The sequence below is a fragment of the Antrostomus carolinensis genome, unplaced genomic scaffold (assembly GCF_000700745.2).
Source record: "Antrostomus carolinensis isolate BGI_N321 unplaced genomic scaffold, ASM70074v2 scaffold15615, whole genome shotgun sequence".
Lineage (NCBI taxonomy): Eukaryota > Metazoa > Chordata > Aves > Caprimulgiformes > Caprimulgidae > Antrostomus > Antrostomus carolinensis.
In genome coordinates, this window is record NW_010317212.1 from 7,064 (window position 1) to 79,152 (window position 72,089).

A 72,089-nucleotide genomic window follows, 5' to 3' on the forward strand; every position below is an offset into this window, starting at 1 on the left:
TGTGAGTACAGGTATCACAGCTTCCCCTTCTGCTGCTCTAGGCTGAAACAGGAGCACTCTAGCAGGCATCTTACAGAAAGCAGCATCCTGAAGTGTGATGTGGCCTTGCAGTTGCAAGGCTCAACATCTTTTCATGCCCTTCTCCTGCGAATCAACAACAGAGCTTCTTCTGGCTTTGCCTATGGGACCAGGACTTAGCCCAGCTTCTTTATCCTGCTGTCGAGAAGCCCCTGTGGGACTTCATCAATTTTTGTTGGCTTTATAAATATGTAATTGTCCAACAACTCTCCAGGTTCAGTTAGTTTTGATGTTTGCGTTGATTTATTGGAAAGCCAGCCATGCTCCTGTCTGGGTTATCATTGGCATTACCCAGTGTGCACAGAGGGCTGTGAGGGACCAGACTCAATGCGGGCAGTGCTTGCTTCCTGTGGGCTTTGGTACTTGGATGTAAAGTACTGGTTTTATTTATTTATGTATTTATTTGCCCCTTACTTGGGTAGCAGATCTCTTAAGCCACCCCTTAAATTAGTAGTTAGTTTGTGTTAAGCACATATTTTTACTGAGAGGTCGTTCTGAGGTATTTTTTAGTTGAGGACACACACACAATATAGGCATGTAAGCATTATTTAGCTTCTGCCTGTACTTGGTTCAGTGGATGGTTTTGTTTGCTGTGTGTGGGCTCTTGTTGCTGAGTACTTTGGAAGCGTCAGGGTAACTACTTCTGGTTGTTTGCTTCAAATTCATGTATTAAAATTCACTTCTCTTAGGCAGGGAGTCAGATTTCCCTGTTGCACCTTTTAATGGCACTTGGGAAATCCTAGCTCATAGTGTCATGGGGTTCTGCATCAACATTGCTATATATAAGTGCATGATTAACAGATGGGTGGCTAGTGATATGTTCCACTGCTAAAAAGAGTTATCCTAATGTTTTCAGTGGCAAAATATGAAAAACTACAGTGAGCACAGGTGTGGGAGAGCTGTGGAGTCTCTCACTCACTTGACCAGTGAAGTATGAGGGTTTTTCTGCTATCCTTCAGACAGGAGCACATTAGAGAGCTGGGCTGGCTAGTGTCCCTGCTTCATGCTCTTAAATTATATGTTGATAGTTAATCTGGGCATTAGGTGGAAATGCTAGGATTGGAAAAGATAACTCTATTCTGTTGTTGATAATTAGAATAAATCTCTATTATCTTGCCAAAAAACTTCTGAGTGTTTTGCATTAGTACCCCATGTATTTGTCACTGCTTTAAGTATCTATATGATGATCATTTATGCTTAAGGGTTTATTGTGAACTTAAAAACTGTTTTTGCATGACAGGTCACAGTAATGAAAGGCAGTAGTAGGAATAAGGATCATTCGACAGAAGGAGAAGGAACTGGGAAGCGACCAAAAAGAAAGTGTCTTCAGTGGCATCCCCTGCTCGCCAAGAAACTCCTTGACTTCTCTGAAGAGGAGGAAGAAGAAGACGAAGAGGAAGATATTGATAAGGTAGACTTCATTGGAAGTAGGAGGGTCACATTCTCCCAGGCTGTGTTTCTGTTTTGTTTGCTTCTTGCCATTCTCTTTTGTGAACAAATGCAGCCAATTAAAAGAAATTATATTGTACCCATAAGGCTATAAAGGCAAGTGGCAAATAACACAGAGAAGTAAATTATCAGTCATGCTTTTAAAACCTTGCACTCATCTCTCTTTTTCAGAGTTAGACTGTAAGAGTTTTAACTGGGTTGTTTTAATGACATATCACACATCTCGATCTTGATTGCTCGAGGTCGGTTTTTGACTTTTTATTTTTTTTAATTGTTTATTTTAGACATGAAGTTAACCTGTGCTTGATACCTGCTTCTAGTGGCTCTGTGCACATATCAAGCTAATAGTTTTCTTTCTTTTTTTAAAGATTAAAAAAATACAAAGACTAAAAGTGAAAAAGAAGGAAAAAGCTCTCAACAATTTGTGCTATCTTTGCATGTGAAATACAACTTGGCTTGCCTTCCAGAATACTAAGAGCACATGTGGAATAATTTGTCTCTGGTTTGGCAATTAGTATTTTGATATTGTTCAATGGTGCTGGCCTTACCCTTTTTTCATAGGAACCTCACAATGTAGCACCTCACAAATGTACAGTTAGATTATATTCTGTAACAAGAAGTGGGAATGGGTTATGGAGACATGATGTTTGCATTGTGAATAATGTTCATATCTATCTGCATCTCCTTGATTCCTTCCTAAGCAGGAAGGGAGAGGTCAGTACTGAGGAGACTGCCTTGAGCCACATACTGATAAGGAAGAGTGACCTTGATAAGGATAAGGAGCAGCAAGGATGAGCCTGGTACTCTGGCAGCGCTTTCTATTAACCTTACGGGTCACTTCCACAATGTGGTATAAAATAGCAGTGTTGCAGTTAGGTAGGAGATGGTTTTCTGTCTCATACAGTAATTGGTTTCATTCAGTCAGAACTAGTCTTCTCTAGCATTGTGTCCCTTGTAGGATGATACTGTCAGTGGGGAGAGCATATTTTGGTAGTGTGTTCTGTTGAGATTTTGGCTCTGACTGGGCAACTGTGCAGTAGCTGCACTGCAGCCCAGCTCACAAGCTGAGTAGTGAACGGCAGGAAATGGGGAAACAGCTGTTACCTGTGCACTTTCCTTCCTGTTGCAAGCACGATTGATGTCCAAGGTAGCTCTGCTCACCCCATCCCCCTGAGCTGATTTCTAGGTCGTAGGAATGGGGTAGGAAGGATCTCCTCCCTCCGGTGCCTTTGGGACTGTTACTAGAGAATGGTCTTCAGCTTAGAAATCTGCTTCAATTGCAACTTGGAGTTTAAGTCTTGCAGAGAGCATGAATGAACCTTGGACCATCAGGTGAGGAGGTTCAATATAGAACTCCAGGTCTTCCAGACAGAACGAATGGCCTTTGGAGACAGCTATGTACGTCTCCCTCGTTCACACACAGCATACGCAGACTCTCGGTCTCCATGAGAAGCATCAATAACTGAGTTTACCTCCCTTCCCTTTCGGTTCTGTTAGGTGCCACTCCTTGGTGGTGACGGTTTAGAGCAGGATGCTGATGAAACTGAAGATGACGAGTCCTCGGAGCAGCGAGCTCGCCGACCTATGAATGCGTTTCTCTTGTTCTGCAAACGCCATCGCTCTCTGGTGCGAAAAGAACACCCTCGCCTTGATAACCGTGGCGCAACCAAGATCTTGGCAGATTGGTGGGCTGTTCTAGATCCAAAAGAAAAGCAGAAGTACACTGACATGGCCAAGGAGGTATGTTCTCTCTGAATGGTGGATGTAAAGGGAGTTCATTACACATGTGCCTGTCTTCTGTTTCTCTGTGTATTAAATGTTTTCTGTGGGGTCTTTCTCTTCCCTGAGTTCCTCAGCTTCCACAATGGGATTATGGTGCCCAGAGCTGCTGCTGTTCTTGCTTTGATTCACTTGTGCTTTGGATCAAAATGAAAAGAAATTGGTCTATGTACACAAACTAACCTGGCTTTAGTAGTCATTGGTACAAATACATGCACAGATATCACCTGTGGCCATTGAAAACAGTAAATTATACAGTTCAGCGTCAGCTGACTGTAGTGATGCTTAGCTCAAGCTGTGCATTTGCTATTGATAATACAGGTTGCTGTTATAATACAGGTGGACCAAACCAAAAGCATAGTCAACACACATAGTCCCTTTTTACCTTTGATGCTAAAGAATTTAAAAATTATTAGTGTTTCATGAAGTACTCTCCCTGTGTATTGTTAACCAGTTTCTGATAGAGCAACCTTTAGTGAGGCAAAGTCCAATACTTGAGTCAGAGAGCAATACGTAGTCAGAGCCCTTTAACTTGGGAGCTAGGAAAAGATACTTCACAAAGTATCTTTATGTCAACTTAAAATTTAAATGAGGCTTTTTAAGAAATAGCTTGTTTGGTAATCTGGCTGCAAGAAGGCTGTGGATATCAATAATAGAGTGAGAGACACACAGCTGGTTACTTAGGCTGATAACATCACCTTGAAACAGATCCTGTAATTACCTGTGTGATGTAGGTTGTGCGTAACCTTTGAATTCAATCTTAGAAAAAGTAATGGAGGACCACTGAGAAAGAAGAACATCTCTCTCATTTGTCAAGTAATGCTAGCACACTGCAAAAAGTACAGATAGCTGTGAAATGTTTGGGGAACTACTGTTTGTATGTGCTCTGTCACCCAAAGTTTGCTGCTGTCAACACCTGTATATAAGGTCTGGCTGTTCAGTAGTTTGTGTGAGCATGGAAGGGTCTGCAGGAAAAACAAAGTGTTCTGCGTGGCAGGTCCTTTCTGAAGCAGGGTCTGTAGTACCTCTCTAGTTCCTCATCTGTGACACAGTGTTGAGAGACACTCAAGTCTCAGCTTTGTCCAGACATTCCTGATTTGTTCTGCATTCCCACTTACAAACTAGCGATGCTTCTTGAAATGTGTGGGAAAAGGGCAATCAGGGGATCCAGTGCAGATACAGAGGAAGGAAAGATGAAAATGAAGAAATAATTTTTGGAAGAAGCAAACCTGATGTGACTGGTTTTCTTAGCCTTTTGTCTTCCTGAAGGAAACTCATTCATTAAGAAGGAAAATAATTGCAGAACTTGTGTATGAAGTGACAGATCCGCAACTATTAATCATATTGTTATAGAAATGATTGCTCCTGTAGTGATTTATTTATTTTTCTTGGCACGAAGAACAAATTGCATATTCAACATCAAAGCAAAACAATAAATCTAAGTAGTTTACATCATTACAACTGGTTCCAAGAATGTGTAGAAGAGAGATAGCGTATAATTTTTATTCTTTAAACAGTTGTATGTTACAACAATAATTAGCAGCTGTAATGTGCTATTGAATATATTTGGGCCTTCTTCACCAACACAGGGCTATTCTGTGTGTGTGGATCAGTTGCTTTGTTTTAACACTCACTTTTGTAGTTAACAGTTTTGTAGTTACTGCTGAGACTGTCAAAAAGATGTTAATGTCAACTCTAGTGCAAACCATTTATTAGTATTTTTCTTTTTCCTAAGGAGAACTAATTTAAAAGTCAAGAAGGTAAATGCCTTTGGAAGAACATAAAATTATTTTACCAATAATCTTCTGTTTGAGCACCTCTATGTATAAGCTCATTGAGGTTTCAAATATAGTGAATGAGCTTCTGTTACTTCAATATAGCTTTTTCAGTGCCCTTTGGATTCCAGTTTTCACCACATAGCCTCTAGCCACTGCCCTGGCAGAGCATTCATCTCCCAAAGGAGCCCATGGCCCTCTAGCTGATAAATACTCCAGGTAGAGCCAGAAATGTTCTGCCATTTGTTAGCATGTCCCTTCACTGAAGGGAAAATTATTTCTTGCCACGCATAAATATGCTTCAACATTTTTAGTTACTACAATAATAGCAGTAGTATGTTTTTTCTGTTAATACTTACAGGGCTTTCACTACAACTGCCCTCTTTGGGGACAGGGAATATTCAGCTGCCTTGGAAAATAGCCAGCAAGTTTATTATTGTTCAAGCCTTGTTTCCCTTGCTAGAAAACACTTCATTTAAAAATATGTCCTTGCATCTGTAGTATCCAGGGAGCTGGGATTTTTTGCTGTAGGGAGCAGCCTGATCAATCCAGGCTGCTGCCATTCAGTGGCAGAGCTGAGCTTTTCTCCCTGCCAGTGCTCGGCCAGTGGTTTCTCAGGTACCGCCAGCCTGACTGGGAGGGTGCTCTCCTTGCTCTGCTGCTACTTTGGCACCCACCAACGTTCTGGCTTGCTGGCTGAAGTCTGGCAAGTTCACTGGGTGAGGTATGGACTGTAATGTGTAATGCAAACCCTGTGTCCTTCAGGAGCAAAAAACAGAATGTAGGATTTTCTGGGGATTTTTGTTGTTGTTGTTGTTACTCCTCTGGGATTCCTGTTAACATTAAGTAGCCAGTTGGTGGGATTTAAGATTTAAGCATACATTTTAAGTTAAGCACGTGCTAACTGCTACCCTGAGGTGTAGCTGGAATCCACCTGTGAGCTCCTGTTCCCACCACACTGGAGTAAGCACATCTTTTTCTATTTGGTGATGAAAGCAACTTGGGGAGTCAGTCGCCCTGAAGTGCAGCACCTTTTTTAATCTCAGCTCTAAAGTGACACCAGTCCTACTGAGTAATGCATCCTTCCCCAGGCTCTCACAAAACAGAAATGATGTGATCCTGGTGGGTCCCTTCCAGCTCACAACCTTCTATGATTCTATGATATATCATCAATCCCACAAACGTACCGTGTGCTTTTTTTTTATCTCTCCTGGAATGTCAGGACATGACCCTGCCAGGCCATCCCTGCCACGCTGTGTGGGAACCAGAGGTGGTGTCTGTGCATTCCAGGTTAAGGACTTACCTTTGGGGTTTTTTATGTTTTGCTTTGGTTTGGGTTTTTTTAAGTGACTCTAGAGATGTCCCTAGGCTGGCTGTGTTAAGTTGGTTTACTGCACAGTTGGTCAAATGGAGGAAAACAGTAAACTCTGCTGTTGCCTGTGGCGTTTTCTCGTTACTGTGTAGCTCATTTAAGTTATCTTCTCATGATCTGACAAGAAGAATCCGTCACTTCATTTTAGGCCTTGGTCTAATAGTCACAAAAATAAATATTGAAACTCCTTCTGAGATTTGGATCAGGCCCCCATATGTGTTTTATAAAACTGCTTCTTGGCCACAGTTTAACTTTTTACATTTTCTTTTTCATTTATCTTGAGTGTTGAAACTCTGAAAGGGGCCAATGAGTCGTCCTCCCTCAGTTTGCTCCCTCCCCTTCAGAGAGCACAGTTAATGTTTGCTTCTTGGATTTGCAGAGGAAAAAATCCATTAATACACCACCTCACTTGAATTGCTCCTGTTGGAAACTGATTAAAGAGCTTATCACTGCCTCATCTCACAAACGGCACGCATTCTGGTTCTCATTTGATGGGCAGCGTCTTGGCTTGTCAAATTAGTCCATAGAATGATGGAGTTACTCAGAGCAGCAATGCTGATATGAAGACCTTATGCACCTCATCGCTAGCGATCCTGTGCTCTTCATTCTGCAGGCTGGAAGCCTGATTTGTGAGTGGGCTGTGGCTTTAACAATGGAAGGCAAAGCTGCTTCTCTGTGTATTTCCTTTCCGCCTCTTCCCTTATCCCCTCCCTTTCCCTTCCCTCCACCAAGCTATTTTTGTGGCATGCTGAGCTCCCAAACCAAACTGAGGGAAAGGGAAAAGAGGTGAGGTGAGAGGTGTCGCAGTCCTTTGGCTTGCAGATTTAATACGTACACCCTGTTCAGAAAATACAGCCTGTATGTGGGTCAGCGGTCCCTGCAGGTTTTTATTATTTATAGCCATTTCTATAAATACAGGACTTCACACAGTGGGTTTGCACGGTGCTGTGGTGCTTGTAAACTGAAATGTTCTTATCCTTGCTACGGTCTGGAGGTAGCAAGTGCCAGCTGAGAGGTTAAGATGGAAACGAAAGTAAGCGCTACGCATGTGATGGTGATCCTGCCACGAGGCATGCGGTTTATTGATCTGGGGAAACACTGCGGTGACCCTGTCAGAGGACAAGGTTTTCAGTGCTGTGTCTGTATTTGATACCCAAGGGATTTCTTTTCCCCCTCTGCGTGTGTTTCTGTGCAGGCATGCGCATGAAATGCAGGTGCTTCTCTGTGCAGTAACTGGGACTGATGACAGCTGGGTGGGTGGGAACATGTGTAATCACGGAAGAAACTTCCTGCAGTTGCCCTGCTCTGTTCTTCAGGATAAAACTGCTCTTTTGGTTGTTTGCCACCATCAAGAGCTACCTAGTGCGTAAGAAGGGACTGGGTTCCTTCTCCCTGAGGTGAGCACTGGTTCTCAGTGGGTAGGCTCCCACGGCAGCCAGCGCTGTACAGCCCTATCAGTTGTCAGGCAAACACTTGCCGCTGGAATGTGTGGCATGTTCCTCCGATTCACCCATTCACCTCCTTACCTAACAGCATTTTTAAAATACAGAAATGTGAGCTTGTTGTCGCTGTTAACATTCAGTAATCTTGGTTTTGGTCTGGTCGGCAAGATCCTTGGAAAACATCCCTGTTGCATTTTGTGAATAAAATAGGTCCCCATCCTTTTCCCTACCCCTCAAACTCTAGGATCCAGACCTTTTCCCCCACCCCCTCTTATGTAGTCTGGCTCCGTTCATTTTGCTGCCTCATACCAAGAATATAGCAAACAACTGACACTGCTGTGTGCTCAAGGCCAAATAAACTTTTAAATGGTCTCAGTTTATTTAATGCAGCTGTGCAGTGTGGAACATTTTGGAGGGAATACTGGGAAGATGTATCAAAAATTACTGGAAATGAGGTGATACTGGTAGTGGTTTATTTTTGGTGCCTGGTTTGGGAAATCATATACTCAAATATTCTAAAATACAGAACTATTAGAGAAAACTGAGTGTAAGGTAAGGATCATCATGCTGCATTTATTGCTAAATGTATATTTTCATTTCATTCAAACTAAAAAGTAAACAAAGATTGTACTGGCAAAAGAGTTTAAATAACTATCTCTGTTTCCCAGAGAGTGGGCATACAAGCATTGGGGAGCAGTTTGCAGGATCAGAACTTCGGCCTGCTCTGGGTGATAAACCCTCAGGAAAGATAAACCCCACTTTTTTAAATACAGCTTTACTTATCTTAGTATTTCTTCTTACTAGATTGTGTTGGCGGTCAGACTCTAAGCATATGATTAAACTGTTAAAAAATCAAGATATTTAAGGATTATTTACTGTATTAAATCCTCTTACACGCAGTGCACTCTATTGCCCTGTGGATAGTACAATCTTGTCACGACTGGTAATTTTCCTTTCTTTTCTAGTACAAGGATGCATTTATGAAAGCAAATCCAGGCTACAAGTGGTGCCCCACAACAAACAAACCGGTGAAAACTCCAACATCCACAGTTACAAACAGGAAAAAGATATGGGCCTTTGCATCCGATTCAGCAAAAGATTTACCAAGCCCAAGGAAAGTAACAAAAAGCGAAGAAATGCCACAACTTAACTTTGGGATGGCAGGTGAGATTTCCATCCACGTTACTCAGATGTAGCATCCTCATTTTGTTTGAGGATGCTGTGTTGAAATCGAACTGTGCTACCAGTTTTCTTTACTCCACATGGTACTGTAGTGCAAATACCTTTCATGTCCCAAATAAAGTTGCCAAGACTCTAGTTAAACACGCTGCATAACAAGTTCCTAAAATTTTTCTTCAGTGCATGATTGCTTTCAAGAGTCGAGTCAAGATATATGGCATCATAACCCCTATCCTATTTAGGGTCCAGATTTGATTGATTTTTAATTCTGGCTTATCTGCTGTTGGAGATTTTTATTTTCTAAACAAAAAGGAAAATGCTGATTGTGTGCATTCTTTTTCTCTTTCATACAGTATTGTACTATGTTTAGTAATTTTCTGTTTACAAAAATAATTCATGGGTGTCTATGAAGTGGAGATGTTAACGTTCTTGTGGATGAATGTACTGGTAGAGCTATCTTTTTGTATTTAAATCAAGAAGAGCATAATTTAATTTCACTTAAAATATGCTCTTTTGCCCATTACACCTTGAAGGGGTGGATTCTAACTTTTTAAACGTAAAAAAAAAAAAATCAGATTAAAAAAAAAAAAATCCTTTAATAAGTATAGGTGGAACGCCTGAACTGGTGAAAGGCAGATAATCTCTCACTGATACCACAAATAGCAGAACTGTTGTGATCATGACCTTGAAATACAGAGATGTTAATGTTAAATACTGGCAGCTTAAGTACTTAACAGTCAAGGTATAATTTTTTTTCCCCCCATCCCCCCTCCCCCCCCCCCCGCCCTCTCTTTTTTTATGGTTTAAAGTTTCTAATTTTATAAATACTGATGTATTTGAAAGTTTGCTGTATCCTATGTAGTTTATGACAAGTGTGTGACAGATAAGACTTTTCTTCTCAGAGAGGTTTTTAGCTGGAGAGTGGAAAATGGTTTTACAGAACAAGTGTAAAAGGATAAAAAGGGATAAAAAGGCATGTATACCTTTTTGCCAATGTAGTGGTATGAAAATGCCTGTAATGCAATTCCTCCTGGCTATGAAGGAATTGTGAAATGTGATAAAAATAAAGTTTTTCATGTGACATAGTTATGTTATATGGGAGACCAGTTCTAAAAATTGCAAGCCCCTTCAGCCCATTCTGCTTTTGCTATCAGAGGAGTAACTACTATGCTCCTTATAGGTTTATTGACTTAACACAAAGAACAAGTAACAGGTGTTGGTCTACCTGTCTGCCATCTCCCACCACTCTTGCTGGGCTATCCAAATGTCAAGTTTCTGAGAGAGATCTTGAATCAGAGCAGAGGACAAAGAACTTAAGAATTAATACAGAGAGATCGTGAATCAACACCTGTCAGAGCAGAGGACAAAGAACTTAAGAATTAATTAGAAACTAATCTAGTCCGTTGTTTCATCTATAGAGCCATTTGTTTCTGAAGCAGGCCCTCTTTTGTGCTACATGTGATTTAATTTTGTATTAATACTTTTTTTTTTAACTGCAGACTTGAGTCAATGAGCGTGTTAATTCATAGAGGTCTCACTCCAGTCCTCATGCCAGCAAAGACTGTCTATTTCTTGAGTATAACAATAGCTCATAAAATAAGGACAGCTTCTGACAGAGATGTTAGCAGCATCCAAATCATGACAAGTCTGCCATGCCAAATGGGTTACTCCTTTGTCACCTATGTACCACTTTGTGCTAAATACATTTTATTGTGATGTTCTCTCCTTGACTTCATGTTGACTTTGACTCCTGTATCCAGCACAACCTCTTTTAAAATCCAAGCTGCATACCAGCTGATGAACTAAAATGTAGCTAAACCACCTCAGAAACACTTTTACCTTTGAAATGCCACTGACTTGCACCTTCAAGGCAGATAGCTTCCACAGGACAGGGATTATATGATTCCAGAATCATTCCAGGAAATCTTTTTTACTTGTTGGTAGTTGTTAATCCTGTCTTAATTGCTTTTTACATATTACATTTCATTTTGGAAAATATTATATATAGAGAGTAAGATCTTCCTTTCTTTTTTTTAATTCCCACACAGACCATATCTCTCCTTTAATTTTGGCATTCCAGCAATAACCACCCCACTTTTAAGTCTCTCATGTTGACCTGTCTTTGTGTCAAGAACCTGAGGTGTGACACCAGCACTGGGCTTCTGACCTGCAGACCCATTAGTGATGTCCTTACTCATCCAGCCTGGAAGCTGTCATTGAGCAAGTCTTTCCTCATGACATGGCTCACCTGTGATCTTTCGTAGCATGTAGGGTGTAACATGACCTGTATCTACCCTCACAGCTACAGAGCTGAGTGAGTGACAGCTTTCCTATACAGTTGTGCAGGATTCCCAATACTTCCACATTTCTGCATCAGAATAAAATCATCTGAGCCAAAGAGCTTTTTAGCTCTTTAGTGAAGCAAAGGGTGGAAAAAAGACACTTCCTAGAGTAGGCAATATCCTGATAGATACACATTTTTGGGGGGTTTTAGACAGAAGCTTAATTCTGCACCTAGGTCGAAGTTAGTTGAAAGTGGTACCTGCTGGCTTTCTTCCTGCTTAGTTCTTCCTCAGTACCTTCTTTCCTCTGACTGAAAAATTGCGATGATGAACAAGCCAACCTGCTGCCTATCTAACCAGACCAATACTAACAAACTATATTGCTCCCACACAGGGAGATGGTTTTAAGTTTCATCAGTATTAAAAGCTATTGAGAAAGTCACAAATCTCCTCCTGTTCTCTAAGTCAAATGTGTATGCTGTTTTCTCACTACTGTTGATTTAACTGTAAATTGCTTTAAAATAGCACTTCAGATTCTTAATTCTTCATACCAGTAAGTTCTTAGTGCCATAAGAGAAACATTATTGTGCTGAGAAGGCACTATAAACATATGGCAGTGTTTGCATATGTACATTTTGTCTTCCCTTAAATGAAGTTATTCTGTAATTTGAAACCTTAGTAGAAGGATTTTTGGTTTTATCATGATCAGACATCTAAGCACCAGCCCTCTGCTACAGCTGCAGCATAAGTATGCACGTTCTTTAAGCACCAAATTAAACTTTCACTTTCCACTTAGCTGTCATTTTTTTTCCTTCCTTTTAATTTTTATATTTAAATAAACAGTTTAAGTATTTGCTTACTTGGGGAAAAAACAATCCTATCCTTGTCCTGTTATGATAAGTTACATATTTTGAAAGGCAGAAAGCTGAGACCACCAAGAAGATATTTAGAAGAAAGGGAAGAAATTTAGAGCCATAAACTGGGTGTTCTCCAGGAGGGGGAGGAAGACCACAGGTAACTAAAGTGAAGCACAGGAGAGCAGCTGGGAGCCATCAGCGTGATGTGGGCATAAGAAAGTTCTATACTGCAGTGTGTCAGGCAAAGTGTTTTCAGGAACTATGGAGAAGAGTTAATGCCATTGAGCAGAGCGTAGCTCATCTGACGTGGCTTCATGTACAAGAAAGGTGAACGTCGCCTGAAATGGTGAGAGGAGAGCTGCAGGGATCACTGGGACCATGGGACATGGACATGCTTGATGACCTTAGGAGATCTTGATTTGCTTCAGCTAGGAAAGCAAGTGGAAGAGTAGAGTGACTCCTGTAAATATGGAAAAGGGAAATACCATTTAGGGAGAACAGTTACTTAATCTTAAAGATATACACACCAGAAAAAATGTGTATCACCTGGCCCTGCGTAAATTTGAGCTGAAAACTGCAAGAAAGTTCTTAATGCTTAGGAGATTTGGGTTCTGCAACAACCTTCCAGTGGGAATAAAGGAAGTAGAAAGCAGCCAGCCGAGCCCTTTACTGTTTAATCTGGAGCTCAGTAAGTTTATGATGGACCTGGAAATCTCTTCCCATTTCTCCTTCCTCCAAATTAACTGCCTACTCAGGCATTATCTTTCAAGAAACTTGTTCACTTGTCACATCTTAATTGCTCTAACGTCCTCTTGTTTGAAGGACTGAATTGTTTCTGATCAAGTATTTTGATGGCAAAAAGTGCTGTGCTGACAGTATAGCTTCACTTTTGAATTGTGCTTAGGTACTTGCTGTACCTTCCCATTTTCTGTCTCCATTTCTTCAGCCACTTCTTGTTACTAGATCCTACACTTCTGATAATGACTTGTCGCTTTGTAGAAACTTAGCATCTTTTGTTCCTTTTTTTATTTAAAAGTAACAAAAAATCCCCCCACGCACCTTCTACCTGTTTATTATGGTACAGGAAAAAAATGAATTCCAGTTGAACATTGGGTTTGAAGCCAGATGCTATTTAAGCTGTGTTCTTAAGATAAGCCACTCTTCTGTCCTTGAGATAGTGGATGACAGTTTATTCTGCTTTCCTCTGCTTCTATTTACTGCTGTTTTAAGAAAGTATTGAAAAAAATGGACCCTGTGAATGTCAGTGTGAAGTGCTGTTTGAGGGAGAACTTTTGACAGCATCTGTGGTATTGAAGTAAACAGCACTAGTGAGTATTCCCATGAACTGGACCTTGATCATCTGTAGCAATAGATCCTTTGGAGGTTTACAGGTACAAGTTTGGCACGTGTCAGCTGAAGAGCTCAACAAATTCCTTGGCACTGCTCATGAGTGGGAATGGGCCAGGGGATTTCCCAGTGGACTTTTTTGGATGCAGCTATTCTGCCTTCAAATTTTGCACAACAAAAGGCAACCAAATGGACAAGGGTAATTGTGCTGGTTGGCCTCCATTCCAGGGTGTGATCCTAGGCACATGTAATTTATTGTTGTAAAGATGTTTTTTGTATAGTTTAGCGAAAGGAAATTGGAAAACACGAGTTCATGCTTAGTGAAACCTGGGGAAAGTTACTTATTTGTGGTGTCCCATTACTAAAGTTGGTGGCTCAGCAGCACAGCAAGGATAATGCTTCCCTTTCTCTCAACGTTGTGGCTGTTGTGTGAGACATTTGGGCAACAGACTGTCTCACTCTCTCTACATGACACTGTTAAATTGGGCCCCTGCATTGCTTCCAAGGCACACCCCCAAAATCAGACAATTCATCTTCATAATGATGAAGAGCAACCACTATTCTGAGTGGAAAAGCCACTGTTATGAGTAATGCATTGCCAGTGTTCATTGCCTTCACTTCTTGTTGTCATTTTTCGAGGTCCTGAAGTGTGAGAAGGCTGGAGGCAAGAAGCTGTCAGCATCAAACACTTGGAGAAAGAACATTTGTATCTCCATTTTACTTTCCTCAATTATGTATTGTATTGGCAGGGCAACAAGTAGGCAGGCAGCTTGCCTGGCCAGTGCCTGCACTGTGCTGGCACAGAAGATCAAGCACTTCATGCTTCAGAGCTGTCAGGCTGGCACTTTTCACCACTAAATACAGCTCTAAATTAAAGCAAAATGAAAATATAAATTTTCCTTCAGAGCTTGATCATGTAATTTTGTTCCATCCTTTTACTTGTTCAGTGGCTAAGGGAGGGAACCACTCCCTCAGTAGGAGCATCCATTGAGTTATGAACATGTGCAGTATTAGAGCATCTTTGTGTATATTTATGCATGAGATCATTACAGTTGCTGTTTTAAAGATACCCATCTCTGTAGTACATAAAACCTTTGGCAGTAAAATTGTAAATCCACGCAATGGGGTGTTAAGCACACAAATCCAATTAAATCCTTCAAACAGCTTTGAAAGCCTCTCCCAGAGGGTACAGAAATGGTTATTTGTGATTCTCTTGAACTGCCTTTTATGGCAACTCGCTTAGAGTGTCTGTGACAAGTACTCTTCTGGGGGTTTAATGTTGCAAATGGTAGGTTCTTTAAACAAGCAAATGAATAAACTTAAGACTTGGTTATACTCTTTTTAACAGATCCTACACAGATGGGAGGCCTGAGTATGCTGCTTCTAGCAGGGGAACACGCCCTGACTGCACAAGAGGTAAGGAGCTCTCTTCTATCCCTTACTGTGAGCCCTCAGTTTAAAAAGAGCTCTGAAGAGGAATATTTGACCAATGGGAAATGAAATGTAAGATACATCTTGGGTAACCTCAGGTGGAACTGAAGGGTGAGCCCTGTGATAAGAGTCTTGTATCCCAACTGTGAACATAGAGATTGGGCCTCGTTTTTATATCAGTTCAGTATTAACTCTGCTGATTGAATATTTGATCAAACCAGGCAAGTCTGCGCCGTGAGAGGATATTGTCACAGGTAGAAGGTGAAATACAGTGACTGTGTTAGCAAATGGGTGGTTTGCAAGCCCTTTTGGGCAAGGATTTCATATGCTTCTGTAATGCCTCACACAACTGTGGCCTTGGCACTAATAGTAAAATTAATACCTATGGAAATTATTTTCCATACACTCGAGGTCATTGTATATGCATTCTGAAACCATTCAAGTGCTAACAGGTAATCAAAGTATTGCAGTCTACTCCTATTCACTAAGTCTTTCTGTCTGTAAAGTTGTTTGTAGTTCAGTAGCCATCACAAACATTTTGTTTTTACGAAGAAGTCTAGTAGATAAAAGTGATCCTGCATATCTCCAGTAGTGCAGAGACCTCTGGTCTTTCTTTAGACTGATTTCTATTCATGATTTATTTTTTGCTGCAGCTTTGAAAATTGTTCAGAAGGTGGCTTGTATGTTGGGTAAAATAGGTAGTCACTGCCTGGAAAGAAGAGCAGTGGAAGTGAGGAGGGTTTCTTTTCTCTTTTTTTTGTTGTTACTGGGAATAAAAGCCATAATTAACAATATGTGATACTCCCAAATGCAAAATGTCTAGTGTATTTGAGATGGTTTGCTCCTGTACTGCCAAGACTCCTCAAAGCTCTGCAGACCAGTTTGAGCACTGGAAGTCTTTGTGCAGATGTGGGTACTGGCTTTCTGGGCTGCAGCATGACAAGTAAGAAACACTAGAGTTAGATTGGCAGAGAAGTGAAAAGAAATGGATTATTTTGTGCTAAAATGAGAATGTCCTGTCGTTTCCAAACTCTGAATCTCTTTGCTTGGAGTTTAAAAACTGTCTTTACTATGCTGTTATGTTTAAGTGAGGGGGAAGGTGTATTGTAGTCACAGATACTCAGTTCCATTAAGAAGCATCTTTGCTATGACCTTGTGAGTTGAGCTTTCTTGATTTTACATGAAAAGTGCCTCAAGTAGTACGATTTCAGATGGCTGTGAAGGAATAAAATCTACATGTGGATTTAGAGACAAATCAAAAAGGATTTTATATGATTCATTTAGTATATGAACATTTTTTTAATCAGGACTTTATTTTTTTTGAGCAAAAGACTCATTTCCCATGCACCTACATAAACCCCATTTTTTTCTGATAGAAGCCTACAATATGGCTTGTGATGTAGTTTTTACTTTATGTATGAGCTATACTGTGCTATGCTCTTTTGGACCCATAGTCTTCTTTTGAAACCTGTCCCTCCTCATCAAAGAGGCAAGCTATATAATCTGCTTTCCCCCAAAATGTAGAGGAAAATGATTGCCATAAATACAGCCTGAACAAAACTAGTTGAGGGATTGTTGGCTGTTGTTAGAATCATGATGTGCCAGCAGTTAGTCCATACTTATTAATGAGTTACTGTATTTTAATTGTCCTATGCTATCTGAGAAGCAGGTGAGTGTTAGAGCACTTTCCCAGGGAACAAAAGTGCACATCTCAGATTCTTTCAGAGGGTCCCCTGTGTAAAATACATCCTCCAGAACAATCTGGGTGCTTGGTATTCTCAAAGGGACCCAAAGGGATGAAGTTCAGTCCTCCTGACTGCGTGTCAGCACGAATTAAGTCTCTAGTTGTGTTTCTGTGCACTGGGAAACTTCCTCAGTTTTTTTGCGTGGCAGCCCTAGCGTGTCTTCTGTTTTCCTTTGTTTCCTTTTGATTCAGCGTTTTCGTGGTGATTAAACCCAGAACAAATATTTCTTAGGCTTGTCTTTCCCCAAATGCAGTGAAGACCCTTAACCTATTTAGACTTGGATAACTGAACAGCACTCCTGGCTTCCCATCTTCTGGCATGTGGACAGAGGAGACATAAGATGTTCATCTTTGCATGCCTATGGGACAACCTCTGCTTGGATTTCCATGCTTATGCTTGAAAACAGTTTCATGCTCAAACCATTGTTTGGGAGGTTAGCAGAACATGTTAGGAGGTGGTATGACAGGCTCGCTAAGAAGCTGAAGAATTCATTGTAGAATTGGTAAGCTGCTTTCCTCTTCAGTGGAGAGGGCTTAGTTGTGTTGTGTTAGAGTTGGTGTTGACATGAGGGAGGATTTGGTGTACTGAGGTGACTGCTGAGGTATTGTCAGTGAAGAGGTTCAGAAGTTGCTTAACTGTGGAAAATATAGGTGTTGTTTTTATATGCATCTAAGTATATGTTGCATATCTAAAACCCTGGCATTTCTACTTTTTTAAAAACAAGGACAGATGCAGTGTCATTTTTAAAAGAATGCTGTAATGACATTGTGTAGTCTTCGTTATCTATAACCATGCGTGTGTACATGTAAGATACATGTGCATATATATGGTTCTTAAACTGGGGGACTGCCAGACATAAGATTACCTGTCAACGTGCAGTGTGACTGCTTGTGCATGTGTGTGATTACGCAGACTTGAGTGGCCTTGTAAGCATAGGTCTTAAATACCATTATCACCTTAAAAATAGCTAATAGAAAGGAGGTGCAGTGCTGGCATAGTTTGCTCAGAACTTGGGAGAAGATGAGGGAAATTATATTTAAGAGGTCTGCTAATCCCACATAAATGCATTCAATGCCCACTGATTTTCTGTCAAGTGTATGTTAAATGGATATAGATATATATATATATATATATAGGGACTGGTTAAGGCAGGTGTTTAGCCTTCAAGTTGTCGGAAGCCTAGACATCAGGTAATGAACAGGCATCAGCAGGAGGATGGGAGGGGGCACAACAGCAGTGTTTACAAAATTGCCTTGAGCCTTCAGTCACCATCTCGGTGTGTCACCAACTATGTTCCTGTTTTTGTAATTTTTTCAGTAGACCAGAGAGTTTTTTTAGAGTGTCAGTACATGATTGATTTCCAAGCAACAGCTGGAGTGAGTAAGCAGATAGACAGGAGAAGCTACAGGCTTTACCAGCAGTAAGTGAAAGACTTGGATATGCAGTGAGTTCCCACCTGGCTTTTGGGTCTTTCCATCAGTTCCACAAGCCTGGTATGTGTATATGAGCATATTTTGTTGAGCAGAAATGCCAGACGGATCTGCTCCAACTACTCTCCTTGTGCCTAGGCAAAGCCTGGTCCTCGCAGCGGGGTTGTTAGCAGAAAGGCTGAAACTGAGTGAGGAGTGCTCCTTGCTTGCCCGCTCCTTCCTCCCTGCAGGTCTCCTTGACTTGCCCATCAGGGCCTTTGCTTGCCTTACAGCAGCATCTAGTGGCCTGTCTGGATGTTACTGCCCAGAAATCCCAGAATTTGTTATGTTGTCCAAAACCTGGCTCTTCTACCAGTTTCCCACCTTGCCACTGCCCGGCACATCAGGACAGTGTTGAAACCTGGCATCAGTCGGTGCAGAAGGTGAACCAAGGGGCCATCCTTCACCTTCATTCGAGGTGATCCATTTTAGAGCAGGTTATGGTCACCTGCAGGGAAAAGGGAGGCACTGAGGCGTTATCCTTGCGATTTTCTTCTCTTTGAGAGCAAAAGGTTGTCATGCATGAAATGTCAGGTCTGCACAGGGCAGTATTGCCCAGGGTGTAAATTAGAAGTGAAAAATCTCTCAGTGCAGCTGAGGGTAAGCCAGGGAGAGGAGAAGAAATGAGAAGATCTTAAGGACATTTTCTTATGGCAGGAAATGAGACATATACAGTGGCACTATCTGTACGTCCATTCCCTCCAGTAATTATTTTAACGCTTTGATCAGGTTCAGCCTGGCAGAGGTTAGGAATCCAGGAAATAATACATTTCACACAAGTTAGGAATGTGTGTGGAGCAAGAGGAGAAGGAAACAAGCTCAAATTAGTGCTTCTGTCCAGCAAAAGCAGTAACATTAGCTTTTTAAAGATAACGGAAATCAACAGGAAAAGTGTGGTTGTTCTAAGCTCCGCGTTGCTGGGCAGCAGCAGCCTGTCCCGTACACACAGAGCTGTTTGTGCTGTGACAGCTCGGGCGTGTGTTTGCACACTCACGTGGAGCTGCCCCCAGGTAGGCAGAGGAAGCTGCGAAGCCAGGGGCTCCGTTACGGCGGGTGGGCAGAGTTCAGGCTTGCGTGGCCCTGCATCGCCTGCCTCGGGGAGCAGGAAGGTTTCACATGCCATCCTCCTTCACATCGCTGCTGAGGAAAGTCGTGCCCTTTCGTACAGCACGTTGAATGGGCTCCACTTGCCAACAAACTGCTTCAGTAGGCACCACAAACTAAGCTAGGTAAGGCATCTGGTTGAACTGCAGAAAATTTAAGTTGTATGGAGAACCAAATCCCAAATTTGCTTATTCCTGAGAGAATCCCACCTGCGAAGTGGCCAGAAATGTCCATATGAGCGCTGAACACGCAAGCAGCATCCTTACATATTTCACACCAGTGCAGAGGCTCAGACCCTCAGGTCACTCAACAGCAGCAAGGTCAGTATGCATCCCTGGTACAATCCACACCACTGCTGAGGCACGGGCATCTTAAACAGATCATCCAGAAACATGAGAAAAGCAGTAATAGACTTTCCATCAGTAAAAGCAGTAACACAAACAACTGAAAAAGGAAAAGACAGGCATTAAAAATACATTTTTTGTAACCCTTTGGGTTGGTATACACTCCCATAGTACCCCAATTAAACATCCTGCTTGGTGCTTAATAAATAAAATGGAAGCACAGATCATAGAAGGCACTATTACTGCTTGGTTTGATGGCAGGGAAGAAACAAGTTCAACTGCATATGTAAGCAAACTGCGGTGTGGTATAGTTCCCTTTGGCCTGTGGGCTGCTACACTTGGGTCTAGTGTTTCCAGGGGTGTCTGGGTAGCAGATGCCTGAAACAAAATGCCACTGGTCTCGGTGCATAAGCGCCTGAGACAAAGAGCAGCAGGAGCATCAGTACAAACTGCGTGTGCTGCAGGCCTGGCTAGTCTGGGGTGCTTTGTGCTTACGGGCAACAGATGCAGTTGCTAGCTAAATCTCATGTGTGCATTCACTGATAAATGCTATTGTCATACTTGTTTTGGTAATAAATAAGAAAAAAAACCATACATTTCATAGAATCATAGAATGGTTTGGATTGGAAGAGACCTTAAAGATCATCTAGTTCCATCAGCAGGGACACCTTCCCCTAGACCAGGTTGCTCAAAGCCTCATCCAGCCTGGCCTTGAACACTTCCAGGAAGGGGGCATCCACAACTTCCTTGGGCAACCTGTTCCAGTGTCTGACCATCCTCACAGTGAAGAACTTCTTCCTAATATCTAATCTAAACCTGCCCTCTTTCAGTTTAAACCCATTTCCCCTTGTTTTGTCATTAACTATTTGAATTGAAATGTTTGAAATAACCTGAAATTTCATTAAAAATTAAAAATTGTTAAGGATAAAAAGTCCATCCTATTACTTATCTTCCTAAAATCCCTCAAAGCCTCCTTCTCTTCGTTTCCTGTAAGCCACGTCACATACGTTATTTTATACTAACTGTACCTCATGCTTCTTCTATAGCAGTCACACATGTAAATCTTTTACATTTAAATGTGACACCTAAGGAATGTATCATATTTGATACAATTCCTTTACAGAACGATGCTTGATTAACACATTTCAGGCTGATCAGAACAAGACAGCTAAGGTCTGTGTTAATTTGAATAAGGCTGTTGTTTTTGAACAGTCATTTCTTTGTATTTTGATTTCAGAAGTTATGACTCTGGCACTGCTTCTCATAAACACCCCTAAATGCATGTTTAGGTACATTATTTGAGCATCATTAGGCTTGTGGTACCCTTAACTACTTATTTTCATGCTGTTAGGTGATTGGGGATTATTTTTCTAAAATACATTTCTGTCACTTAGCAACCCTCAGTGTCTCCAAAAAAATTTTTTGTAGCTTCTAAGTAATTTTTGCATTCAGAATGAGAGTACAAATTACAGATATAGCAATGTTGATAGCATCATCAATACAAAGTATTTCTGTGTGTAGCCCAATATCACAAGTTTAGTATTTTGTTGCATAGAATTCTTTTGCAAAATTTGGAATTCTAAAAGAAAAAAAAAATCGCTGGTATTTTTGTGGTCTTTCTTCTTAGGTGATTTTCAAATGCATTAAAATAGGTGCTAAAGTACGTTTTCACCTATCAATTTGACTTAACCTGTCCAAGACTGTCAAACATTAGATTGCTCATCTTTTAAAAACTGCTTCTTGTTACCACTGCCTGGTATTTAATTTTGCTCACTATTGTTCTTAGCTTTAAAGAAGCACTTTTGAGGTCTTACTCAGCACACTCCTTGTTGCAGGTTTCCTCGAATACTTGCCTATCTGATGCAACTAATTCCACAGAAGCCTGTCAGAAGTCATCATTGTTCCAGTTAGCAGAGGTGAGTTTCTTTAAAAAAGGGTTGTCTTCCCCAGTGTTTCTTTTTAAGAAGCATCTGATGTTCAGCTAAAAGAGAAATCAAAAATCTTTAATTAAAATTCATGTTTTTATTTGTTCCTTCTTTTTGAGTTTATGGTACTGGATCATTTATCAGCTAGATAAACTTAAAGTGTAGGAGAGTGTGTTTAGGAACATGTGGCAACCCTAGTGTGGTAACAGAGCTGTGGTTTGAGCAGTAATTTAGAGAAGTGTCATTCCTGCACTTAGTTTTAAACTAGAGTCTTACTAACTAAAGTTCTAACATGTATATTTGGATGTTACATTATGTTCTTTATCTGTCGTGGCTGCTTTAGTTGCTGACTCCATCAAAAATAAACTAATTCTGGAATTACCAAAATGTTATTCTCTTCTATAACCACCAAATAGCTCTATGCAACTATGCTTTAGTTTTGCAATGTACAACATTTTTGTAACATATTTCCAGTTCTTGCTGGAAGTGCAACTGTGATGTTGTTTTATTTTGGGGGTCTTCTTTGAGGTTTTTTGTTTTGTTTTGTTTTGTTTTTAAGTATACACTATTTCGTCCAAGTTTTAATGCATTTCATTGACATAAATAAAGCATGACAAGAATGAGAATGCAAAGAATCCTGCTCCTGTGTAAGCATCACTTGCTTGTTTATATCTTTCTAACTTTTGAAATGGTCATGATCAAGTGACATATAAATATTTAGCTGTATAAATATGGATAGTGCAGGATGCTGGGTGGTGTTTGAGTACGTACATATGGAAAGAAATTTTGTCATAACAGGGGCTTCTTTTTATTACCTGTTTTCACACCAGCTGTGAATCTGGCTCCTGTGTTTCTAATACTGTGTGCACCTTCACACTTCTCCCTAAATGTCATCACTTACAGACCAGCTACGTTGCAAATCTCACACACAGAAAATGTGATTAGTTTTGTTTTGGTTTTTGTTTTAACATCAACCCACAAGACCCTGAGTTCCAACTCAAGTAGTAGTAGGCAGCAATCGTGTTGGATGCTGCAAGATACGCTCTTTCTCTAAGGGCTTGTGACTGCTGGCTTTTCCTTGTCCATCAAAGAAGTTGTTCAGTGGGTGCCAGGAAACAAGCTCACCTGCACCACTAAAACATGTAATTTAGAAGTAGCTCACTGATGGTCAGTAATTAGAAATGCATATTAGCTAGTCTTAATTTTCAAGGATGTTAAACAGCCTGTAGTAAGTCTGCATCTAACCAGCATGTGGTAGATATGTCTATCAATGGCAAAATGATTTGTACCAAGGCCTACCAACATTAATCACAGGTGTCATTTGCAACAAAAATAACTGGCACAAGTTAAACAGTGTAAAGTACAGTTCCCTTGGTGTCTGGGTTGGATCTGGTATCTCTTCTTAAAGTACCTGCACTTGTGTCCCTCTCCACACTTAGCTTCCATGCTAAGTAGCAATTGATGCTCCATCAGCACCAGCATTTTGCAGTCTCAGGTCTTTCACTGAACTGTGAAACACAATATAGTGTTAAGTTTTTGCTGCTAACCCTCTTTTTGACATATCAGCGGGCAAATAAAAGCCCCTCAAAAAAGTCATAGCCTATTTTATTGATCCTAGGAAAGATTTTTCTGTGGGAAAAATAATTCCAGATCCCTGTTTCATGGCTCGTCCATTTATGTCTCTCCAGCAAAGCAGATACTATTCTTTGTACAGGTGTGCTGGGACTCATTTGCATGTTCTTAGGTACTGAGAGTCTGTATGATAGGTCAGAAGTTTAGCATGTTGAAGTTTGATGTTGAAACTGAAGAGTTAGGTGATACAAAAATAATTCTTTTCCTGACAGATCTCTTCAAACACATCACAGCCTGGAGTCCTGGGAGCTGTAAAACAAACTGAGGAGTCTGCATTGTTTCAGTTTGCTGAGGTATAATGGCTGAAATATGGTGGGGGAGGATGGGAGGAAGCAAGGAAACAGTAAGAGTTGTCACTGAATGGCTAAGCACCCTGTCTCATAAGGGATTCCCATCACTAGATGTTTATCTTCATGCCAGCATTGTTTTAAGAAAATGGTGGGGGGAATAACCAGTGATTTGAAGATATGTTGGCCAGTTCTACCAGCTGTAGCATGCACAAAAGATACTGGGCTTGTGAACATGACCTGGCCTCTCATACCAGAGGATTTTTATTTCATCTAGGAAAAAAACAAATAAAAGATATTCTGAAACTACACTATGCACTGGCTGTGGAAGAGGCTGCAGCAGTGCAAAATGGCAACACTTGTAGAGGCAGGAATCCTTTGGAAAATAAACTTGCAGGTCAAAGGAAGCTCATCAAAACAGCTACAGGGATACTATTATCATTAGGTGGTGACTTATAAAGCCTGTAAGTTACCTGCCAGTATGTCAGCTATCCTTCTTCCTTTACGTATTGAAGATTTTGAGTTCTTAAATATGACTTTTAAGAATTTCTTCTCCCTGTGTGTTTAATGTGCCTCCATGAATTGACTTTCCACGCTTTCCTCTTGCCCATCTGGGGGAGTCTGTTACTGCTTGCAGAATCAGATACACTAAAGATATACTCAGGATGTGTCTTCAGACAGGGAATGGAGCTGGTGCTATCATGGAAGAGCAAAATGGGATTAAAAGATACCCTGTTCATTATTCCATGTGCTTGCAGAGGTTTGACTACATACAACATGCTTCTTTCTGTTAAATGTGAAGCTAATTGTGTATACTGTGTATTTTCGGCTTGGCTAGGATGGGCCTTGATGTATTTCTTCAGAGGTCCAATTAAAAAGCAATTCACGGGTTCAGGTGTCATAAAATACCTGACTATAAACCAGCCCTATAACAGATACAATAAAATTAATGTCTCTAATCATGAAGATGTTTTCATATATGCCACCTTTTTTTTTAAGCTACAAGTTAATTTGGAAAGTTCTTTTGAGAAAATTAGTGGAATTGAGCAGGATGAAGACATGGGCTGAAGCCAACCTTTTAAACCAAGTAAAAGCTACCACCTGGAGAACACTTCTTGTGAATTTTATTGCTAAATATGGCATGAGTGAATCCACTAACTTAGTTTCAAAAATCTTAGCCATCTTAAATTTTAATTAAACAGCAATTTTGGTTATCTGCAGAGTGGAACAAGGTATGAATTACCTTTAGTACAGCATTTCCAAATTGTCATGTAAAACCTGACTTAGCCATACTATTCAAAATTTCACAGAACCTAAAATCATTTCCTCTCCTAATTGAACAAACAACAGAATTACAAACCTGAAATTGTCATATGGATGTGACAGTGCATTGAGTTGCATATCACTATGCTGAGCCAGCTCATTTGACACGTTGGAGTGCATGTATGAATCATCAAATGTTAGGTAGAAGAGGTGCTTAGAAATTTAATTAGGAGCTGGAGAGGACAGTTTTAAAGTCAGGGTTAATTTCTTTTTATTTTCTTTCCTTTCTTTTTTTTGGTAAAAATATATAAATGTGTGTGCAGTCTGGAGGGAGTTTGTTTTTTCAGTGTCTGGAAATAAGGAACAGAAATCTGGAAAAGTAAAAACCAACCAAAAAAAAAAAAAAAAAAAAGCCTTGTTGGCCATGGTTATTCCTCCTGTGTTGTACTGTTGTTCTGAAGTGTTAATGGCAGTGACTAACATCTTGTTTTCTCGATAGCAGTAGAGAAATGGCATTTCTTTAAGACTGCAGCCTGATTTCATTTTGGTTTTTCCAGGGGAAACTATTGAGCATGCTACAGAACCTCTTCAAGCTTTCTCCCCCTGCTGCTATTAAAGCTACTTGTGCTCTTTCAAATATAAGGGCTTTCATTTGCACAGGGTGTCTTTGTCAAGTTTGGCAAAAATCCCATTCCTTACTGTGCGACTTCTTACTGGGTCCTGTCTATATGAGCCCATTACTGCATTTAGTAAGCTAAATTATACTAAGCAATTTGCAGTAGGCTGCTGTCAGCAACGTACAGTGCTACAAAAGAAAAGAGAGAGGGAGAGAAAGTAGTTATTTAACCAGTAGCCAAGTAGACCTGTGAAGAAATGTGAAATGTGCTGTGGTCTGATGTGCCTGGAGACTTTTGGCAGCTGTCCCAGCTCAGTTTTGGTTCTGGCTGGGTGTTCTTCATATGTTCCCTTTCTCTTCTCCGCCTTTGCGGCAGGGTGAGTAAGAGTGCCTCTTTGTGAAGACAGCAATCCCATTGAGTAGATTTGTCATTTAAAATGGACACCTTTACCCCAGGAGTACAAGTGCCCTGTCACTCAGAAAGTGGTCATTATATCTTAGATGTAGCATGGGATTCTTTATTCTTTACAGCCTCAGTTAGCCTTTGATCTGGTTGTCTGTCCCAAATGCTGTAGTCTTCAATTAAAGCTGTTGAGGATATGGCAAATGAGGCCTGCTGAGCGACTTGCCACAGGAGATAATGAAAATCCCAGGAGTAAGACTTCATTGGGTCCTGCCGGTGCACAGGCAAGTGCCTCGGAGGTCTTCAAAGATTATGTGATGTCCTTGTAAGAATTTTTTGAAATTTAGAGTGTTGCCAAGTTATTATCTTGGCTTTCTCATTTTGCTCTTTCTCATTTTGCTCTGACTTTCTCATTCCACTCTGATCTTGGAAATACTTGGCTCTACTTTTGTCCTTCTCAGGAAGGACATCCCTTTATGGAAAGCCATTCTAGAGTGGCCAGTGATTTCTAAGCAGTGGACTGTCTTCCGTAGCACGGTAGCTGTTTGCAGGCTGCCTGCTCACATGGGCTGCTTGCTGCCGTCCCCTTTGCCACGTGAGGGAAGCAGCAGATGGGACCCCTTGCTCTCTTGGTCTTACTGGATATGTGTTTGGCAAACGTGAACAGATGGTGATGACTGCTTCAGAGAAAAGAAACACAAGTACCTCTTAGATTTACTTAGCTAAACTCTCATCGGTTATTAAACAAAGAAAATGCTTCCTGAGAGTGGAAGCAATAAAATTGATAGTTTATCCGTCTTAAAAACAAAATAAAGCCAAAACCCAAAAACTCTTCAATGTCAGCTGCTTTCCTGAAGTTTTTCTGTGGGTGATTTAATCTAAAAAGCAATCCTAACAAGGTGGAATTTTCTTTGTTAGTCTAGTAGGTTACTATCATTTAAGAAAAATGTATGTTTGAGGATGATTGTGTCCCCGCTGCATTCTCACATACTCATATTGAGCGGGCTTTCGAGCTGCCCTTTCTCTTTATTTCTGTGCTGAACAGAAGGTTTGAATCCAAAACTTTTAGTCAAAATGCCGTGAAATTGAGAGTCTTGAGAGCTGGTCAGTATCTTCTCTTCCAGCCTTCCCTTAGATAAAGTTGTAATCTTCCCAGGTAAAGCCGTTATGTAAAATAGACAAACAGGTTTGCTGTTTGCCTCTATAGTGAAATTATTAAATATCTGTGTTGAAGTGAAATGCCTCTTCTAGAAGGGGAATGAAAAAGTGGTACCATGGCAAGTGCTTTTTATGCAAACTAGAATGTAATATAGTGACTAAAATGCTGACCTGCATTGTAATAAAAGATAATAGTTTGAGCCTAATGATCCCCAAGTTAAACCTCTGCATAAGAAGGGGCTGATTGTGGTTGTACTACTAATTATTCTAATTAAAACCTGAAGATGGTGTTAAGACAGGGAATGAGATCTGTAATTTCACTGAGAGCTGATGATTGATCAGCCATCCTCTTACTTCTGATGTTTGGCCATGAAGAGAATTTTTTTGCTGAAGTGAAGTGAAATGTTGGCTTCTTCTCTTTCTATTAGTACTACACGGATCTTGCTTGCATTTTGTTAGGAGCACCCATTCTCTTGTCAAAATCAACTTTGCTCTTTCCTCAGGAGGCAAGAATGCCTGCCTGCATATTCTCAGGTTATACTTCAGTGTGTGGGTGTTTTTCTGTCCCTTTTCTGCCATTCATATTGCACTGAAAAAATCATTAAGAGCTGAAAATTTCTTATGGTAGAAAGATTAAAAGTTGGGGCCTTCTTCCTGCAAGTGCAGTGTACAAGATCACTTAATCCAGTGGGTTCCTGAGCAGGTTCACTGAACTGTCTCAAAGCAAGATTTTGAATTATTTTTGTTTAATATTGAAAATTATTATTAATGCACAATCAAGTATTATTCACCGTATTTATGTGCAGTAAAATGGATGTTCTGGATTTGGGGGTGATGTAATGAATCTCCTTGACAACTGAAAACTAAACTCTTCAAATAATCTAGTTCAAAAGAAAAAAAAATAAATATAAATACAAGCGCTAAGCTGATCATTTTTGCATCTGAAAACTCATGGTTGTAAGCATGATTTTTGTGATGAGGTAGATGCCATGGAAACACTGGTGGTCTTGCCCCCTGATCTTTGGGCTTTTCAAGGCTTCCAGGTCAAATACTACCATGTAATGCCATGCCAAAAAAAGGTCAAATATGAGAAATAATTATTAATTCTTGCATTGATGAACTGATAATGTTGCAGTTGGAAGCAGGTCAGAAAAAATTTGGCTGTAAAGCAATTCCCTGAAGTGCGGTTTAGGGAAGTTCATTTACTCAGGGCTGGTGCTGGCACACCAACATCTATTTAGAAGGCTAGATTTCATCTCCAGATGTAAAGTCTTACTTCTTTTTTCTAACTAAAGAAAGTGAAAGAAGCAGTGCCTGTGAGGACAAATGATCCTCTTCTGTATCTAACCAAATGGGAAATACTGCCCAGCCTTTCCAGGAGAATGTTATTTAACCTTGACCACTGCAGTTCATGTTTTTAAGCAAGAGGTATGTCTTATTCAGTTAGTCATGTGAAACACAGGGCATGATAGAGTATTAGCTGTGGATAATACAAACATAGAAGAGAATCCATGAGCCTAGTCTAAGGAAGAAATTCTGTATTTGCTTGTATCCTGCTGACTTCTAAATGCCTGATAAGTGTTTCTTGGATGAGATTGCCTGTCTGAAGTAGGGCCTTCTACCAGAAAGATTTAAAACTAACTGATTTAACTAACTCCTTATTTTTTTCATTCTTTTTCTCCCTTCCTTTCTGTCTTTCCTGTGTGCCACTGAAATGTTTTCTCTTCTGTTCATTTAAAACCTAGATCTCATCAAATACTTCCCAGTTGTCAAGTCCTGAGCCAGTAAAGCACTGTGGGAAGTCAGCACTCTTCCAGTTGGCAGAGGTAAAGTTTATACCCATGAGCATCACAATGGGAAGATGTGTGTATCTTTTCCCCAAAAAAGTATGAATTGTGTGAGGTTTGCTCTGGCATCATATTTAGGATTGCAATGCTCCCAGGGACCTAGGTTTTCTTTACACACTTGTTAATGTGCATAGTTTCTTGGAGACCACACAGAAAAAGTCGTGCTTTTTTTTTAGAAAAAATACCCTAATAACTGTAATACAAACAATGCTCAGGACAATAACAAAGACAAGAGACAGTGGTGTTCTTAATGAGGAGCTAAATACCAGGATTCAAAAAGTAAAGCTTTGGTATAAGGACTGGAAGGTGCATTGCTGAATGGGGACCAAGAATAAGAAGAGAAAAGTAGACTTTGAGATCATCAGGAATGTGTAGGAACAGTTGGAAGTTGAAGCAGTGTATTAAGTTTTGAAATTGACAGCTGTCAGCAGTAATCAAGAATACTAGGTCTGGAACAGGTTGCCCAAGGAAGTTGTGGGTGCCCCCTCCATGGAAGTGTTTTAAGGCCAGGCTGGATGAGGCTTTGAGCAACCTGGTCTAGTGGAAGGTGTCCCTGCTGATGGCAGGGGGGTTGGAACTGGATGAGCTTTAAGGTTCCTTCCAACCCAAACCATTCTGTGATTCTATGAGGTTTCCCAACAGTCCTAGAAATTCTCTGAGTCTTAAATACACCTTGTAGAGGTCTCCCTTTTGATAGGTATGAAAGACTCAAAAATCAAAGTATTCTTCTTGATGATTGAAAGATGAAGATAAATGCTGCATTCCAGGTAAATAAGGGAGGATGCTAATACCTTACTAGTACACCTTTTTGTCCTTTCTTTTTTTTTTTCCTTCCAAAGTCGCTTCCTATTTCTATGAGGAAGAATGTTTCTCTGGGTCCCATCTAGTGGCATCCAGCCATATATTCTTACTTGTGGTGAGTGTGTGCTGCACTGTCAGCAGTGCCTATGTAAGGGGGATTACACCTAGCTGTGATCAGTGATCCATGAGGGCATTTGACTGTTGCAATCCTGGGACAGCAGAAGGGCTAGTAACACTTAGTCAGGGACATCAGAAGCGTTAGAGGTGTCCTCTGTTACAGGACAACAGCAGGCTTTGAGTAGTGGTGTTCAGCATAAGGCCGTTGCTCAGTCCAGCCTGACTTTCAGAAGTCAGCATTAAAAGTTGTGATGTGACTGTGAAGCCCTAATGTGGGGGAAGGCCAGGAGCTTGTCCACAGGAGTGCAGGGTTTGTACTGCAGTTGGCAGAAGAAGTGAAGCCGAGTCTGGCAGCGTGATGGTTGCATGTTGGACAGGTTTCTGTGATCTCTTCCTCAGTGATTGCTCAAATGGATTCCTACAAACCTAATTTAGAGTACAAAATTAATGTTAAAAGCTCTGATTCAAACTGAGAAAAGCATGGCAGATGTGCTAAGCACATCCTCCTTATCTCTAGCTCTCGTAGGACATTAGTGCTATTGACTTTTTTCCAGTTTTGGAGACCTCTGTAACATTGATTGTAATTGGATAAATAAAATGAGAGATTCAGCTTAACTTCTCAGATGGCAGTTCAGGACTTGGTTTGGAGGATCCCAAATGAACTATGCTCATTACCACCTCAAGGGTGTTCTAGGTTTGCATGTTCATTTGGCAGACATCTGTGCCATGCTGCTGTAACTCCAGACTGCAGATGCTGTGTGCTGGAGGGGACTGGACTGCTGTCTCCATGCTGCTGGCATGGCAGGGCTCTGGCACGCTGGAACCCGTCTGCTTCAGCACAGCACACTGCTCTGCTCCTCCTTTGTCTATCTGCTATGTAGATTAACCAATTTTATCTTTCTTTTTAACCCCCTTCCCTATGCCTTCCTTTCTGATATTGCACAGTATTTCACAGATGATGACAAAATAAAATGCAGAAGTGGGTTAAATGATTTCCTAAAAAATTCAGAGGATTTCTAAGTTTCTAAAAAAACAGTTGGAGCAGCTGCTCTGCAGTCTGAAGCCTGGGAGACTGTTGCTGATAAGCTCTGCGGAGTCTCTTGCTGTGCCTAAATGCATTCTTTGTCTTTAGCCTTCAGCGCGGAGGCGTGAGAGTGAAGGGAGGCAGTGATGGGGTGCACGTCACCTCCATGAGGCAAGGAGACCACTTCTGCCACAGAGTGCTCACAGCACTGACAATGCTGGGCTGTAAGTGGCGTTTGGAGACATGAGCTGTAATGGTCAGAGCTTGGGAGAAGCTGTGAAGAGCTGCAGCTTCCAGGAGATATAAAGATAGAACATTGTTGGCCTTTTTTGTTTATTTCCTTTATGGCAGTGATGGATTCATTTCTCCAAAATTGACTTTCTAGGCTCTTGTTGGTTGAGAGCAGTGAAAACTGAGTTTGAGGGCATAGGATGAGCTAAAAGGTTGTAAAAACCTTAGTTTCCCAGTCTTTAGAACTCCCCCTCTTCCAAAGGAAGTGAGTATAAGAAACCTGCAAGCCTGATCAGAGATAATGGGATATGTCCTTAAAAATAGAACATTTTCTTTATCATCCTAACAGCTAATCCTGAGACTGATCCTTGTTTAGAAAAAGATAATTTCTTTTCACCTAGCTCAAAACTGATACAAAACACTCTGAAGTGCTGAAGAGGATCATGACCTGATACAGGAAAAAGATTCTGGAGAATAATCAGCTACCTGCCTGCCAGATAGCCTCCTGTACTCTTGAGGAGTAGTAAAGGTTTCCAAAGGCTCGAGGGCTCCTACTTCACTTTGGTTTCATAGCATTTCTTTTATACAAGTCCTATAGGACACCAACCATAGTCTGACAGGAGTAACCTTCTTAAGCTATGACAGTGAAATTATTTTGTAGTCAAATGTCCAACTAAGCCTTCAAAAACATGCCCAGCTGGGTTGCGTGCTGGGTAGATTGATGCTTTAGCCACTGGAGTCTGTTTATGTGTGAGAGAGCACATGCTTCAGTTCATCCTAGTCTTCAGAAGGACTCCTGACAAGAAGAACCCCAAATCTGGAAATAGCTTTTAGTTTCCAGTGGTGTTATGCACCAGAGTAATGGTGGAGCAGGGTTTTATTTATAAGAGCATGCACAGATCTGCACTTCTTTTTCAGTATATAATCTTATGAATGAATTTTTGGAAGAGGGGGGGAAATGGTCTGTTCAAAAGCTGTGTGGTAAACATGAAAGAATTGGGCTGGTAAAATAATATTTTTCTTTTTTCTCCCCCTCTGTTTTTTCTTTAGATTTCTTCAAGTACCTCCCTTTCAGGTTCTTCTGATTTAACCAAACAGTGTGGAACGTCAGCGTTATTTCAGCTAGCAGAGGTAATACTAAAATACTAGTGACTAATTATTGCAGGTGCAGCAGGGCGGAGATGTTAATGATGTTGATTGCCGAAGTCTGGAAGGCAGAACAGTGCTACAGTTCTAATTACAGTTGCTTATAGAAGCATAAATTATTGTGACTTGGGTGCCACAAGTCAAGATTTCTCCAGACTAACCATAAACTTGGAGGTTTCTAAGAGTCTGTGCTGCAGCTGAGAAGAGGTACCAGTCCCTGATGGTAACGGGACTTCCCAGTCACCATTGAAATTGTTTCCATTCCTTGTTTTGGGGTTTGGAGTTTTGACTGTTTGGTTTGGCTGAATGAGCACAGAGTTGAGAGAGAGGGCTGGATTAACCTGTTACTCAGATTAGGGCATTGCCATTACAAATAGCCAGTTAAAGGTCATTAGTTGCTTTCATTTATTTTTGCTTTTCATGCTGCCTGTTTTTTGAAGTGGGGAATAAACAAGTCAATAACTTTTGTAGAAACTCTGCTGTGATACTCTCAGGAGATCCTCCTTCTGGAAACAGTTAAAACCAATGGCCTCTTACTGAACTGTTATATTTCTTTTATTTCTAAACTTTTTTTTTAAGCTTTCTCAGTCTTAAAGACTGTGAATTGCAGGTTTGTTCGGAGCTCACAAAACAGAAGTCACTTTTTTGAGCCACATCTGTAGCCCTCTGTACTATTGGCTAATGTAGAAGCAGCAAAGGTATACATTTAAAAAAAGAATAGTAAATGGTGAGAGATGTGTGTGTTTAATTAACAAAATTTTGTTACTGTCTAATGAGTTGCATTTTAAAATTGATCTTTAGCTTTTGAAAATCACAGACTGTGTTTACATTGCAACACAGTAAAAAAATCACAGAAGTACCTTGGTACCAAGAACCTACCTCAGCATAGTTGTGGGGTTCTCCTCTGCAGAATTTAACCTGCTTCCTAATAGACACTGTGCTGCCCAAGCTCTGGTGTTTCCAGTGCTCAGCCTGGCTTGACCTGAGCCAGATGAGGAGTTTATACCCTGTGCGGCAAGAACTTCAAAAATTTACTACAAAGTGTTCTGTCATTGGTGTCATGCTTATGCATCTGTTGGTTTAAGATATATTTTTAGTTTGCAAGGAAAAAATGCCTTGATGATTTGAGAAATCTAAAATTCACCTGCAGAGAACCCAGTAATCTGGAGGGTATATCCGTACTGACCACATTGCCTGTGGGCTAAGCTGCAGGATAAGGAAACTCCTGATGTCTGGTCCAAAGCAAGCCTCTTCCATCTGGTGTCACTCCAGGTGGCTGGTTGACACTTGTTTTAAAAACAAAATAGCAATGGGAATTCAGCTTGAGGGCTTTGAGAGGGAGAGCAAGAAGAATAAAGCCTGTCTTCTAAGGGCAACTGCTTGGTGCTGTGAAGGACTACCCTATAACAGTGCCAGCATAGTTTACAGATGATCCAAAGCTAAGAGGATCTCCCAAGTCAGTGCTGCAGGAACATGGCAGTTTGAGGACCCTTTCACATCTCCTTTTCTGAGTATCACTGTTCCTCAGACAATATGAGGGGTTTGGTTTCCATTAATGTTATCTCCAGGAGGAGATAACCATGGCAACCACTGCTGCTTTGCAGTTCTTTGCAAAATAAGTCTGTGACAAAAAAATTTGGAAGGCTTTTTTATTACCTTCCAAATTATTTTGCACATTTAAATGAAAGAAAATAATCTTGATTACTGAGATTCAATTAACTCCCCCCACCCCGTCCTCCAAGGCCATTTGGAAAATGGAGGAAGGAATTGCATATAGTGACATTTGGGAGTTGAAAGGGGTATGGATGCGAGATTTCAAGTAACTGGTCTGTGGCAATTGTGAAAGATACTGTATTGTTCTGTTGCATTTAGGATATTCTGAAAATCAGTCTAGCAATGGGTTTCCAGGTTATATAAAAGGCAGTTAAAGGATCATGGAACCATTGGGATCAATTGGAGTCTTTTTCTATTACAGTGGTAGAACCCACCAGCCTTATTCTAGCACTTCACCATCATCATGTTGCATCAGTTTCAGTCGGGCTTCAGGGTGTTTTTCAGTACTGTCCTTTAGCATAGTTTGCTTTCCTGAACTAAGATGCCAGAGCGATTCCCTGTGTAATGCTCCTGTTAATACAGGGAACTAATGTAAACAGTTGGATGTTTTGTTTCATGGGACTATTTTTAAACTCATTTTAGATGTGCCTTGCTTCAGAAGGAGTAAAAGTGAAAGAACCTGGGAAAACAAAAGTGGAAGCACCAGAAGATGTGGATAGAGAAGTTCCAGAGGAAATGGAAATAGAAGAACTGGAGAAAATTATAAAAGACTCCTGTAAAGGAAAAGTAGAACAATCAGAGATAGAGAAAATGCAAAACTGGGATGAGACAAAAGCTGAGGAATCAGAAACTGCAAAATGCAGAGATTTTACTAGTCTTGCAATGGAGAGCAGTCCTTTTGAGAGGAACAGTAGCACAAAGGATCAGCTGTGTTGTTCTCCAGAGCTTTTAATGGCTGACATGAATATCCTCGGACTAAAGCCAGAAAAGATAAAGAAGAAAAAGAAAAAAAATAAGTTGGATCGGCACACAAATGAGAAATCCACCCCCAAGAAACCTTGTAAAAAGAGGCAGTCCTCCGAGTCGGACATTGAAAGTGTGATGTACACGATCGAAGCCGTGGCAAAGGGGGACTGGGGAGCTGAGAGACTGGCGGAAACTCCCCGCAAAAAGCCCCGCCCTGCCTCAAGTGTGAAGGGAAGTGTGTTGGATACAAAATCACCAAAGAAAAAAGTGAAATCGAAAGAGAAGAAAACATCAAAGGAGAAACCCCCGGAGACCACCAAAGAATCGAAGCCTCCTGATTTCCTCAGTATTGCAGCCAGCAAGGAGGTACCCTGTGAGGCTTCTGATAACATTAAAGTGGAACCACTGACCCCAACAGAGGAGGTGGTACCCCAAAGCTTACCAGAACAGGTCAAAACTGAGGACAATGACTGTGTTAAAAAGATAGAAACCTGTGGCTCCAGGAAATCGGAGAGATCTTGCAAAGGTGCTCTTTATAAAACTCTGGTGTCGGAGGGCATGCTCACATCTCTGCGTGCTAACGTGGACAGAGGTGGGTGGCTTTGAGTGTTTCATTTACAGCATGAACCACAAAAACCTGCCTGGAGTGGGAGGAAAAGCAAAAGTCCATGTTTAAGCTGCAAGTTTGAGCAGTGTGTGATGAGAATGCTGTGTCTGGTCACCTGAGATGCTGGGGGCAGATGGAGAGGACTCCATGGTCCAGGGCAGGTCTTCTGGAGTCCTGCAGTCTGTGTTCTTACTTACCTCACAAGCTCTTACCCCTTTTTGTCTTTCCTGATCTGAGATTGAGCTTTTTGACTGAAGGCTTTGTTGGTTAATTTGTCAGTCTGTTGATAGATGTAAGCAGGACTCTGTTGTACTTAACCCTGAACAATTACCTTGTTTCTATATAAACAACTCTTGTGGTTGTGAGCATAGTTCTCAGTCCCACCAGAGGCAAATGTGTTGTGCTTTTGCTTTGGTTGTTAGTTTTGCTGTAGGTGGTGAGCAAGAACCCTTTACCTTGTGGAAGAATAAATTTGAGGTAATTTCTGGAAGCTTTCAGTCAGATGTCTTGAAATGTATTTTTCCAATTAGTAGATTTATATGTGTAATTAGAACAGTCAGAAAAGAAAAAGATGTTTGTAATTTAGGGAATTTTATTATTGTAAATCTGTTCATCTCTTTCTCTTCCTTTATGCCTCAAGAGATCCTGACTTTAGAGGTAGTATGAAAACTGGGAAGGAGGGGGGGAAGGAAATAGTTGCCAGTATCACCATTATCCAGTTTAAAATAAATGTTTTGTAACCCCTTCAAGAAGGTCAAGCACCATAAGTTGCAGTACTGAATGGGTGCACAAGTTCATTCTGAGCCAAGCTGTGTTTTGGCACATTTTTCTAAAGATGAGAAACAATTTTCTGCCTTCATCCCAGGAAAAAGAAGCTCAGGAAAAGGCAACTCCTCAGATCATGAAGGATGCTGGAACGAAGAAAACTGGGCTTTTTCCCAAAGTGGGACAAGTGGGAACAAAAAACTGAAAAAGTCTAAGCCAAAGGAAGAATTTATTTTTGGGTAAGTTGCAGCTTAACACTGTTCAAAGTTTTAGTTAGGTCAGCCTGGTGACTTACAGAGCGAGTCCTTCTCATTGCAGCGAAGTGAACTGCAGCCAACACCCAAATAATCACCATTAGACACAATTCCTGAAAATTACAAACCCCGCTGGGCTGAGTCATGCTCTAGACACCTGTTATTTATATACTAAAGTAATTCCTTTGAGATCTTCCCTGGTTTACACTACTGTAAACAGATTTGAATTACATTATTTGCTCACTTCTAAAAAAAAAATAGGCAATATTTACCCACTCAAGAGGTGGTGAAGAGGGTTACTTATATTTTCAGAGCACTTCACAAGCAGTATTTAAAGTTCTGTGTAGGTGTTCAATCATCATAAACAGAATTAGACTAAAGAGAATTAGATCTCTTTGCCTGCTTGGAGAGATTGCTTACAGAAGAAGAGTAAACAATGTTCTAATATTGGCAAATAATTATGATAAATAAATCACTTTTCCATTGTAGAGACAAGATGTTTAAACTGTTCATGTACACCGTGAAGAAATTAAATAAATCAGAAGAATAATTAATGGTTACAAATGCATTAAAGTTTAGCAAGGCCACACAGAATTACTTTTCTAGAGTATGAATAACAATTTTTTTCTGAGTATTAGAGACTTATTTAACTGCAGGCGTAGTTGTTAAATCTGCTTAACCATTCATACTTACAAATTCTTGAAGACTTCCAATTACTGGAATTCAGTGGGTGAAAATGAATTAAAAAGGAGTAGATTTTCCACACTTCATGCTTAAAACTGGAATGTGTTTCTTTTGTGCAGGCTTGCAGGGGCCTTTTTTATAATGTAGTCTATGTGAAATTTAGCTACAGCTCACTTTACAGCAACTATATTAAATTGATTAAAATCTCCAAGTCTTGTTTGCTTGGAATAGTCAAGAAAAATTAACAGAACACTTCTTGTATTTTTAGTGCATTGTACATAAATTTAGTAAATATTTTTTTTAAATTTAAATTGAAAGATTGAAAACTTTTTACACCTAATGGTGTGAAAACCGAATGCATCTCCTACACACACACAAAAAAATGTAGTTAAAAATGATTTATTCAAAGCAGCTAGGAAAATTGTGTAAATAATTGATTCATTTGACAAATACTGTCCTACCATCATTAGCTGTCTGGATGGGGAAAATGCATATTTGCCAGACTTGCTTCTTGGTTCAACCATATCATTAATGAATGTTATTTAGTGAACTGTGTAGAGGCAGAATGGGTAATTTGTGGAGTATAAGTGCTAGAGAAGGTACTTATCCATTATCCCTGTTCATTGCACTACCTGATCTGGCTACTTGAAGAGCTGGTTTTACCTCTATCTGCTCCTCCTAACTCTGCTCCCTTCAGCATCAACTTTCACCCTCCTTTTGTGTGTATGTAGAGGGGAGGATCCTCACTCCTTTGGAATTACCTCTTTCTCCCCATGTCCTCTTACCTTCTTCTCCACCAGTAGTTACCCACACTTCTCTGATGGTCCGTGCCAAGTGTTCTTTGTCCACGTGCAGCCCACTCCTTTGCTGAGCAGTGCTCTGCCTGCGTGTATCTCCCGGCAGGACTGCGCTGTATGGCATGAAGACCTCAGCTCAGCTACGTGTATCTAACCAGGCTTGTGAGATGCTCAGAAAATTCATGATAAACGTGAATGTTTTTTTGGGGTTTTTTTTAATAATTAATGACTGACATAGTGTGAGCACTCTCCACTATCTCCATGTTGCACAAGCTATAAATTACTAGCTCGGGTAGGTCCTTCCTAATTAGAGCTGCAGCCTCTCATATGCCCTTGGGGCAGGAGACGAGGCAGGTGGCAACAGGCAGTGGGAGAGGAGCTGGGGCAGAGGATGGAGTTGCATGACAGCTGTCAGTGCAGAAAATCAGCGTGTTTTGTGGTTGTCAGGGAACATCTGCGTGGAAGAGAAATGTAACTGTACTGAGCACCACTAATGTCAGTTATCTTTGTGATATAAAATATCCACACAGAGAAAAAAAAACCCCAAAACAAACAAACCCCACCATGCACGCAGTCTGCCGAGACCTAAGGCTGTATTTTAAGATGGAAGATTGCTTACTGAAAGAAATAATGGTTGCAGAGATAAAATGAAGTATCATTCTGGGTACTAAAGCTTTCAGGATGCAATTTGTTTGAAGTGCTGCTTCAGAAAGCAGAGAGCAACGTCATGTTTTTTGTGATACTTCCAAGTGTATAGGGCATAACAGCAATCCCTCCAACAGTCATGCCAACTTTTGTCAAGTTCAGGTTTTCCATAGCTAACAGAATTAAAGATTAGTAGCAAATATCATTGTTCCCCTGTCACTGACAGTGCTATTTATAAATCTAGCTGTGTGCATTGCCTTTTATTAAAATACAATTCCTTCCTGCACTCCTGCCTGGCTGCAAAAATTTGCTGGAACAGAGTGCTTATAGAAGGCAGCATAGTGATTGCAGCCAGAAATGTTATGACATGCCATCCCATTGGAGTGGTTTGTTCTCATCTGGCTTTTAGGAACAACAAGACCATGTCTGTGGATTTCTTGAGTTGTAGGTAGGTAAAGCTAGTTACAGTCATTCAGGTTGGGCTGAAGTATGAGGGATGTTGGATTTCATAAAAGCATGAGCTAGTTGGATTTTTCATCTTGCAACAAATAAAATATGAGGGAAGGAAATATGATCCCTCAGAACAAATACAAAGCTAATTCCTACTCCAAAGCATCAGATTTTAGAATATACCCAGAAGATGGAATAGTTTAACATTTTTCTTCTGGTTTGATTTGTTGTTGTTTTCATTCTGGAGTAAGGACTTCTATGTGAAGTTATTTTATAGGTTTGTTTATTTATTGGTTTTATTGTCGTTTTTTGATTCCCCTTACAGAACAATCTCCTGTACACATCTGTGCAGCAGAGATAAATGTCACCAGTGTGACACTGAATTTTTTTTTCCTAATTTTAATATATGCAACCAATGTAATCAATTTGTACTGAGTTAAAAATGCAGAAGTTGGAGTGTACATTCTCATCCCAAAGTTGGATCAATATATACTAGTTTGATGGTTATGTAGCTTGTGTTCACTTACCTCTTTCCCCCCCTCTCTCTCTGCAGATAGGTATGTATATATGGACACATGCTCCTAAACAACCTATTTTTTCTCCAGAAGCGGAGTTACATTTAATTTGATTGGTTTTGTTTCCCCTTTAGCTTAGCAAAGTTGGAAGAAGAATTTGAAAAGAAATTCAACAGCCTTCCTCAATACAGTCCTATTACCTTTGACAGGAAAAATTCATCTGTTCCGAGAAAAAAGAGAAAGCTTGGAAGCAGCTCTTCAGAACAACCAAAATCCAACAAAGGTAAATGACCGTGTCTGATACATTCATAAGCAACAACAATGCTACGACAAGCCCAGGACTTTCTTACTTTGCTGTTACATGTGAAAAGTGTGAAGTCAAATAAACCATTTTTCTAGTACTGAAGTTAGTTGGTTCTCACCCGCGTTAGTTTTCAGGCTGTACTTTTGACTCCGGGTTTTCATGCTAAGTAGAACTGGTTAGAGTTTGTACATGAAATAGATTCCTCAAAGCAAGCAAATTTATCAAAACCATTAATATTTGTGAGGTAAGTGAGTTTGACAGTTTTTCCTAGAGAAAATGGGGAAGAAATGGCAGATTATTCAAAGGTTACATTTTGACATTTTTCAAAAGGTAGTTCTATGCTGGTTTGCATTTCACTGTAATTTTAGGTTGTATAAATTAAAACGTAAGATACCAGAGATACCTAAATGAAACATTTGGATTTTTTTTTTTTTTAAATGAAGATTTTAACTCCTATCAAATTTGGAGCAAAAATGTCCTGACATGATAAAAAAAGGTTAGAGAACAGGAAAACCAGTCCCATACCCAGCTCCATTGCTGAGGCTCTTAGAGGGAGAAACTCATGACACATTTGGCTGTTTTATATACAACCTGTGACACAGGGGTGGTAGAGAAGTGAGAATCTGGCAGGGTAAACTACTTTTAGACTGTGGCAGAAATACTGATGCTTACATACAGTGCAGAAGAATCACAAAATGAAGGAGTGGCATACCAGTAATGCTACAAGACAAAAGGATGCTCAAAAGGATCCTCATTATGCACAGTTCACAACGTGAAGCTGGTTTTCTTTTCTGCTGCTATGGTAGTTCCACTGACTGACAAGTTTTCAGATCTAATACAGCTATTTTAGCCAGGTGACCCTGGATTAGGTCCATGCCTTTTGAATGCTTCGCAAATAATCACATTACAGTATGCAGGATTGAGCAGCTGTTCTTTTCTAGTGCATGCCAATTTTGGTATTGATTTTTGTATTTATATAATTACATGTGGAACAGTCAGTCTTGCAAAATGAGGCTTGTGCTAATACCATGTGAGTTCTGGCTTCAAATGCCTTTCATTTTTTTTTGCGGTATGTATTTGACAGAACTTCTTCAATGAGCGTGAATGAATTGCTTTACAGTGTGATAACACAGTGGTTAATGAAGCAGCATCTGTTGGGAACAAGATCTCCTCATCTACCATGATCTGGCACTTGAAGTTGTAATAGCAGCTCCTTGGATTTCTCACTACAGTATTTATCTGTTCAAGTGTCTGTATATCTAAAAAATTGTGCAGGCCCTGTGTTGTTTGGGAACGGCGCGATAGAACGCTGCTACCTCGAGTCTGGTAGCCCAGACCTGCGTTTTGCTTTTGGCTAGGTTCATATGCAAGAGCTTAATTTTTTTTTAGCCTTGTTTGTATCACTTAAAAAGCTTTGGAATATATTCAGCCATGTCTCTCCAGGGAAGGTCAAAAGCATAACTGCAGGCAGGTTACAAACCTGATACAAGCAGTTTTGGCAAGAGGAGGAGGCCATGGAGTATTTGCCTCTAGCTGACAATAAGGGCTCTTTAAACTAAGCCAGCTGACTGCTCTGAAGCAGATGGTAAACAGTCACATGAACTTTTCCACCAACTGAGCTGTGGGGTTGCAACAAACAGCCCCAGGGCAGGAATATCTGATGGTGACACTGCTGTTTCTGTAGTGAACATCTAACCACAGCCCTGAACTAAATCCAGACAGCTAGTGATTATCTGTTTCTAATTTCAATGAATGCTGAATTTCACTCAAATTATCTGGGCAAGCTGTCAGCTTGTGTCAGTTATTCCAGCTCCCTAGAGAGTGAAGTTCAGCTCTCAAGAAGTAGCTGAAAAACTTGCCAACAAACTGTTTTTCTTTTGGAAAAGGAAGATTGCTAAAAAAGTAAATATTCCGTGGCAATGGGTTGATTTTAATTTGGTTTATTTTGTTAGGATGCTTAATATTAGGATGAGAGTTGTGGATTTTAAATGACCTGAACCAAACTGCATACAAGCAAGCTTACTAGCTTAGTAGGGCAGACTGTTCCAGCTGAGCCAAACATTCATTAAGCTGAATCATCAGTTTAATTTGTGGTACTGACAGGCCATTCAGTGCAAAGACAGACAGAGAATACTGACCTCCAAAAGTGTTAAGCATGCAGGTCTGCGTACTGGGCTGCTGCAGGTATTGCAGGAAATGAAAATGGCATGTTGTGCAGAATGATAGAGCTTGGTTTGGAATGGTTCTGGGTTTTTTGACTTATCATGGTTTTTTACACCATCAGAATTAAAACAAAAGTAACATTCTTGCAATGGGATGAATGTGAAGCATGAAGGGTCAGTATAGTCTTATGGGTGTGATTGTGTTGGGATGTAGGAGACCTTAAGTTTGCTCTGCTGTGCTGTGCATTACTGTGTCACGTGGAGTTGTTTCTGCTGCTTTGCTTTTCCTTGGGGTTGTCGCTGTCTGCCAGGTAATTGGAAGAGATGTCCGGTATAAATAGTGCCTTCTAGTGGTTGGAGCCTCTGGATGTTTCCAAACAGCAGATAATAATCACTAGGGGTAGGTTTAGTAAACACTCTTTAAAGTCATTCCCTGCTTTTTCTGAATGAGCATGTGCAGGATCCTAAACTTCCTAGGCATTCACAGTCCTGCGATAAGTACTTAATTTTTGTAGTCTACAGATCAACGCCTACTAAATTATATTTAAAATTTGGAAAATAGGTTAAAGTGCTGCACACTAAAATTTCCCCAGGATTATTAGGTGAGTAAAAATGGATAAATCTTTTTGTTTGTTGGTTTTGGCTCTAGCCCCATAACTAGAGCTGTATGCTTTAATATGTTTTATTTTGGAGTAAATGGTGCCAGATTGATTTTCTGGCAAATGTCATTGACTTGTACCTACAAAAGGCCTGATCTACTCCCAAACCCAAGCAGCCAGGATTGTCAGGATGTTTTCCTATTCCTGAGCAGAAAATCAGTGAGTCGGTGTCCAGTGACTCCTTCCATTGTGCTTGTCATGTCCAGTCCTCACTTCAGCCAGTTCTTTTCATATAAAAACACCTGAAGAACCCTGTAATGTGAAAGCTGCTTCAAATCCACACATATAAGGGAAAACTTGAACTTTCTTCAATGAGAGTAATTTTTTTTTTCCCAAAGCTTTCCAAAATGTCCGAATTCTGCTCCCACTAAAATTAATGGGGATCTTTCTTCAGTGGGAGCTGGGTAGAACAAGCCATAACACTGGCAAGTTGTACCTCAAGTATTTTGAACTAGGAACGTGCATATACAATTATAATGCCACAAAATGGCTGAAAATACAACTATACTGAATGTGTGCAGATGGCCTGCTCTGACATTTGCTGGAGCTGTGACTGATTCCTTTTTTTTCTTCTTCTTTCCAATGGCATATGTGCCAAAACATCCCACCACACACAAGTCAGCAGTCTGCAGTGAGTCACTAATCCGCTTGTATGCAAAAATGAGCAACAGGCATAGTCATTATTTCTGCCTTGTGCTGTGAAGAAATGCTCACTTATACCCTAAGCACGTCACTAGCGCTTTCGTTTTGGGAAGGCAAGGAGAGGAATGCGTAGAGTGCTTTCATTTGGGAAAGGAATTGTCTACTTTTTTGTGTGTGTGTGTGTCTGTGGCCTCTAGGACTAGAAATAAAGCATCCACTTAAATCGGATGCTTCTTTGTGGCATTCCTCTCGGTCTTAGCTCAGGGGTTTTTTTTGGCTCAGTTCAAAGCATTCAGATGCCTGGAGATCGAATGCTGTAATGTTCCAAAGATCATGACCTAAAAATACAGCCTCTTCCTCCTGAGAGATGTGGAAGTGCACAGACAAATCTCTTTGTCCTGTTTTTTTTAGGACCGTGTTGAAGTGTTCTCGATTTGATCAGGCCCTTTAAAATAGGGAACTTTGTGAGAGCAGAGGGGGAAATGCGGAGGAAGTGCAGTTATGGTTCGTTATGTATGGTGGGTTCATTTTCTTGCTGGCTGCTTCCCCAAGCAGCTGCCATGTGGTGTAACAAGTATTCCCAGGAGGAAAACCCTACCACCCTCAGCCAGCACTATGGATGAGCGTGGGATTAGCTCATCAGGGGTTAAATCCTGTGGCAACTGCTGAGGTGCTGGGGAAAGGAAGAGCCATGCAGAATAATTTCCAATAGAGAAGATGAGCAGGAGAAAAGCACTTCACACTTACAGGTGGCTGTATAACAATAGGAAGTAAACTAACCTTAAAAGGGTTTTTTCAGCTTTCTATAGGAAATCACATCCAGAGTCCACTGTCTAACAGCAAGCCTTGTAGGTTAGTTATTTTTTTCAGTCATGGATTTTCTCTGGATGGAATGTTGACACGTGGCATTTGTGCAAAGTCTGGGAGTATTTGCTTGCTGTCCCCACAAAACAAGTGTAACCCAGCCAGCCATCCTGTGGACTCCTGCGTGGGCCAGGCAGCCTCAAGGGTGACCTGCTAGTGAGAATCTGAAAAGGGATATTACCTCTGTCCCAGCCAAAACCAGCACATGAGCTCACCAATGCCCCCTTCCTTGTTCAGCCTTTCCTACATGCAGATGTCCTCTCTGGTCCACACTGCATTTTGCCTTCTCCTTATTGGTTTAGTTCAGTTAGTTTCTTTAAAAAAAGCTCTGGTTTCACACCTGAATGTGCCATGCAAAGAATCCTGTGTTTGGTAATTCATTGGCTTAGACCTTAATCTAAAGGCAGGATGGGATGCAGCTGTTTCAAAGAACTACTAGATAATGTAGTAATTACTATAATTACTACATTAGTGCACAGAAAACACACTTTTTCAAATACATACTTTTGGTTAATTAAAATTATTAATTACTAGAGAATTTATGTGTATAAGTGTGAGAGTGAATGTAATCTGCCTTTTCACAGAGGATAGTGAGCATATCCTCTAGTTCACTCCAAGTAGTTCAGGCAGAGGGTGTGGATGAAGTTTCTCATGGAGTCAGAAGTTACATTCTCAGGTCCAAGAATGACATGTTGACTTACTTAGTTATTAGCCCATCTTCTCTTTCACTGCATTCATGACCAAAGGGCATTTAAGTGTCAATGGGCACCGTCTCACAGGAATAACAGCTAAAAGGGTAGGAAATCAGAAGTTCCCTTATGAAAAGACAGCTTCTCTTTTGACCCCACTGAAGTCAGTGTCCTTGGATTTGCCATTTGGGAACAAAATTCTACATGCAAGTGGCATGTGTCTTGGAGTGCCCTACATGTTGCATATACAACCTTATGGCAGTAGTGCCTTGGATGGTAGAAAAGATGTAGAAGACACGAGTTTCCCTCTTCGTGCAATGCTTGTCATCTTTTTGTGAGTTTTTAATCTCGACTGTTCTGCTTAGAGTTGCTGGTGCTGGCTGACAGTCTGTGATACTGATTGAAAAGGTCTGTGGGGTGCAAGTTGAGCTGTAGAAATTGAGACTTCTGTGTAACGTGTGGCTTATTCCAAGCACCTGCAAAAATCACTGCTTTGCTAATTACAAAAATCAAAATGTCATAAGAATAATTTAGTTATGTACCTTTACCTCTGTCATCTTGTGGAACTGTTGTGGGAAGACTTGTCTCTGTTGATGTGAAGTGTTTGTCCTTATTCTTCAGAAAAGGTGTTTTTTCACTTAGGCTTTCCCGCAGCCTGCCTGAGCTTTCTCATTCCTTGTTTTGCATTTTTATTACACTGACACTAGACTGCTTATCCAGCTCTGTGATACTCAGGAAGCTACTGTTTGCAGAATGACACTTCAATCAGTTTCAGTGAATGTGGCCTCTTCTGTTGAACTGATACTTTCTGTACAAGTTCTAGCGAAGCTATTCAGATTCAAGCTGATGTTGCCTAAGATGATGTCTTGCTTGGATGTTATTTGGTTTGTTGTTTGATTTCTAGATTTTTTTGGAGATTATTAATCTTTTCCTAAAGTTTTGATTTCTTCAGTAATAAAAAAAAAACAAGCAATGGTGAGCCACAAAGCCAATATGTACAAAATTTTAGGATTTCTATGCCTGTTTCTGGCTGTATTTTAGATTTCTCTCAGTAATTTTCAATATTATTCAAACAACCTGGTGTCTGTGAATGGTTTTCCCCTCATAAGACTAGATCCTTCTTCCATGTACCACACATTTCTCCTCCTTCCCTGCATATGTATAGTCAGTGATAGCAAATTGCAGATATATGATGTAGACTTACCTTGATTGCGTGTTACTATGTGGTTGCAGTTGTGTCTTCGTAGCCAGTGTGCGTGTGTCTGGTTCCTTCTAAGGATGAGGAGGAGTGCGTGTTACTACATGGTTGCAGTTGCATCTTAGCAGCCAGTGTGTGTGTGTCTGGTTCCTTCTAAGGATGAGGAGGAGTGGAGGAGGTCTGTATTTGTGGTGGGTAGTATCCTGTTCCAAGGCAGATGCAGATGGGAAGGATGCCCTCTTGTTAGGCTGTAAGCTGTCTTTTCAGCTGCAGTGCATCTCATTGCTGTTTGGGCAGTTCTGTTCTGAGCTAGCCTGAAGACTTGCTTGCCTGCTGTATCTTTGGAAATAAGATTTTTAAATGTAGTTTCTGAAAAGCAACTCCATAAGAGCAGCTTTGCAGCACAAAGGTGATGCTTCTGTTGTATCTTTGGTCTGTTGTGTCTGAGTTCCTGTTATATCACTGTTTACTCCATTAATGAGACAAAGGATGGCTTCTTGATGACCTCTGCTAGTGGCATACTTTGTGGTCTGATGTCACATAAGATATCTTCTGACTATTACTATCAAAGACTCTGCTATCAAAGTAGTAATGATACCATGAGCTGGGCATAACCTCCCCTTCCTCTCCTGAGAGCTTGTACTTCTGCACTTAGTATAAACTCATTTCTGGTCACCAAAAAGGCAAAGGTAAATCTTGCATCCATCCTATGGTGGGTTGGCCCTGGCTGGTAGGTAAGTCCCCACCATGTCACTGGCTCGCTCTTCCCCAGTGGGATGGGAGAGAGAATGGGAAGGGCAAAAGCAAGAAAAAAACTTCATGGGTTAAGATGGAGACAGTTTAATAAGTGAAGGGGGGGACAGGGGAGAAACAAGTGATGCAAAAGCCAGCACTCCCCAACAAGCTGATGCCCAGGCAGTCTCTGAGCAATCACTGCTTCAGAAAAAACTCTACCTAGAGTTTTATTGCTGAGCATGGCATTATCTGGTATGAAATGGTCAGTGTGAGTCAGCTGTCCCCACTATGTCCCCTCCCGACCTCTTGCACACCCTCAGCCTATTCGCTGGGGTGGCAGAGTGAGAAAGAGAGATCTTGATGCTCTGTAGACACTGTTCTGCAGTAACTAAAACATTGGTGTGTTAACAACAGTTTTTGGTCACCCAACACAGCACCATCCAGGCTGCTAGGAGGAAAGTTTACTCCATTCCAGTCAAACCTGGTACGCATCCAAAAGAGAGCGTATCCTTAAACAAACAAGCAAGCAAACCCCTTGTTTTATTGTATATCTAAGCTTTCCTAAGGTTATAATTCTCCAAAATGCTTTGTATGCACTTAAGCATTGGGAGCTGATGGGTTGAAGTACAGCCTGCTGAAAGCCTTCAGAGTCCATTCTGGGCAGAAAGTCAGGTTGTGTGCTTCCCCAGGAAATGGCATCCTGGATTAGTGGAAGGGGAGGTTATATAGTACAGACTGTTACTGTTGTACTCTTTTTAAAACTGCTAATTAAAAGTATGTATTATTAATGTTGTCTGTAGGTTCATTCCAGTCTCAGAAAAAGAACTTATTCTACAAAATTGTCAGCAAATGTAAGCACAGAAAGAGGAAGCTTAATGTTCCGGACACAGGTACTGGTGCATTACTTAGTTAAGGTTTTGGGCTGTCTTCTCTCTCAATTCAGTCTTGGGGAAATGCTTCTAGACAGAGGCTACTCAGCTCTCTAGTCTTTGATTGCTTTGGTCCCTTATTTCCCTGTCTGCTTTGATTCCATTAGCTCCTGACTCCAGTTGATCATATTACTTTATTCCAGTATGGTGCTGTTTTGTTTTTAATTGGCATCTCCCATAATTACAGTTTCCCTGCTCCAGACGCCATGCAGCAGAGCTGACAAAGCAAGGGCAATTCTGCAGTTGGTCCTGAACTGTATCTTCCACAGCTCATAGCTCTCTAGTCCTTTGGTTGCTCTCAGCTCCATCCCTTCTATATCAGAGACCTTATTATTTATCCCTTTACCAGAGCATTTATCCATGTCCCTATCTCTTCTCCCTGTGATTTCCTGCTGTATAGACCTTTGCAGACTGCAGCTGGTCAGGATGTAAGAGCTTGTTTCTGCACCAGATCTCAGAAATACTAACCTAAACCAACAGTCTCACTGTAGAAATGTTAATTAGCCTTCTGTTTGCCTCAGACTGAAGATAACTTTGACATTTTTTTTTGTCAAGGAGTGTCCTAGACTTGCTCACTACCCTGCTGGTAGCTCTCCCAAGTCTTTGTCTTGTTACAGTATTGTGGCCCTGGATACCTACGTACTCACAACTCTGAGGGGCATTTTTGTGTGTACATTATGTACAGGGTTATAGCTTAGCGTGCTTCTCTGGGCCCTTTTTTTTCTTTTGTAGTTATGTTGCCCACACCATCCAAATCATGTTCAGGTTGTTCCTTAGCCTTTCCACAGTGGAGTTCTCTCCTGTATCATCCCTGAGGTGTAGAAGCGCCTCCTTGGTCCAGCTTATTTAAGTAGCTCCATTAATTTATTCCCTTTTTTTCCCCATCCGTATCCATCTCTAAGATAATAAAACTACTGTCACCACCTCCAGTTTCTCCAGCTACCTTTATGCTTAATATCTTAAAAAAAATTGGCCATGTCATTTCCTTTCCTTTCCTGACGCTGTGTTTTCTGTCCTCTGTGGTGCACATGCACTATTTTCCCACATAGGCTCTGCCAGCTCTGCTGCACTCGGTGGCACAAATATTTTGAAATTCCTTACTCTGTTTTGTTGTATTTGTACAACGAACATGTTGTGGGACTCGCTTATGAGAAGTAACTATCTTGCTTCTATGCCGGTGTGAAAAAGGCATCATACATTAACATAGCTTTTATTGGGTGCCATTCAGATTTTTTGTCCCTGAATTATTAATCAACCACATAGACAAATTAGTAAGAAAAATGAGTGTTTAAATTCTCCTGTTGGGAAAGAAACAGAAAGCATTCAATACATGATAGGGTAAAAAAATATAAATATCTTAAAATCTGGAGATGTAAAATGTGGCTAAACAAAATGTCAAAAACCTCCATTTGATTAAAAGAAACCAGCCTGTTTTGATATAAAGTGAAGTGTGCACTATGATCAAAGATTCAAGCCTGGCAAGTGTTGAGTACCCTGGCCTCATTCCAGCACAACACAGAGGCATGTCCTTGGAAGTTAAGCATGTGAATAATGTCAGCATGTCTAAACATTAAAGATGTGTCTGTGCATTTGCTGGAGTAGGGCCAGTTTGCCAAGTTCCTCCCAAGACTGAAGCAAAGACGTGAGGAACTTACCAGTCTAACACAGCCCACGTAGAAATCATCAAAGGAAAGACAGTGGGTGCATATATTGGTGGGGAACTGCATTTTCTCTGTGTTACAAAGGGAAGAGAGTCTGGGGTCTTGCCTGCTCTTATGTGTACCGTGTAATGACACTGAAAATGAAATGTTGATCAGCAAAGTGCAGCCTGAGTGTGGCCTTGGCAGGTGGCCTACAGCCTTGCCATCATGTGCTGCCTACGTAACTTCATCCTTTCACGAGTTCCTAGGCAGCGAGGAGGCCCTGAACTCTTTGACTCCACTGTCCCATATTCTGCAGCACTCAAGCTGAGAATCCCAGCGTCTTCATCTCAATTCAAATACAGAAGGATTTAGTGAATCAAAAACTAAATGAAAATCACACCTCCTTTTTGTGGTTAGTCTGTTCTTGTGGTGAGTCACAAGTCTGTAACGTGTGGGTTTTGGTTTTATGGAGTGAGTTTTGCTGGAAGAAGGAGCTTGAATATTCTTATAGGTGAAGAGGAAGCACTTGGAAGGGTTACTGACAGCAGAGGTCATGCTGGATTCATGTTTTGTTGTCTTGAAAAGCGTGTGTGCTTGTGTACGTGTTTGTTTTGAGTGAAGTAAAGTAAGTGCAGTGAAGGCAAACTTTGATGTGATTGGATCATGTTGTCTGGGTTTGTCTCTGGTTTGAGTATCTGAGTGAATGTTGACTCCGTGTGACCACATTGTATACAGCAGCACCAGTGCAAATCACCGTATTATGAGTTTGCAGGTGTTACAGAGATAGATACAGCCCAGTAAAATACCACAACCCCTGCTCCTCCTGGCAGGGAGCACACAGTAGTGCAACTGACTATGTTAAGATAGTCACTTCCTTAGGAAGGCTGACAAAAGCACAGCTGGACCCATCCCTGTTTGGGGAGGTTGAACACCACTTAGCTGAGAGAGATATTTTCTGCCACACTATCAAGGCTTTCTGGTGGGAAGCAGTACCTTAAATAACAAGAGGTAAGTCACAACCATTCCCTCCTTGCAGGTACATTTAGTGAGCTGTGCTGAGGGCTCTTGCATGGTTTGTGTAACAACCAGGTGCAGCGCTGGCCATTGCACCGGGAGGGGAGAAGAGATTGACATATACACCAGTCTCAGCACTTGCTGATGTGCGAAGGAGCTCCATCTCCTGTGGCTGGTAGAGCTAAGTGCCTGCTACTGATCTTCCATCAGCTCTCCCACATGCACATCAGTCTACAGCCTTAGCACACATGTTTGAGAAAGAACAGAAAGTGCAGAAAATTATCAGAATTACCTTTTTTTTTCTTCTTTTTTTTTTTCTCTTCTGCTGAGAAAGCCCTGTTGTGTGGGGCCTGCAGCCCAGAGAGAGACAGCAGCTCTGTGCCACTGTGCCTTCAGCATCCATCCAGGCTGGAAGAGGGCTGGGTCAGCATAGGCTCTTGCAGCAGAGCTTCCCATGCAGGTAGCTGTTCCATACACCTGGCTTGACCATCTGCTGCTTTGTCACTCTGCTTTATTAGTCCCCAGCCCTTGCTGCAGCTGCGTATGCCACCAGACCCCATGAGCCGTATTGCAGCAGCATCCCATTGTCAGAAGGACTGGAACTTCCACCAGGGTGTAGGTTAGAGTGTGCTTGGTGTCACTTCCTTGGTGAAGTGGTTCCCAAGGCACTGGTGCAGAGAGTGCTACTTGAAGCTTTAAGGCTCTGCCTTGCTAGGCTTCTCCTTCTTAATTTAACTGAAGACCGTTAAACCATTACAGCCCACCTTTCCCTCTTGATACCAGCATGCTTGGACCTACAGAGCATTCATTCTCCACTAGATGTGGTTAAACTCCTGCAACTCTCTCAGGTAATGCACATAGCTGAAGAAATTATTTTCAGTGTCTTGTGTCTCGATGAGGTTCAGTTTGAAATGCTTGTCCTCTTCCGTGGTGTGCCGAGTCAATCCAGTTGACTTCATTTTTCTTCTTCACAAAGGCAGATAATAGCTCTTCATTCTTGAGTGAGACCAGTACCCAATTCAGCCTTTTCACATACCACTGCCTCTGTGATTTGAGTGCATTTTCCAAAGGGAGTTCTGTCTTACCCCATCCTTGTTCAGCATGGGATAAAGATGCTGTGTAATGCACATTACTGCTGTTCCTGAGAGCAGCTTTGCTTTAATGGTGTACTGTTACACTGCAGCCTTAAAATCAGGGTTAGCAAGTTAGTTCTCATCTCCAGCCATAAGCTTTACACAAATAGTGATGGTTGATATAAATGAGGAGTACCAGGGCAGCGAGTCAGGTCTTTTAAATCCTTGTTTTCTCTCTTTGTTGTGTGGCTTGGTTTTGGTTTTTGGTTTGTTTTTTTTTTTTTTCTTTTAGTCAGATGAGGACTTGAGTTACAGCTCAGCCAGTTTCTGATCTGCTATGTCAGACCTGTGTTCTGTTACACGGCATCTTGCACTCTACGCTTGGTTCCTTCTTGCATTGTAGATGGGGCGAAATAAGACTACATGTGGTCTGCAAGGCCTACAGAGTAAACTGTCCATGCTAACTGTAACAAATCTAGCTCGGGAAACCATCTAGCATAGAGCTTTAGATGTTCTTCTCTCAAAGTCATTTTTGTGACTGCAGTGTAAGCATGCCAAAAGGCCCGCATCGTCATATCATGTGCTCAGCTCTGCTTGCAAAAATAGCCCTCTAGTTCTGCATGTGCTACTGTCATGTGGAAAGCTAACCGGGTAAATACAGTAGCTGCAGAACCTCATTTCATTTCTAGACATCATTCTTCTGAAAATCAGCTGAACTTTGACATGGGACAGCTCTTGAACACAGGACAGTGTGGAAACAGAAAGGATATGAAATGGATTAAAGAAATTGTTAAAAACAAATTTAGGGCATTAAACTTGTTTAGCTCTGTCCTTTCTGCACAGCAAAACCAAGTCCTGGTGTGGAGCATCCATATGGATATACCTTTGTCAGTGGAAGCAACGGGGTGCTGTTCCTCTTGAAGGAGGTCCGGGATGAGGACCCCAGTTAGCATGTAGCTGAGCTTTATGATTGTTGAAGCATGGACTGCTTTCTCCTCTGGAGTTCAGTGCAAAGGCTCTTGTGGGTGAAGCCTTTGTGTGATTTCCTCCAAGTTAGGTTTTATGTCTGCTTGAATAACAATCCATAAAGAAGTCAGTGAAATGATTTCTCATCCCATAAGACTGCTAGAGAAGCAGCTCAGCACCCAGCCTCTACCCCACACACACATAAAAAATTACTCATTCACTGTTCACCCTTAATCCTTCCTTATTCCAAGCTGTATGGCAGCAATGTTATGATGAAGTGATAAAGAGCTTACTTGGGAGCGAGAGGAGGAAAAAAAACCATAAAGGATTCTCAAGTCTCATTTCAAGGATTCTGAAACCTTGATACCTGGAGACGGAATATGCTTGCTGCATCCAGATTGTCAGCCACACTCTGTTGTTTCTTAGTCAAACCACCAGTATAATACTTCTGCAACAAATCTGTTGCATATTTTCTTAGTTTTATGTCTTTAATAACTATTGACTCTTTTTATTTATACCTTTCACTATTTTTTCCTTATCTCTAATTTCTTGAGCTTTTTGATGCTTATAATATGAGAAAGAAAAGCAGTGTTAAAGGGAGCTCTCTACTGTATTGACCAATCAAGTTAATTTCCAGTGACCTGACATGGCCTGTAATATACAGTGCATCTAATTAAAAACATACCAAATCAAATTTCTCTGTATTGTATGCTGTTTGAAATAATGTCTTAGTATTTTTATTAAATGTAAAAAATAAGTATTACTTGTATTACTAAGATTAAAGCCATTATAAACTCAATCAAAGTAGAATTAAACAACACTGTCAAAGTACTATGTAATTAGAGCAAGTCATCAAATCAAAATTAACAAGTAGTGTTGGACTACAACCAAACCATTACATTAATATGTAATCAATGCTTATGAATCCCTAAATAAGAATTCTGGAGAGAAAGCTGCCCATTTAATTATACATTCAAATTAAGATTTTGGTCTCAGTCGGTGCAGTCAGCTTATCTGAACATCTCACTGTTAGCCCAATTGAGTTACTTGAAAGTCACATTTGCAGTCATTGGCACTTTCTTAATTGGACTCTTACAGAGCAGATCTTTTCTTGTGATTTCTCTTGCTCTCTTTACAAAAAAATAAGTTTTACAGCATAGCTCTGCTCTGGAAAGGTTAGCAGCTGTGACTAAATTGAGAAAAGCTAACTGAAGCTGTGTGCTTTTTTCAAAATAAAGAACGTGCTCAAGTTGAAAAATGTTTTACAAGAGAAGATATGAAGGTGAATTAAGAACACAAAGTTTGGAACATTTCCAAATATTTTTATACATATGTACTAGATCTGATTGTATTCTTATGCCATAAAACATTAAAAGGTTCCTTCCCACTTAAAATGAAAGAGCAAAGGGCAACAGCTAACAAGGTAAAATGTGTTACAGCTATTCTCTTCACCCACGCCACATCCTCACGGAGTTAAGAGTTAAAGAAGCTAGCAAAAGTTAGAGGCTATACTAGCCATATCTTTGAATAGGAAGCTCATTAAATCTACAAACCAAACAATAAACAATAGATACACAGTAAAATGAAACAGAGCAGAGTCCATGCAGACTGCTTGGCTGTTGTGCGTGGTTCGTGGGGTTGGGTGCTCTTGTGTGACACAGCCCGTCTCGGTGTAGGAGGTCGGTCATGTTCAGTGCTGAGCCCTTCTGAAAGAACAGTTGTTTGCACTCCAGCTTCAGTTTTGTGTATGTAATTTTTGCTGGTCCTTCCACTCAGAAAGTGAATAGCTGGATCTTAAGCCTGTCTTTAAAACAGGGGAAAAAAAGACTGAAAGAAACTGAGGGGAAGAGGACGCTAACTGTAGACACAGTAACAGCTGTGAAATATGTAAAGGGCTGTGGCAAAGAGATGGGTTATAACCTGATGGGTAGTGATGAAAATAACGAGTTAAATATGCAGCAGGGGAGATGAGGTGCAGGCATTAGGAAAAAATACGTGATTACTCAGGATGGCAGTGCACTGGGAAAAAATACCCCGAGGACTTGGTGCAGACACCATGAGTGCTCCCAGTTTCAAAACAGGTTAGACAGGCATCTGTAAAAAAATGACTTGGACATTCCCTTTGTTACCTGTAGTCTCTTTCTAACCATAGCTTGTGGTGATCACAGGTGGGGTAGACCTCATAATCCTTTTATCGCAGGAGTGAAAAAAGATGTCCCAGATCAAATTTGTGGACTAGTGATACCCGTTGCTATCAGCAGTAGGGCTTATTAAATCAGTTTGGAAATTAAAAACGATTGACAGCTACGCACTGATCTCAGAATTTGCAAACTTAAATACATTTTGTGATTACTGTCTGACCGGTTTCTTCATGAACAAGATTAAAGGGACTGTTTAATCAGGTGAAAATTTGTGGTCATGTTCTAGTTCAGGGCAGAAGACTGGTTTGAAATGACAACACTGGTACTGTTGAGAAAGGTTCAAACTGTTCCTTTCTCACTCTCTGACTTTATGTAGGCAGTATTTCCATCGCAGTGTTTTATCCCGTGCTTACTGTCTTATTTTAGCATTCTTGTCTTCAACTGTGATCCAGTTCTGCTTTTGTATTTGCTGCCTTTCAGGTGTTTTAAAAAGGTTTGTTGTTTTGTACAAGGCGGCATTTCCCTCTGCTTAGAGGAGACTACATAGAGTGACTATAGAGATAAGACTGGGGGTTAGTCAAGAATTCCTGAGTTCTACTTATGAGTCCATCTGTGGGCTGAGATAAGTTTATGTGGGGACCACTATTGTTCCTTAAATACATTTTTGTCTCTTAGCTACTTGCTGGCATCTTCTGTTGCAGAGCATTTTATAAAGACTGAAATCCTGCTTCCACTGAAGTGCTACTGCCCATATACAGTTTCCTTTTTACAAGTACTAGAAACCTGAACCCTCTGGAATATCTTTTAAGAGCTGATGCTACTATTTCTTGCAAGTATCTGCAGCATTCAGATCGTATCTTGCCATGGGTTATGCTCTGAGTCCCTGTGAGGGAAGGCTTTATGCAGATAGATGCAAAATATTAAATGAGCATAACTAGTAGCTGTATTATTCTAAGTGTAAAAGTGCATTTTTGTCTTCTTTCAGCCATACTCTCAGAAGACAGAAATTCCAGTGAGTCTGCCTGGAAGAATAAAATTTCTATATCTGCCCTGAACACTCCAGAGCCAGCAATGATGCATGAGCCTTTAGTTGGCAGCCAGAAAAGGAAAGCAAGGAAAACTAAGATCACACATCTTGTCCGAACAGCAGATGGTCGAGTGTCACCAGCAGGAGGGACGACGGGTAAGGAAACTGGAGTTTAAATGTTGTTAAAATGGAATGGTTGGAGAGCTTTTTGGAGTACGAGCAACCTGTCAGGGAAGTATTTTTCAGTTAGCTGGGTTTCATACCTGCTTTGAAAGGTCGTTCTTTAAAATACAGGTCTCCATCAACTGGGACATCAGTGAGTCCATAATAACCAACTTTTTTTTTGTTTGAATGCCCAAATCTGTCTTCTCTCTCTGGATATTTCTCTCTAAGAACTGAGAGCTGAGATAAAGAGAAATGGAAAAAGAGTTACCTTTCGTAATATTTTTCCAGTTCAGCAAAGAAAATATATTGCACCTAGCTATAGGATGTAAAAATGAATTCCATAGTATGACAGTCAACGCCACAGTCCTTTGCAGGAGTCCTCTGCAGTCAAGATAATCTTTCAGGACATCTGCATCTAAAATGTACACAAAAGTTCTCTTGCCTGACCTAAAAGATCAAACTCAGTTGAATGCAAAATCAGTAAACTGCTTCATAAACCTTAGTACTGTGCTTCTGCCAATAGCTTGGGTCAGAAGAGGTTGCAGGATGAATTGGATTACACTTGCAAAATCAAAGTCCTGAAGGTAAAGATTCTGTTAACACTGGACTAGTCAGTATATCAATGGGCTGCTGGGGATTTAAGGGCTAGGTCTGCAAGCTTAACTTTATTTTATTGCAGAGGAGAAGCCAAAAGAGCTGCCACAAAGTACTCCTCAAAAAACATCAAGTGCAGAAACAGATTGCAACAGTGAATGCTCCAGAAATGCAGAGGCAGAAGAAAATCATAGTATTACATCAGATATGCCAGCGGTGTCTGCATTTTTTAGCTTAGCTGCTCTGGCAGAAGTAGCAGCCATGGAAAATGTACACAGGTAAGGTTTTCTTTTCCCTTTGTTGTCTAAGCAAATAGTATGCAGCTGTCAGCTTCTTTAGCAAGCATGTGAATTGCAAACTGCTTGATTTGGCCTGTGTTTCCTCTTCCATAGCTTTCTATGAATGTCTGTTTTACACCACTTGCTTAGCAATGTTAAGTCTTCACCTAAAGGACAACGTAATCTATCTCAGTAGTCAGTAAAATGATTTTCCCTGTTAAGCTTGCCTTCCAATTTTTGTATATAAGCAGGTTTGTATGCTCCTTGAGATCCTATCAGTTCAGGGTTTTTAATTATCAGATGCCATTTTTCAGATAATAGCAGGTTTAAGTAGCTGTTGCATGCTGATTTGCATTTTTCAGTGGCCTAAGACTGTGGAGAGAATTTCATATACCTTCAGCTGAAGTTTTCATGCTGAACACGACTGAAGGAAGCTAACTTGTTCTTTTTACTTGTGATTTGCTGTGTAGGAGGCAAAGTGGTCTACAGAATGACGTGGGGCAGAACAACTCTGGGCGATGGAAAGCCATGTTAGTTTGGGTTGGTCCTCTCAGTTACTGAGTGTAGACTGTCCACACAGAGAAGGTGGAGAACGGGAAGGTTACTTAGGGCTTTTGGTTCAGTTTAACATGGTCAGATCCTGCATGCTAAACCTGTATTGGGAGGAAACCAGTGACAGCAAGTCCTCCTTGACTCTTAATTATCCAGTGTTGTTCTTTGATGCTGCAGTTTACTGGAGATTAAATCCCATCCCATCCTGCAGTGGAAAGTCAGTGAGAAAATGCTGTGGGCCAGTTTGAAACTGTCACAGCCTCTGTAAATGGCATTTGACAGATTGCTGGCTGCTTAAGAAACAAATTCCACGAGGCAGAGGTTGATGAAACCGTTCACAACCTCATTTTACTGTTGCTTTCGTGGCCACCATCAACTAACCTGGTCCTGTGTGTTCAGGTTGCACATCAAACAGTGAAATGCTTTTTAGAAGCTCAGGGATCCTACAAGAAAAAAAAAAGTCAACTGAACCCAGCCTGCATGCTAGCTCTTCTCTGCAGAAGCTGTTGTCTTTCATAAGCAACACTGTTTTGGGTGAGAAGTGTTTTCACACTGCAGTCAGCCTGGCCTTTCCTCCCAGCTTTGCGAAACAAGAGTCTGTTATCAAGACCGCAAAAGTCTGAACTCGTTTCTGTCATCTTCTGTGATCAGAAGCCACAAAATGAGACTTGGGAAGCGCTGTGCTAAGCTCTGCTCTCATTCACACCCTTGTGGTTTCATTCATTTCCATTAACACTGACCAGAATTGCACAAGAACAACAGGAGTCACTTTGCTGTGGTTTTTCCCTCTTTGTTCCTGTGGGAGTTCTTGTCCCTGTTGAAGTGAGCTAATGTTTTACGTACCCTGCTGTTTGGGTCTTTCTTACTCCCGCCTTTTGTCATCTCATCATGCAGCTAGAACAATGCAGCACCTTCCATGAAACCAGAAAACACCAAACAGGCACATGTCCAACAACTGTTGCAAATTGCAGCTTTTAATCACTCCAGGGGGAAAGAAAACAGGGGAGGACCTTTTCCTAGTAGAAACTTAGCCATGTCTCTCGCAGGCTTGGCAAGTGGAAGTCAAAACAGAAACCTAAATCTGATGGGCTAGATGCCTCTCTATTTTCTGCTCTGTTGACTGTTTCTTATCTTTTGCAACTTGCTTCTTTATTTGCAAATAGCTGGAAATGAGAACAGCAGCATTAAAGGTTTGCTGGATGTGTTTCTTTAGTGTCTGAATTTAATTATTAAATAATTTCAGAGCCTTAGGCTGTGGAAGCCAAACTCCTTTTTAACTGTAATTAGAGCTTGTCTGGAAGTGGTGGCGTGGTTTTCATTTGAAGGCTTCTGTTTAGCTTTATTTACCTTGTACATGCTCCAGTTAAGCACTATGAACCTGAGCAGCATTTTGTGCCAAGGCCACTTCATTGCACTCCAGTTGTGTGAAGCATGTTGGTACCTCTGTTTCTACTGGGATCTGAGCTGTGCCAGAGTGAAGTGAAGAGGCCTTTGTGTAAATAAGAAGTGGACTCCCCAGATTTTCATTGCTGCAGATGACACATACTGTAACAAAAATAGAACCTGACTTGTGAGATTAGCTAACAGGCGGTGTCGTGCTTTGTGTATGTATTTTAAAAGGCAAGCTGCAAAGGAGCTCTCCCAAGTCCATCTGCTACAATGATTGATGTTGATTTCCAGCACATAATTTTGGCGCAGTTTATTTTTATGATACCCTGTGCCAGGGGATCATTTGTAAATTAACACTGCTGTAGTAATGAAAGAGATGTTGTGCTGTGCTGATGAAGTGTTAAGTCATGAAATTTGGAGTAATCCCAATGTGCAACTCTGCTGCTGAGTGTATTTCCATATTGCTTAAAAGCTGGCTATTGACTCACGTTAACATGACACACACCTCTCTGCTTTTATCTTCTTTTGCCACACAAGAGCTGTACTCTCCGCTTCTGAGGGCTAAAGCTGCTCCCTTACAAAATGAGTAACCCCACTTGTGTGCTCTTAACTTACTCTTCAACCGTGTATTTTGTTTTGTGTAGTCAGATACCACGACGTCTTGGTTTTGCCTGACTTCACCTTGTGTTGCAGGTTGTCCTGAGGTTATTGTGTAACTGTACCTCTAAAAAGAGCGTGTAACCATGTTACGTGGATGTCTGTAGCAGCAGGGAGTGACAGTGCTGTCATGTGGGATGTTAAACCACATCACGTGTCACTCCCCATCGTTTCTGATCTGATAAAAGCACCTCCCATGCTCCAAATAATGATAGGTGGCTTTTCTTTTCTTCTTTTGCAGAAGTCAGAGGGCCACACCTCTCCCACATGACGGACAGCCAAATGAAATGTCTCAGGCTCCAGTGCTTATTTCCTGCGCTGACCAGTGAAGCTCCACTTTATTGTAAAACATTGTGCTTTACCTAATATCCTAGCCTTGTCTTTACCAAGGGAAGCTAGTCAGTCCATATGATGGAAACTATAGACTGCAAGCAAGTGCTTATTGCTCTGAGTGGCCCAGAATTCACTGGAAGCCAGATGTTAGCAACTTGGGCCAGGTCCTCAAATCGGAACCCAGATATGTAGGAGGGTGATATTAATTGTCTATTAATGAAGAGAAACGGAGTGATCCCAGAGCTTGCTTTCTATTGAAGGCTTTTAAACAGTAAATAGGTGGTTGGTGTGAAAAAGGCTGCCTTTACTGTTAGCTCACACAGCGTCTCTTTTATCAACCAGAGAGTACGGCAACTAGTTTCGTATAATACCTAGTTATTCTAAATGAAAATTAAAAAAGAAAAAAAACAAAAAACAAAAAAAAACCAACAACGACAAAAACACTGACGCACTGCAGTAGTTATTATTAGATATTCTTAGTCATTTTTGTACATGAAGATTTAAGTTCTAAGATGGTTTATATTAATAGGTTATGCCTACGTTTATATTGTAGAATGAATTTAAAACCTGTTCCAGAGAACTCAAGGCAGCCTGGACAGATGTACCATTGTTAGCGGTGTTTGGGCAGCCATGTGGTCCAGATGTTCTGCACTTTTATATTTGCCACCAGAGTGGTAGAGTTTACTGGCAAAAATTCTGACAGGCTATGATGTTTGGGTTTGTTTCTTTTTAATTTAGCTTTGAATAACCAGGATGATGTGCATTAGAAAAAGGAGTGGTGTATGGAAAAGAAAATACTGCAGATAATTGACTTGTCTTTCATGCCTTTGGAGGGTTCCTTTATTTTTGCATAGATATCTGAGCAACTTGGTGAAACTTTCCTGTAAACGAAAAGTACCGCAAATGCGTTTTTCAAAAGTGACCTTAGTATTATTTCACAGTTCTGAAAAACCTAAAACCATGACTTTTCGATGTACATGTATGCCGATACACATACCTTTCACATTGTACAGACACTGGCATTGTTGTAGTTACTATGCAGAGTCCAAATCAGCTTCAGAGTTTGTGTAAAGGGCCAATCACAGTTTGTGTTGGTAAAGTGGCAAGTTGTATACAGGTAAACTACAACCCGAGAGTAATGTTTGACTGAATTCAGACTACAAAACAGATCCACCTGCCAGTTTCTGTCTTTGCTTACGTTGAATTTTTGTGTTTGGCTCTCATAAATACATCCCCAAAGCAGGCCTAGTGTATCACTTGGCCCGTTATCTTGGCTATCTTGACTTACACTATTGTATGACCAAGCATTGATTCCTACCAACAGATGTAAAACGATCACTAGTAATTGATCTAAAGCTACAAATTCAACAGGGTACTTCTATAGCACAAGATGTTTCCCTACTTTTTGCATTGTAGCACAACAATTTACCAAATTGGAGTCCAGCAATAATTTTCTATTAGTCTTCGTCACATACCGGCTGAACTTTTGATAGTATTAGATTGAGTTTGAAGTTCTTTGAATTAAATCTTTAAATGATGCGAGTTTACATCATTCTATCAGGCATTCTTATTTATACTTGACTGAATTGATAATGTGTTTTGGGGTTATTTTGTAACTAATTTGAGGTAATAGCCATATGGACAGTAACTCTATTAATGCTTGCTAGGTTTAGCCTTTCATTGTTGTAGTAAAGTGAAAAGTCTTTGGTTCAGTGTCAGGAAACAACATAAAACATACCACACGCGTTTGAACGAAGGATTAAAGGTCTGACAAAAGGCAGGTAGCTGAGGAAGTGTCACTGAAACAGCACCGGAGGATGCATGTGTTGGAAGAAAGGAACAACAACAACAACAACAAAAGAACAACAAAATTAACGAGCCAATGAGTCAGTGAAAAGGCTTTTTAAAAATTCAGGTGAATATATGACTAAGAGCCCCTAGAATGCCATTGCAGCCTATGGCAGTATTTTTAATAAGATTTTATTAAAGTTTTATAAGTTATTTTAACAAGACAGGAAAAACTTAAAACTGTTGGGTCACAGCAAGGTGGCTGTTGGAGTTTTGGACCACTTTATAATTAGCTGAAATCCAAATATGTTACAGTGCAGGCCGTTCACGTTGACAATGGTACTAACTTATTTCTCTAGAAACCTTTAGAGTAGATATATTTTTGTCAAAGCACCCCATCCTTCCTCAATTTAAATTTCAATATTGTTCCTGAAGATATTTCTGTATATTAATGGTACCTTTTTTAAAAGAAACAGAAAATTACTTTTTTCTATATGAATTAATATCTTACTTGATCTGCTTTTCCTTGACTTTCCCTTAGAGAGGGGGTAGGGTTGGGTCAGTTTACTGGATATGACTGTTTTCAGATACTTATAAACCTTTTTGTAGATATGCTTAATTTTTAAGCGATTAGGCACTGAGAGTAGCAGAAATCCTGCAAAGCTTTATAGTTCACTAGGCATTTGCCTTTGTTGGTTCTCTGAGTGATGTCTTGATTTCAGTAGCTAGAATTTTCCCTGAATCTACTAGAAGGGGTATCAGTATTTTCAGGTAACAAAGTCTGTTAGCACAACAAAAATTTCAGACCAATATCTTACTGTATTGGGGTTGGGTTTTTCCTTGTTTGTTTTGTTTAAATTTTTATTAATTTCAGCTGCTTTCATTTTGGAAGATCTTATTGCTATTGTGTGTACTTCAGTATACCAGCAAACACTGTTACCCGTTAACACATTGTCCACAAATGCCTCTAGAGAAGAAATTGTTGCACCTTATGTATATCTCAAGCAAACCAAAATATGATGCTTTTCTGCTTTGTTTATTCTGGATATGTTGTATCATACTTTACTGAACCCATTTTAACTTAGCTAAAGCTATCGATATTTATGCATTTCACATTATTTTCTGGATTTGAACCTGTGTATAAATCTTTCTTTAAAAAAAAAGAAAAGCATTTACCGTAGTCGTCCTCTGTGACTTATCCATGGGAGGGGGGAGGAATCTTGTCTCAAGTGTAAAATGCAGTACTGTCCCAGTTTTTCTTGGCTTTTATTTATTTTAGTGATCTTTGATATTTCATATGTAGATTTGAGGTATACAAAATACATTGTTGTAGCCGAAGCTACAGATCTCAGCAGCTGGGAGAAAATTACTGTAATGTCTTCTTAATTGTTCTAGTACTGTATACAAATATGGCAAAAAGGTTCTGCAGAACATTTGAGATGCAGATTCTTATCCCCACAGTACGTTATTTTCCAGATATTAGACCAAATCAATCACAACTCAATGATCTTAAAGGTCTATTCCATTGTAAGTGATTCTGTGATTTTAAAAACATCTATGGAGATTACTTAATGCTCTGCTTATGGCAGTAACTACCCCTTGAATGTGCTGTGATTTCAGAAATAGAATATATTTATTTAAGATAACTGAATGCTCTTTTATACTAATACAATATCCCAAAGTCATGAGCAAGAGACTTCTTGGTAGTTTGGGTTTCTATTTTATAGCATTGGTGCATGACTTTTGAAATGAAAGTGGGAAGCGTTGTTGGAAAGGGGCACAGGAACAAGGGACTTGTAGAAGCGTGTGAACTCGTGGTGTTGAACTTCCAGCTTTGCTCTTTCTTATTTGGGTGAAAGCTGCTTTTGTAGCACAAGGCTGAAGAGCACTCTGCAGTTTGTATCGAGTAGAAACCTAAGAGAGTTGTAACTCGCATCAGAACGGGGGAATGCCTTGTAGTTTGGATGCTGTCTTTCGGAACAGGATACTAAATTGAAGCAGTTCTGATTTCCACTGCCTGTTTAGCTGCTGCACAGATATTGAACAGACTGGAGGCAACGGTTTTAGATGTGGAACAGCTAAGGGAGGATGAAAGGAAAACTGGCCCTTGTTCTCAGTATGGCAAAGTTATGGCAACAAAGGGGAATTACGAAAAAAGATAGATGTATATATAAGTGTGTGTGTGTGTGTGTGTGTGTGTGCCTGGGTGTGTACATTCTGGAAAAAAAAATGCAGGAAAAACAAAAAACATGATGGGTCTACAAGAGACTATAATGTATGTTGACCCTTTGAGTGCACTCCCTTTTTTTGGATGCTGAGTCTAATATGACTACCTCTCCTAAAAGACTACTTTCGTTAACTTCCATTTGCTTTCAGGCTTGATCGTGTAATCTTTTCAGCCATTGATACCGTTTGTTTATCACTGTGTGCTTTACTTTCCAAGAGCAATGTTTATATAGTGCAGACAACGTAAAGGCTGAGTATACAGTGGTGGCCAAACTATGGTTGCTGGAGCGTTTTTGTTTAACCTCTGCCATAGTCATACGGGTTGCAGGACGTGGGCCCGCTAGCTCTCGTTGGTTCGGTGAGGTGGGGTTTTGTAACAGCAGAAAATGCAGTGCTCATGGGGTGATGGACTTCAGATACTGCCAGAGGTGACGCAGAAAGCCGAATGCTGCTCTTGAAACTTATTCTGGAGTTTACGTTTGCAATCCTGATTTCGCAAGGAAACATAACTGTGCAACTTTAGTGTTGTATACCATGCGTTATCCATTAGATGCCGTTTGTTTGCTGTGCTTGGTTGATAGATTGTAGAGCTCCTAGGTGTATCTTTGCCATGTTTTGTAATACTTGTGGCATTCTCCTTACCTTGTACATATTGTGGAAGTGTCACCTCCAGCTGCCAGGATGCTGAGGCACTTCAGGACACTGAGCGCCATGAATGAGTGCGTTTAGGCTGTGAGAGTCACTTGCCTCCTCCCCTGAATTCCCCAAGAAAAAGGCACAGTGAGGTTTTTGCTCTCGCCTAAGGACTATTATAGTCATTTATATACTCAGTATTTTCTACTGAATTGACAACTTTGAAGAAGCTTATGAGATGGATGTATATTATATGTTCCCCCGCTAATTCTTCTAAGGCAGAAACCTAGGAAGACTTGAGATGAGATCTCCACTCAGCAGCACACCTAAGCTTACGCTGAAAACCATCCTTCCTTACGGGGCAGCATTGTTGTTTGCACTGTGACAGTGCAGGAGCCCCACGGACCACTACGCTCTTGGAGTTAAGCTTGGGCTTGCGTGATGTTCCTGGGGGAGGCACGTCATTGTAACCTAGGGCCTTCATTGACATGGAATTTTAAAAATGACTGCAAATAGCTTAACAATTATTGAGTTCTTCCACATAATTATATTGTAGTTTCTGAGTCTTGACTGTTACCATTTACCAGCAGACCCACATTGTACTCTGCTGGAAAAAAAACACATCTGTACAGGCTAACTAACCAGGCTTCCCAGTGAAATGGTCTGATCTACTGTTTTCCCCCCCAACGACTGAAACCTTATTTTCCCACACACACTGCCACACTTCAATCAGTGGTTGGGGCTTTGAAGGTGACACAAGAGAGAGAGACATGCGTATATGTATACATATGCATAAACACACACACATTGGAGTGCAGTGACTTGCAACATGTTCTCTGTACAAAAGTGTTCCCTTGTTAGGTCGTAAAACAACATGAGGTTTATCAAACAATAGTTTTTTCCAACTTTCTTGCTAAGATTTTGGTGTCTTTCCTTCACATTACACCACAAGGTGTGATTTTTCAAAAATCACACCTGAAAAAAACCCACAGATCCTGCTGACCTGTATGCTTCAAAAACCCTCTTTCTCAGCAGTGCTTGCTTTTAATAACCAGTATCTGTTGACAGTTTTAACACAACTCATTTGTTATGATCTTTCTTTGTAGAGCCCAGTCCTTCAACTTCTACCCTCACACATAATTCCACTGAATTTTGACCCAGTATTTGGCTTTATTCTCTCCAAAGCTTGGTGTAAACATGCCTTACAATAGTTCATCTCCATCAATGGTATAACAGAGCTACTGCCTTCTTAGATGTGTGTAGTTAAAAGTCAATAAGCACATTTATAGAATGTCATACTTTCTTCAAAAACCTCTAATTTGATATTTTTAAGTGCACATGTTAAGTCATGTGTATAACATGCTATATTACATTAAACTGTGATAATGAAACTGAATAAAATATTTAATAAAATATTTGAAATATTTGAAAAGGACCTTTAAATAGATTTCTTTATGTTCTTACTATTTTGGTTATCTAGTGTGTGCCTGTAAACAGTTTCCCATTTAAAACTAATGATAATGATTGCAAATAAATATAATTCAAACAGAGCTTCTTTGATACTTCACCTGCTTTACTATCAAATGGTTGTTTACTTAACATATGGCTGAGGTAGCAGTATTTGCAGAATTTGGTTTTAGCTACAGAATGAATTTGTTTTATACTTAAAAAGAAACAAACTTGTTTTCCGCCTGAAAATGGAAGATGCCAAAATGTAGAGATGGATTCTCAGAACTAGTTTCCTGGCAGATCATCCGTTCAGCTTCTACACAGTAACTGTGAAGATGTCGCATATTTTGCAAAGAACTTCTGCCCATTTGTTCTTGTTTACGTGTGTCTATAATGGGAGCTTCCATTTTATTTTTAAAACCACCTGATCCTGGTGCAGCATTGGTGACATTGTTGGAAAGATCTGTAGATCCTTGCGAGTGCCCCGGAATTCAATGGATTTATACCAGCATAAAGCTGGATGGAGACTGTGGGACAGAGCGAGCCAGGACTCGGTGTGGTTAGGCTGTGGGAGAAAAGTTTGCCTTTTCTCCTGAGCTTTCCAGGTATGCACTTTGTGTTTCTGGATGTTGTCTTCTTTGCACAACTGGGAAGCTCATTCCTAGTCCACACAAGTATCAAAGAAGTCATCTCACATGAAGAAGCCCTTACTGTGTTTTCAGTCTCCAAACTTACTCAGAAATTTATTCTCTTTTAGAAGTAGCAAGTGTCATCAGTGTTTAAAGTTAAAGGTCCCCACTACTTTGGAAGCTTGAATAAGCCAGAACTCTCTTCTGCCCATATATTTTACTCTCTTGAGACTTGAAAATTAGACTGTTGGGGATCTTGTCTTTTCATGTCTTTGGATGCGTGAAGCCTCCTTGATGGCAATGTATTTTTCTGATCACAGAAGACCCAAGTACAGACTTCATGTAGCCAGTAGACTCCGGTTGTTCACATGGGAGCAGAACTTCTGTCTCTCAGTCAAAATTAACAGAAGGGAAGCCTTTAGGATTTTTTTTTTTTTTTTTTACTATGTGCCATTTACTCAGGGAAGAAGAAATGTACACAACCTTGCACTGCCTTTACAGGGTATGCGTCAGTATGTCTGCGAAGAAACACCAGGAATGGAAGAGCTTCAGCATTAAAGGCCATGTAAAGGTCACACTTAGGGAAGGGGGAGAAAAGCTCTGATTCCATGAACAGAAAAAGTTGGAAGAAATCTTAAGAAATATGTATTCTCTCAGTATAGTATGCCCAGTCAAGGACATTGAAGTCACTGTTCTGTTTTGGTTTTTTTAATTAAAAAATTAACCTTAAACCAGTCATCTTCATTCCCCAAACTCTTGTCTTGTCTCATCTACTCTCATTTTGTTCTTCCAACGAAAGACCTGCAGAATTCAGCTAACTCTTGGTGCATCTAGATCTCGTTTGTTACCCAGCTCTCACTTTGCTGCTTGCAGCTGCGTGGCATTACACTGACACTTTCTTAATTGTCAGGTAAGATAAATTTCCACTAATATTTTTGGAAAAGCACAGGATGGAAAGGCATCATCCTCCTCAAGCGCCTCACATCTGCCAGGCACTCCAACGTTCTTCCCTCAATACCATTTTTGGGTCGTTTTTGTTGTTCATCCCAGAGTTTTTTAACATGCAGCTAACCCTGCTTTCAAACAGACCTTTTTTTTTCCCCTGTGACAAAGTTGAGACTCAGTATACTTGAGCATACCATAACCATGCTATATACCAGCTCATGAAGCTGTTGGTTCTTCAGTAGGACACTAGCACTTTGTAACAAAATACCAGAAGAGTTCCTATATCTCCTGCAAAGTTCTGTTTTGTTTTGTTTTCAGAGAAATAAAACCTGTAAGAGATAACACCTACCGTCTATTTGGTGTCAGCTTCTTTTTGTGGACTGTTCTTGGCACAGAAACAGTAAGAAACTGAGCTCTAAAATAGTTGTATTTAAAATGTACTGTAGATTTCAGCTGGGCTTCATTGGTGACTTTCTGATTGGAGAAGATAATGTTAGATCTTCAGAAGTAAGCTAGTGCAAGATATAGCTGTCTCAACCCTAGCTGAAATTCCAATTGAAAATCTAGCCTATAAAAAGTGATCCAAAAAGTTCATTCCATATAGAGCAGCACACCAACCTATTTCATCAGCCCATGAAATGAGGAACTAGTTGAAATAGACCCAAAAACTAAACCAGTCAAGTCAGAATGTCTGGCTGAGCACCGCAGTGTAATTTTTTGAATGCAAACACCTAATACTTCAAGCCACTCTGGACCATTTTGGTCATTACTTTTGTTACCTTGGAAGTTGGATGTGGAGAAGGAACATTGAGAGTGTCTGGTGCATTTATTATTTGCACACTAAGAGAAGGCTGGTGTTGCCATCAAACAATATCCAGTTTAAGGAGAAAGAAAAAAAAAAAGTGGGTGGTAAAATATTGAGTTCTCGGGAGATGTCCTTCTGATCCAGAAGAAGTATTTGGAGTACATCTTAAAGTAGGATAGATGGCCCAACAAAGGTTTCCCAGTCATGGCAAACCATCAGAGTCTAGTCAGATCCATCTCAGCATCAATCCCCTTCCTTCTAAGGTCTGGGTGGGTTCGCTTGGTCAACACTTAAGAGTTACAATTTCATTTCAGGCTTTCCTAGTCTGAAAAATCTTCATTCCTAGATGTTTTCATGTGATTCTTACAATGATATTGCTGCTGGAGGTCTTGAGACCCAGCAGCATGTTGCCAAAAGTTTCAAGGTTTAGCATCTCGTATATGAACCTCGGGAAGTTTACCATAATGAGATTTCTGTTCTAATTGGGGCCCTCTAAATGCTGCTGTCTTGTCACTGTGGATTATTAAAACATCCTACCATCTTTCAGGAGTTAAGGAGGTGGAAGTCACATAGTCCCAGTCTATCAGTAATTTAGATACTTTGTTTTGGTGTCAGTGTCCAGTGAGAGTGGCTTTTAGAATGCCACTAAGTCTCTCTGCAGCGGTAGCTCTGAGCTGTGCACGTTACAGTAAACCTGGGATCTTGACTTGGTGTATTTCAGTCTTGCAAAGCCAGTGACTCTGGTTCAGATGGCTTGCAGCATGCCACTGCCATTAGTGTAGGGTCAGGGTGATGTCATTTGAAGCAAATTCATTGCATGTCTCCCTCTGACAGACAGGACAGTTAGTTCCCTGTTACATTCTGAAATGTTCTGACTGCTTTGGTCCTCGCTGGCTGGGTCAAAGACCCATTCTTGACCGTGGGTTCACTGTTCTGGTTGTGGCATTTGTCATGAAGCAGAGCTCTGGCTGGGGGAGGCTCTTTCCCCACACACCTCCCAGCCTCTCCCCTCCAGGACGGCACAGGGTGTCTATGCCACAACAACTTTGTCCATGCAGCTGGGGTCTCTTCTTGCCCACAGCTGCTCAGACGCATTTTTTGTTAAACAAAATGAAACAAACCCAGCTGGGAGCTTGATGGTAAAGTCAGACCTTCATGAACTTGCAGGTTTCAGTAGGCAGTAGTTGAGTGAGGGGTGTAACTGTTCAGCTATGTAAATTGTGTGCAGAGATTGACAGGTTATCACAACAAAGCTGGCTTTCCTTTTGTTTTTGGAGAGCAGTGTTTTCTAGTGGAAGTAAGGTGACAAGGAAATTACCATCGCAGCAGATGGACTATTTCATTGTCTTCAAGAGGTTCCAATTTCAAGAGTGAGGTTTGCCAACCAGTCTCAAAAAAAAAAAAAAAAAAAAAGAAATAAAAAGAAATTGCAGTTCTAGACTGGGGCTTGGAATGGATGCTGTGTTTTGTGTCAGTGACTGTGGCGATAACTTTTCAGTCAGAAGTAATATGTGAGCTACTTGAGGTGTGATGCTGTTTTGAACCATCCCATTTGCTTCTAGATGATGAGATGATAGATGTATTTGGCACATGGCATAAGTGTTGCTGACGAGTGCTTCCCTGCATGTATGTCGTAAATAATACCAAGTGTTCATCATCATTATGATCAGTGCTTAAGAAAATTCTTCCTGCTGTGTTTCAATAAAATAGATGGTGCTTGGCTGGTGCAAGGCATAGTTTTCCATAGTAATGGAGGGAAGAATTTGCTACTTGACTGTTTAATCTCAATACATAATTTTTTTCAAAACATCTTTACCAGTTACTATCTGTAGTATGCCATATTTAGGGTATAGTTAATTCAACTCTGGGATCTTTTAAAGTGACGATAGCTACTTAATTCTCATGCAGAAATCCACATCAACAAGGGAATCTCTTAAGGTTGAAGAGTTCCTAAAGGATGCCATATGGAAACACTAGATCTCCTAGGATATGGGACATACAAGATGTGGGATTGCAGACCTAGGAGCCAGGCTGTTGGCAGGTACCAGCACAGGTTCACAGCGTCATTGTGCTGCCTTGCATGAAGGGAAAACACAAGAGCCTATGGTTTAAACATCAGGACAGGTGTATTTAAAACCCCTTCGATTCACTGAGTCCAACACATCGTTGGCACCGTGTGCTCTTACCAGAAGGAGTTTGAGAGTTGCTGTGGTGGGAGGCTCAGTTAATGTGCTGCTTGTCCTGAGCATTTACTGGTCATTGATTTTCTGAAACTCAGCATTTGTAACTTGCCCCTGGCTCTGAAGGTGGCCACACGTTCCCGAATCGGTCGCAATTCCGGGGTAGCGATGCTTGGTGCCATTGTGGTGCCCACTGACAGGGCCAGCAGCTCTGCTGTAGATTTAAGGCAGTCAGGTGGTAACCAGCAGTTCTGAGCCCCTGTGGGATTGTCTCCATAGGGTTGCTTCAGGGGTCGGGGTGTGGGTTTTGTGGTGGCAGCACTGGCAAGCCTGGTGCTGCAGGGACACACAGGGAAAAGGCTGTCTGTCTGTCTGTCTGTCCTCAGGTCACTGAGGGCTTTGCTCAGACCAGGCTCTGGGAACAGCCAACATCCAGGGTGCTCATAAAAATCCTTGGAAAAGTAAAGCAGAATTTTACTCAGTCACGTCCACACACACATCGGAACAGGATCCGTTCAGTCTTTTATGGCTGGTATACAAAAAATGCCTGGAATACACAGTGTTTGCTGCCACGAGCTCTGACAGCTGCACTCCTCACGCAGTGTGTGCCATGCACTTGGTTATTTATAAACCAGTGAGGGGAAAGATTTATTGTTTTACAGATTTTTGTATCTACCAGGTGGTAAAATGTACCTGACACACTTTGGTCATCAGGTGGTTAGAACAATAATCTCCAGGTTATCTGTAGGGCTGGCTCCTTACTTTAACATTTTCAAACAGATGCATTTTTTAAATTACTAATTCATGAGTAAGGATACGAGTTTCATGTGTGAGAATCATGAAAACGCCGTAATACGTAGGAGTCGATATAAAAGCAGTAATTTCTTGTTCACAGACTCTCTTAATCTGCAGTTTGTTTAAAAAAACCTAGACAAAAAATAAATGTGCTGTTCCACCTTGGCAAAGCGATTCTGTAATTGACAGCCAGGGGTTGCCAGCAGGGATTTAAAAACATCTTTAATAATGAAATAAAAATTTCTGGGCTTTTTAGACCATTCAGAAAAAACTCCGAGTATTTTGCAAGATTAATAACTTTTTACTACTCTTGATTAATAAATACAGTTAGTTTTAAGAAATCTCAAATAAATAGAAAATGGTGGGTGTCATTTTTTAGATGCCACACATTGCCTCAGACCTAGATGGGAGCCCCTTGGCAGCACTGGCCCATCACACTTGGCGGTGCTTGTGGGAGGACGTGGTGGCATGTCTGGAATGTGCAGCTGCCTTTGGCATCAAACCACCATCCAGTAAAATCTCAGCCGTTGGAAATGTATTACCATCGAGATCCAGGGGGCATAAACAGCAGAAAAGATGTTTAAAAAGAAGAACTGGTTGGGTTTTGTCACTTTGATCAAATCTACTGTCCAACTCAAGATGCTTTTTATTTGATAAAGACAAATGTCCTCGCTGTGTTCTTTTGTTCCTGTTGCTGGAAGTTGGGAATGTCAAGCTTCGCTTGTAAATTTCTCACCTTCCTTTTCGGTCATCTCTCCTCTCCTCTCCTCTCCTCTCCTCTCCTTTCTTTGCTCAAGTGGCTAAAAACTCGATGGACATCTGTAGCAAAACATCCCCCTGATTTTCAGAAGAATGGGCAGTGTCCCACACCTTCCTAAGCTGCTGCACAACTCTGGAAAAAAACCCATATTTTTTAATTAGTGATATTTTAACAAATTTCCCCAATCATGGCTGTGCATCAAACACAGCTTCTGCAAAAAGATAGGCACAAGGAGGTGGGATCCTCCAGCAGAACTGGGCTCCTTGGGCCCTTCTTGCACCCCAGCTTTCTGTAGGAAAGCCCAAGCAGCGGCAGTGTCAGGAACCCAGCAGGCTTTTGAAATCCAATGAATTATTTCCTCCTCCTAACAGTTTATTGTTGAGAATAGATTCACAGTTTATGAGGATTTGGCCTGGTTCATTTTTTAGTGCATGGCTTGTTAGAGCAACTAACGTACCTTGAAGTCACGTGCTTTTTTTATAAAAAACCCAAGCCCAAACCCTCCTCAACACTGCATTTAGACCC

At 40.7% G+C, this 72,089-nt stretch overlaps 1 protein-coding gene across 1 annotated transcript; it reads left to right on the plus strand.

Moving 5' to 3' along the window:
* Positions 1-1,327: 1,327 nt before the first annotated feature.
* BBX (BBX high mobility group box domain containing) lies at positions 1,328-59,762 on the plus strand. Its single transcript, XM_010168509.1, has 14 exons — positions 1,328-1,489; positions 3,025-3,267; positions 8,861-9,059; positions 14,909-14,976; positions 21,489-21,569; positions 23,423-23,503; positions 28,683-28,763; positions 34,300-35,215; positions 36,096-36,234; positions 39,475-39,623; positions 47,394-47,483; positions 55,345-55,542; positions 56,231-56,423; positions 59,263-59,762. The coding sequence occupies exons 1-14, from the start codon at positions 1,328-1,330 to the stop codon at positions 59,348-59,350; spliced, it is 2,688 nt and encodes an 895-aa protein (XP_010166811.1). The 3' UTR covers positions 59,351-59,762.
* The last annotated feature ends 12,327 nt before the right edge of the window (positions 59,763-72,089 follow it).

Bases quoted from the DNA above. Each gene is read 5' to 3' on its own strand.
- BBX (XM_010168509.1), top strand. From the start codon at position 1,328: ATGAAAGGCAGTAGTAGGAATAAGGATCATTCGACAGAAGGAGAAGGA. The intron at 9,060-14,908 runs GTGAGATTTCCA...TCTTTTTAACAG, and splicing joins ACTTAACTTTGGGATGGCAG to ATCCTACACAGATGGGAGGC. The intron at 28,764-34,299 runs GTAAAGTTTATA...AACTCATTTTAG, and splicing joins CACTCTTCCAGTTGGCAGAG to ATGTGCCTTGCTTCAGAAGG.